The sequence below is a fragment of the Chiroxiphia lanceolata genome, chromosome 8 (assembly GCF_009829145.1).
Source record: "Chiroxiphia lanceolata isolate bChiLan1 chromosome 8, bChiLan1.pri, whole genome shotgun sequence".
Lineage (NCBI taxonomy): Eukaryota > Metazoa > Chordata > Aves > Passeriformes > Pipridae > Chiroxiphia > Chiroxiphia lanceolata.
Window position 1 is genome coordinate 17323182 of NC_045644.1, and position 53060 is coordinate 17376241.

General features: G+C 37.4%; 1 protein-coding gene across 1 annotated transcript; it reads right to left on the reverse strand.

Annotated features, from left to right (window-relative positions):
* Window positions 1–8679: 8679 nt before the first annotated feature.
* Window positions 8680–46056, reverse strand: HECTD2 (HECT domain E3 ubiquitin protein ligase 2). Its single transcript, XM_032695018.1, has 21 exons — window positions 45633–46056; window positions 40743–40872; window positions 35219–35357; window positions 33359–33461; window positions 32363–32452; window positions 31790–31854; window positions 30694–30739; window positions 29526–29635; window positions 28073–28221; window positions 26488–26611; window positions 24201–24297; window positions 23215–23322; window positions 21242–21374; window positions 18281–18369; window positions 17317–17475; window positions 16797–16871; window positions 15829–15916; window positions 15476–15582; window positions 14187–14302; window positions 13415–13558; window positions 8680–11229 (listed from the first exon to the last, which is right to left on the reverse strand). The coding sequence occupies exons 1-21, from the start codon at window positions 45849–45851 to the stop codon at window positions 11109–11111; spliced, it is 2412 nt and encodes an 803-aa protein (XP_032550909.1). The 5' UTR covers window positions 45852–46056; the 3' UTR covers window positions 8680–11108.
* Between the last annotated feature and the right edge of the window lie 7004 nt (window positions 46057–53060).

The window sequence follows — 53060 nt, forward strand, 5'->3', positions numbered from 1 at the left end:
TTGAAGAGTAAAGATTTTTCTACTGAGAAAATCTGCAAAAAACAATTAAACTTTTTTCTTCAATTATCTGCAACCCAGAACAGATTTTTCCAGAAGAAATAGCCTAGAAAGCATCCATAATTTCATTGGCTGGTGTGGTTTCTGCAAATACCCACTAAAAATTACACTTACAAATCTGTCTGTAAGTTATAGAAGCTTAAACTTTAGGATGCCTTAAACCACAGTTCTTCACACAGAATTACTGTACAGTGTAGAATATGGACTGGAATATTAAAAAGTAACAGTAAGAATAGGTGATAAGGTCTCTTTCACACAAGAAAATATTTGTAAGTAAACTGGCATCAGGAAATAAATCCCACAATGATACCAAGCTCAAAGCCTGACCCAACATCAGTGCTCCCCAGAGAGAAGGCAGTTTCCCCAGAGAAAATAATCCTTTCAGTGCTTCAGAGGCCAGGCAAGGCCTTGTTTGAAGGTTTATGATGTTACACAAACAGCTAAATGCAGCCCAAAGAATGTAGCATTAAAATTAGGATAAAACATGTAATTTTCTGAGTTTGATAGTAAAAAAGAAGTTAGTGCTATGTAATAACTGAACAATTTGCCATGATGGCTTTCACAGTGTTCTCTGTATTTTCATCCAGTAAGGTATTTCTGGCTTGTTATTTTTGCATGTTGCTCAGGAAAATTGCATACTGAGATGTGAAGAAGAATGGTACTTTAGTTGTTAGATTTACCACACTTCCCAGAATGCTTTCCCACTCTCGGCCCCTTCTGTCCTTGGATCACACCTGCCTTGTGAGTAGGAGGGAGGGTTTCAGGCATGACTCCTGAGCATGATTAATATTTTGGTTTAGCCATCAAACCAAAAGATTTACAGAAAACAAAGATTGATATAAAATCATAGAATGGCTTGGGTTGAAAATTACATAAAAGATCATCTAGTTTCAAACCCTCTGCCATGGGCAGAGAAATCTTCCAGTAGACCTAGTTACTCATAGCCCCATTTAGCCCAGTCTTGAACACCTCCAGGGATGGGGAGTTCACAGCCTCTCTTGGGCAACCTGTTCCAGTGCCTTCCCACCCTCACAGTAAAGAATTTCTCTCTAATATCTTATCTAACCTTCCCTCCTTCAGCTTAAGGCCATTTCCACTCGTCCTGTCACTACATATCCTTGTCAAAAGTCCCTCTCCAGCTCCCTTGCAGTCCCTTCAGGTACTGGAAGGTGCTATAAGTATTCCTGGAGCCTTCTCTTGTCCAGGCTGAACAGACCCAACTCTTTCAGCCTGTCTTCACAGGAAAAGTGTTCCAGAGTTGAGATCAACTTAGTGTCTCTGCTCTGGACTCATTCCAATAGGTCAATGTCTTTCTTGTGCTGGGAGCTGCAGACCTTGACACAGTACCCTGGGTGGTGTCTCAAGATAAATCAAGATAAAATTGCAGTGGGGGCTATTTTATTTTCCTAAGGTGAGGAAGTAGAAGGCCATGTTTTACACTGAATCAGAAATGAAGCTTTTATTCCACTTGGAGAAGTTTAACAAGAGCACACACAGAAGTTAAAAGCTAAAGCTCATTCAGTATGATGTTGGGAGTTCTCTCTGGGTGACTCAGTGTGCTCACCTGGAGTAGAGGACCAGCCTCCCTCTGCCTGATGCAGACCACAGATTTAGGAACTCAAGGGTTAGAGACTAACACAAGTTCATATCCTGCCCTCAGAAGACTGGAATGCCAATTCCCCGCCTTGCTGGTAAATGCTCTGACCATCTGAGTGTTGAATGGAAAGAATGGAAAAGCATGACACCTTCCTCACTTTGTAAACCAAATATTTCTCCCCATAAAGCTCATGAACCAAAATTAACCATTAAATTTTATCAGCAATTTTGGATCAAACAAAAAACTCCAGTAGACACAAGGGATGATTACTATAAGTTTGAATAGCTCCAAGTATGCAAACCCCTGTAGCTATATTTTATGGATGCTCTATTATCTTGTTGCAAAAACCAGACACCTTTGCTACAAAAGTAAATCATTAGTGAAATAAGCACTTACACTACTGGCTAGATAGTAGGTCAAGAGCAGTTACAAACTAGAACATTGCCCTAGAGTTACCTCTTGGTTTTTAATTCCCTTCACCCACAGCTGTGGCTCTGCTTGTGGGCAGTTTGGGAACACCACCAATAAAACCACCAAAACTAAACAAATCCAAGAAACCCTGTCCTTTAATTCCTTTAATACACAAAAATGAACAAACCTGGTTTTTTTTACATGCAAGTTGCCAATGGGTGGTTCAGTATTTTCCGTGGTTCTCTCTTCACATTCTGCCTATGCTAAAAAAACAGTGCGGGAGATGGGAAAGGCTGTTACCCAGTTTTACAAGATATAACAGACATATAATACCCAGAATGTACCATATGCTAAGATAATACGAGACTATTTTATTTGGCTGCTTTGGACTAGTAATATTCAATAATTGTGATGAAGCTCTGATCCTAACAATAAATTTCCACATTCCTTTTATATCACTGCTTTTATGTTTGATAACCTGTTATTAATAAAAAGCCCTAAAATGGTGTTTGGTACAGATGTTTTGTCCTTTAATCTGCAATAATTAAGACAAATGAAGCAATTATATCAATGTTGCACATTTCCAAAAATGCCTTGATTTAAAAAACTTCATAACAGCCACCAACCACCTGGCCGACAACTTGGTGGTAGTACTTGATCCACCCAATGCACAAGAATCTCCTGCTACTTGGTTTTCTTCTTCGGCCCCTGAGCTGAAAAGACCCTGAGGTTAAAACTGAGTGAAGGAATCACAGAGATACCTACATGGACCTAATTAAGGACAAATGCTAATTGCAGAAATTTAGCACATCAGGGTTTTGCATTTATGACATTTTCAGGACAGCTCTGTGGCCACATACTAAAAAGCATAAATAAGTGAAACCTAAAAAAGGCAGATAGATTGTGGCTTTTTTCCCCCCATAATTATTTCCTTCAAAAGAAATTACTGATATTTGACCTACTAATCTTATCAATTTGGTAACAAACCAACATTTCAAATTTATTTGCTCACCTACACTTATCAATTTCCAGCAAAACCTGTTTTAAAAAGATTGAGAAATCAAAACTGAATACAGAGGCAAGACTCTCAGCAAGCTTCAGCTGGGATCCGGCCTTCGGTGACTGACTGACATCAACAAGTGCTAATGAATCCAAATGGAAAAACTGAGAAGCATTTAGAGAGCTGAAGTGAAGGGCTGCAGCCAACTTGCTGCACTGCCAAGCCCCAGCTGCAGCCTCTGCACTGGCTCTGCAGCAGCAGCGCTCTGCGATATGACCTGGGCAAACAAGGTCTCCCAGCAGCACTGCCATCAGGATTGGTCAAAAATGGGTCCCCCAAGACAGACTTGAGATAGATACTGTTAACACTTCAGCTGTCTACATATTGTCAAAAAGGTTGGGATTTCAGATGGTCCAAGACAAGCCTTGCCTCCCTTCTCATCTCGTAAGTGGAGCTCGATTCCTCAATTTAAATCTGAATTCTATCAAAGCATGTGAAACCCATCACTAGCAGAAATTAGGTAAGCATGGGCTACAGCAAGATCAATAGGGAAAAAAGCAAACATTCCCAAGGTAATTCAAATAATAAGCTAACAGCAACAAAAAGGAAGAGCAGACTGAGTGACAATGACTGATCTGAAGCTTCTAGTGTTATCCCACAGCAATTTTTCTCCCATACAGGATATCTTCAACATGTAGCTTCTGTGTAGCTCCCCAGAAATGAGAGATGAAGGACAGCAATTCTCTCCACTTCCCCCTGCCACCACCTTGAACCACTGTTTTCCATCAGCCTTTTTTTTCAAGAGGCACAGACACATTTACAAGTTGCACCCTAGACACATGTCACTATCCTTTTGCAGCAGCTTTGTCTATGTTTTCTTCCTTAATATTAGAATCACTTTGATTTACGAAAATGTGCTGCAAATAGAGGATTGGCATTGCATGCAGCTAGGCTAAGGACTGACAAGTGAGTTAGCCAAATAATTAACCTGGGTAAGTGACAACTCAGTTCTAAAATGTCTGTTAAATTCCCCTAAGTCACCCTATGTCTCAAGAAAATACAAAATAAAACCCGAGGTCTAGTAAAAAAAAAAAAAGTAGGAAAAAAATGCCACAAATTGCCAAAGGGATGATTTTCTAATCTAGGGAAATTCACAGTGAAAGCTTCCATTTATCATTCTACAATTACCTATCTATTATGAATGATGGTAGATCTTGAACACGGTGAAAGGCAGCATAACTATACAAAGAATGCAGATTGTTGCTGTAATGACAGCAGAAATTAACCAAGGGTTGGTTGTGCTGGATGAAAGTAGTAATTTCCTCTTCACAGTGCACCTGCAAGCATGAAAATGCTATACTGAATGTACGATTAAGCATAGCAGCCATGCTTATGTCATATATAATTAATAAGACCAACTAATAAAGCCAGCAACAAATAAACTGAGAAGAAATTCAAGGGCAAAAGATCAACTGAGAATACCTTTGCACCATAAAATAGAAAAGCCTTGATGCATCAATTGGTGCCCTGAAGACAGGGAAGAAAAATCCAGGTAATTTTTTTTCTTTTGAAAAATGATATGAAAAATGATGCAAGCAATTACACCTTCAGATTCCCAGCTGCAGTGCACACATTGCAAATAGTTACAAATGAAAAACACACACAACTACAAGTAGCACATGGGGATGAGAAATCAAGCCAAGAGAGAAAAAAAATTCCAACACTATCACTTTCACATAAAAACTTACTCCTATCATATCTCCTGTGTTTTGGTTACATGCCCACAGTAGTTTACACAAAATAACAGGGAACGAGGAACAGAAGACACAGCTCTCAGCATAGCTGAGTTGATGTTGCCTCAACAGCTTTGATTATAGGATGATGTTTTAACTCTTAAAATCAAGTATAGGAAAATGAAAGAGTGTTCCAAACTAATTTCACTGAGATTTTAGTTCTGCACCTGTGAGTTCTTGCCCAACCTTATAGACTGTTGAAGAAACTGAGTTCACTTTTTGAAAGGAATAATTAATGCATATTAAATATGCCAATGTAAGAAATACAATTAAAAACACCTCTAAGTATGTGAAACCCACCACCGGTAGCAACTGGGCCAGCATGGGCTAGGAGATGATCAATAGGATGAAGCAAACATCCCCCAGGTATTTCAAACACAGCTTGGTTGTAATAGGTTAGGAGATTTCAACCCCTACATGGCAACTAACAAAGCAAAGCAAGAAATTACTAACCTTGGAATCCTTTTCATATATTTACAGTAACTTCCAGTAGCACAAGCTACTGGGAAGTGAATTTTTACCTTCCAGAATGTGCCATTTCACATGACAGCTTAATGCATTTCAATCAATATGCAGAAATATGATATTGAATAGATTCTGAGTCCTAAAACAAAACCACCCAAACCAAAATGCAATGAGGTTGTTTAGATGCAATAGAAACAAATCTATCTTTTTACTTTAAAAGCTTCAGTTTGAATAAATACAAATGCTTTTAATGATTGGAAAAGCTCTTCTTTCACAGTAAAAATTGCCAGAAAAGTTAGAATTCCAAAGGAATAGTGATGTAGAACATTTTACTGATTTCAGTACAATTAGACAATGCAGTAAGCACTACACAGTGGTGTATGTAGGAAAATATTACAGTTTACTCAAATGTACCTTTATCTAACACGGTGATTGAATTAAAGAAAAATAATTTCAGTTCTTAAACTCTTTAAGAAATTAAACACTAGAAAAATTAAACCTCATTAGCTAAGGGAATAAAATTAGATTTCTGCAACTAAAAAGCCATTCTATTGAACTTCTCTATAAGAAAGTAAATTTTTTCTCTGCTGCTGCTGTGCTTATCTCTATTTTACACAGGCAACATTTATCTGCCATGATTAATTAACTTTTCTATTAATGAACATTTAAGAATTAATATGATGCATTTAGTATCACAGAACATGTCTTGTCAGGGAGTTTTAAAATCCGGGCAGGATACTTTTCCATCTTGGAATCCAGAAAGATTTGGGAAAAGATATCTTTGTAAAGTACATAAGTGAGATGAAAAATTAAGTGCCTTCTTTGCTCCGTGTGGCATATGTTACTGACTCATCTACCCATTTCTTCCTACTAATTAAGGGCAACTATTAAAAACGCCAAGCACTATATATGCTGCCACCACAGTTCTTGGAAACAAGGTGTGTGAGGTTACACTAATTCACCAGAAGACAACCAAAACCAAGATCCAGTGTTTGAGTTTAAACCACACTGTTTTCAAAATGACTGTGCTTTGGCTACCTCATATCCAGCTGGACTGATTTTCCAGGGCACAAAACACAGTTCTTGCTTTCCACAGTATGGCTACTGACACAAAATAAATAGCAAAAGAAATTAATGTTCAAGCTCTCTGCTAGAGCAGAAATTGAAAGCACATTGAGTAAACCCCCATTGACAAGATGGTTTGAATAACATACACACAGTTACAAATAGTTCTGTTCTGGTAATGCCTACAGAGACTAGGGGAGGCTGGATTGTTATTATCCATAGTTTGGTAGCTGCCAGAGATCCTGCTGTAAAGATAACTAAGGACTCTGTGAGAACAATGCATCTCTCCTGGTTAATATGAAATCATGTTATAAAGCACCAAATAAACAAAACCCCCATAAATTAAACCTGAACATCATGGATCTACAGAATCTAGGACAACTCTCATGGGAAGAAAATATTGCATCAAAAGTCTATTCATCACTCAGTACAAGTAACAAATCATTAAATTGATGCCAAAAAGGGTAAATGAAGCCTTGCTGTAGTAGAACACAAAACTCCTAAAACATAAAACTTATTCATTGATATATCCTATTCTTACACAAATAGGTATTACTTAATTCTAGTACTGCAGAAGAGTCCAAAACTGAAGTGCTGCCCAACTTACGTGAACTTCTCTCACCCTTCCGGGGTCTAATGAGCAACTATGTCACCAGATTATCAGACAAAATATCTCATCTTCCTTGACCTCAGAGTTCTTTCCTAGATGTAGTTTATATAAGGAATTATTTTTGTATCAAATATCCATTCTACAGTTAGGAATACCTACATCAGACCATAAGAACCCTTGCCATACCTGTTGTATTTTACATAAAGCCACTGGGGTTTAAAAAATTCAGTAAGAATTTAATTAACAATTTGAAAGGTGCAGATCGCTGGCGGCCCATTTTTGCTCATTAATTTAACAGCAAAACCTATCCGACTATTAATTAGAACATTTCTAAAACAAGTGAAACAGCTGTGGCAGTCCAGGCTGTTCCATTATTATTTTCTTATATGCCATGAATATTTAAAAGTGCAAGGAACTTCATCATACTAGCACAGACCCTGAAGAAAAAAAAAATTACAAATAGACTGAAAACTTACTTGACACAAACAAATTTATTGGAAAAGAACTATGTGCTCTAGAAGAAAAAACACATGATCATCTGACAGTCAGGACATTAAAACAGAGGCTTTGAAGAATCTAAGATATTTTTCCAAAGAGGGATTCTAAAAGAGTATTAAATGCCACAGCTATGAAGAATAACAATGGATATATCATTTGCCTTTGGAGCACGTCGACCAGTACCAACACCTTACTACTGCTAGTGAAGAGGAAAGTCTGACCTCTTATTAAATTATTTCAATCTTCATCTTTGCTGCCATCTGTAGGTAGCTTGAATGGTACAAAGAAGACAAGAAGCACGTTTGAATCCAGTCAGATAACAGTCCTGTGATCAGGACCTATGTCTGTGAGAAAGCACGATGTTCTTGTTACCTGTCCCTCCTGACTTTAATGTTAAAATTAGGCAGAAAAATACACAAGATAAAACATACAACAGCTTGTGGCTTTGTCTCTCTGTGCACCTCAAAATAGCCTTGCAATTGAGGTAGTAAAAAAAAAATAAGGGAAATTAAGTTAGAATCTCTGAACCATAGAATGGTTTGTTTGGGAAGAGACATTAAAGATCATCTAGTTCCAACTGTCCTGCCGTGGGCAGCAATGCCATTCACTAGATCAGGTTCCTCAGGGCCCCATCCAGCTTGGTGTTGAACAATTCCAGGGATGGGGCATCCACAACTTCTCCAGACAACCTCTTCCAGGGCTTCATCGCCCTCTGAGTAAAGAATTTCTTCCTAACATCCAAACCCGCTCTCCTTCAGTCTGAGGCCATTTCCCCTTGTGCTGTCACTATGTGCCTGTATAAAAATTCCCTCTCCCTCCTTTCTAAAAGCCCCTTTCAGGTACCGGAAGGCTGTGATGAGGTGTCCCCGAAGCCTTCTGTTCTCCATGCGAAACTGCCTCCGTTGTTGGCTCCGTGTTGAGCATCCATGCTATTTTACAGCATTATTACACTCTGGTATGCGCTAGAACACCTGTAATTTTGAGTATAATTATGAAATATAATTCTCGGTGCGTGTCTGGTAGTTGAAACTTAGTCTCTTTTCAGTGAGTCATGCAATGTTTTAGCCAAACTGTTACTGTTAAGACAATTTTTTAAAAGAAAAATAAACCAAAAGCAGAAAAGTTGATAATAATCTTAAACCCATTATGACCAGTTTTGGAAATCTGAAATTAAACAAGTGAGGCCAAAAATTGAAATATTTGATTTAATGACCGCACAGTTTTAATACATAAAAATAGATACTTAGTAATGAACAAGTTTATACAAACCAGACTTCTTTTGTATGGTACAAAACAATAATGGAAATAAAAAAAGATTTACTGGACTACAGGGCAAGACAAAAGAACAATAAAACATCGTTGAAGAAAAGTTTTAAAATTATCTGAGTCTTATTTCATAAATACAGTGCAATGCTTTCATTTAACAAATACAAAATTTACTATTTAATCTATCAACATCAGGAAATATATAAAATGTCTTTGAATGACAATCTTATTTAAAAACTGATGCAAATACAATAGCGTTTTTAGAATTCTGAGGTAATATTACACATTAAATAAAAAAAAGTTCCAATAAATAAAACTAAACTGAAGGCAAAGTGCAATTCAGTGAAAATGAGAAGATAAAGCTTTTATTTTAACAATAATAGATAAATAGTTACTAAAAGTGGGCTTGAGCCATAAAAAAATATTTTGGCTAATTTGCCATGTTTTCAGATAAACTGTATAGTTATTTATTCATAAGCCAACCTTCCATGAATCCAATTCTACAGAGAGCAGAAGGGGGGCAGTGTTTCTTTCCAGATTTCTTTACAACCATATTCAGCTATTAGAAATTTAACATTGCTTGAAGCTGTCTAGTTCATTCAGTGCAATGGTGAAAGTTTCATTTATTTCTTAGCATCTGAAATCCTGTAAGTTAAAATTTATTTTAAAATCTCCATTTGGGAGAAACAATGTAAAATGCAGAATTTTTCAGTGCTGCTTTTAACACTCTCTGTGCTAACCCAGTTTAGTTCTCTGCTAAAGTCAACAAAAATTTTACTGCTGGTTTCAAGGACAGCACAAAGAATACATTGCCAATTATTCTAAAATATCCTAATATTTATCTCTGCTTTAATAAAACAGTAAAATCACCAGTAACTCATAAAGATATAGAATAAAACCAAATTTACACTTCGCTATTGAAGAATATCCACAACAGCTTTGAAACTACGAATTAGACAGATTAATTCGTTCATAATTTGTTAATCTGTTGATTATATGTAAATAATACAAAGAGAGAAAAGAAGACTAATATAATATCTGAGCACAGACACTACAAGATATTTAATCATCCATGCCCCAGCAGAAGTCAATGGGGAAAGCTGACAAATTAGATGCCAAAGTGTCTCGAATGATCTGGGCCTCATTCAGCTGTAAGAAAAATCTATAGAACACACAGTAGCTATTCATATTTAAAAATATTATACTGCATGCTAATAAATTCTTTCCATTTAATGAATAAAACCCAGACTTACAATTACATCAGTATTTTAGAACCATTTATTTCCCAGCTCCTAATTTGATAAGTCAGAGCAGACATACCAATTATTCGTTTCATGTAGTTTGTGCAGTGAAAAACACAAAACATTGTCTTTAAATGCTGGTCTTCAAGTTAATGAAAGCTTCAACATTCTTCTGAAATGTTATTGTATTCACTTCTGTCACAGCTTATTTAAGACTTTCAACAGAGTTGCTAAAAAAATGTTAGCATGATACACTATATCAGTTTGCCATGAACTGTGGATTTAATCCTCTTCCTGAAAGCATTTCACCATATGTGGAATTTATTTTAAATATCTAGTTTTGTTTACTATAATGCTACAGTAGATCTGGTTATTTTGCTGTAAAGAATGAACATACAAGTTCCTTAATACCTGTAGCTTGAACTTGAATCCCCCCAAGCTGAAAAAATACCTTTTAACACTCTTGTACAATCAAGTGTAAAAACTGAATATAGAACCTTTAAAACCGCTTATTCATAAAAAATAATTTTTAGCAGTAAATGGCACTATCAAAACCCTATTTCTTCACAGGCAGTTATTTACATACTTCTTAGACAACTGGTTTCACTAAGAAGGAAAACCAGAATAATAAAACTACATACATTTTATAAAGACTAAAATTCCTATTTGCCTTTGTGAAAAAATGGCTACATGCTGATGTTGTATATTTCTCTATTATTAATGTTAATTGAAAACATTCTACCACTGGGATTAACTAATAAAGAAATGTTCTGTATATTATCTCCCAGTGGGAAACCTTGATGTAAAGGAATTATGATTAATGATAAAGTGCTATCAAGAAAAAACTAAAACTTAGAAATTGCCTAAGCTAGGTTTTGTTTATCAAAGAGACAAGCTTTTTGTACAAAGAAAGCTACCTTCTGTGGCAAAGCAAGCAGTAAATGTATTGCCATTCAGGGGAAAACATACACTTCATATTTAATTAAAAAAAAATAATCTAAGTGAGATAAAACTGGTATCAAGAGACATAACAATGAAAAGCTTAAAGGCACAATCAGAAGAGAGTGAATGCTACATAAAAATGCTGTTCTTTGATTATTAAATGTTATTCTAGACCAAACCCCTCTGCATTTGAAATTCCAATGATCAGCTTTTGCTTCAGTTCCTTCTTGTTCTTGTAAGGAGGGAGGCAAAGCTGGTTGAAGCAGGTATGTGCCACAGGTAACCTAAAATAATTTTAAAAATACCCAACAAAACACACTTAATAATAATGCAATAGAAGCAGAACACTGCCAACTGCCTACACATTTTCAGTTAAACATTACTTAAGTAAGAAACCTGGTAAAAGAAACATTTATCCTAATGTTGTTGGTTCAAGTTCTGCTGAATGCAAATAACACCACTATTGGTCATAAGCACCTCGGGTCAATCTGTGCGCCTGCAACTCCCTGTCTTTATTTTTTTGTTAAGTTGGAAACATCTCCTTCCAGATTTTGGAAACTCCAGGTACCACATAACGTCTCTAAACATGAAATGTGGGTATAGTCAGAATGCACAATGCGAAGGACGGTGGGTCCTGCAGTAGGTATAGATAAACCTGGATGAACCACAGTTATGTGAGGATACAGAACTCAAGGTCAGCCAGGTAGAATACATCCTTACAGACATCCCTCAGCCAACTGAAATGCTGGACACTTCCAGCTGCAAGTTTCTTCTGAGGGAGAGTTTGAATACATGTATTGCAGATACTAAGGAATGCCTGACTGAAACACTGGAAACTCTGCTTCTCACTAGAACAGATTAGTTTGATGAGCCACAGCTAAAAAGAAGTCAGGGATCTTCTTGCCCTTTAAATTTTCAAGTGACAAGCAGGACAGTACTGAGGGTATGGCCTGGTCCTACAACTGATTACTTGAGGGGAGAGAGGAGAAAGACGATGAGCTGAAGCTCCACCTAATACTTGGAAAACACACTGAAAAATTTCTAAAACTTGGACACTTACGAGTTAAATTTTATTATGCGGCTCAAAAGCTCTCTAGTTCTCTTTTCATTTAATCCCTCAGTGTTTTGAAGGGCATATGATCATTGGTAAACCTCCTGGAAAGGGGGTTGAACCCCCTAGATGTGGAAATTCAAGCTACTTTCCCCTCCCTGCCCTTTAAAAGATTAGCAAAGATCTGTCAATCAGATTGGAGTTACATGCTTCAGAATTTGGAAAGTTGAGAAACTTTCACTAATTTGCCAATTCTTATTGCTATTATATTCTTTGATCCTAATGTGTGAGCAACATATCTCCATTCATCCCTGTGCAGGCAGTCTGACAGCAACAATTCTCTTGCAAAACAGACCTACATCACTTTAAAATGCACACTATTGCAAAATCCATTTTCTCATTTCTAAGAAAAAGAACAATTTACAGAAGGAACATAAACAGAGATTCAATGTTGACTGATTTTTCTTCATTTTTCCTCAGATGCTCATGCTCCTTTAACATCATTGGAACCAGCATTAGAAATATCTCGGTAACAAGATAAATTGAATTTAAAAACAAAACCAAAGTTCATTTTGTTTATGCATTTAGTTCAGCTCTCCATGGAAAACCCCCAAAAAATTTTACTTCGAAACTATAATTCTATTCAAGTATTTTGATTACCCTAAATGTCTGAGAAATCTAGATAAAGTCAGTAATTACTGCTTATCAGTGACTTTCAGAGCAGCAAGTTTTTCTATACAGCTTTCCAAATTACTTAAACTGACTTTTCCAGTCTTGAGAAGGAAAATACCAGCTAGAAAGTGTGTAGAATGTCTCAAGTCAGTTCAATACAAAATAAAACACTACCAGAAACATAAGAACTTGGCATGAACAACTTAATCCTCACAATGAAATTGCAAGATTGCTTTGTTCTGATATCTTCTGAGCAATTTCTGTATCAGCCATACCCCAGAGGCCCTAAAGGAATGCTACATCTTTGCAGCCATACATGTTAAAATTCTTATGTAGACCATCAAGAGAAAATGCAACCATTTTCTGCAGGTGCAGGGGCTGCTATAAATAATGCCATAAAATTCAAAGAATTCAGTAAAAATCATGGTGATTCATTAGTTCAGCTGTCATATAAGAATGATTAAATGAATAATTTATTTGAATTGAAAACATGTATGGGATCTCTATAAATAAAGAATTACTGGCCTCAAATATAAACATTGACTGAGAAACAATTTTATGTTAGATAGTCACCTGCAAAATTTATGCAATCAATAAGTGGGTATTCTGAAGACAAACTAAAGGATTCCATGAAGTTTCTTCTTGTATATTTGTTTGCTCTTCTTTCAAAAAACATTCAAGAGCAAAAAGGTCTCTTGGGGAACACTGCAATGAAAAAAATTTAAAAATCCAAAAATACTACTTACCAATTTGTGGATGTTTCACTCTTTGAAATCTTGAAATTCAAATCAGCCATTCCTCCCACAGGTACTCTATCACTTCCTGTTGCAAAATGTAGCAGCTTCTTTTGAAGGTCAAGAGAAAATCCAAGTACTACATCCCAGAAGTATCTATGCTCAGGGCAGAGAGAGAAGAAAATGTTGCAAGATGAAATATCATGACAAAACAGTATGAAGATAATAATACAACCACAAGTACTACATGATGAATGTCACTTACTGAGAATTTAATTAATGTAATATATAGGACATCAGTAGTATCCCAATACACAAGGATAAATTCCTAGGGAATTGATAAGTACAATGTTTTATTAATTTTGGAATTATATCTTGTCAAATGACACCCCAACCCACCTTACAAAGATAAATGCTTTCTACTCACTAATATAAATGTCCTTAGTATCAAAGAGAATTGGAAAAAAAAGACTATTTTTAGAAGACAGGATAATAAAAATAAAGACTCAGATTTCTTATGGAGGATTTGAAGCTATTCAACTAATTAAACTATCTCCACTTCCATCTAGTCAGAACCTTTTAAGGATATTCAGCAACACACACCATTAAGCACCCAACTCTTCCTACCTAGGATAATTTAATAAGCATCTTTGTCTTATTTGGAAATAGGTTTTTATTCAATCATTCTCAGATTATCCTTGAAGAGATTTTCGTGAAATATTGGTGAAAGGTTAAAATTTTATGTTTTTAAAGTCAGTGTTTAGAATAAAAACCACAAGCCTACCGTATAGTAAGATCAGTTTTTTGGTAGCCCTCGTATTGGGTACTTCGCTGTAAAGCAGACATGTCCAGTTCAGGGCTGCCACAAACAAGAATTTCAACCTCTTCTGGACGAAGCAGCTGCCAGAAATCAAGGATAAAAGATATTTTTTTTTAGATGAGAAATTATGCTACTATATTAAGATTAAATTTTTATTTTGTCATTATAGAAAAATTAACAGAATATCATTCAGTATAAGTCTCTAACTTCGATATATACTGATTATAGAAAAATTAATCCCTCAGCACTTTGAACAATCTCTTACTATTGCAGGTAGTAAAAAGCAAATTACCGGATAAGACAATATTCTAGCATATTTCTTTTGTACCTCACCTCTTTTTCATTCTTACATTTATTACATTGACTTACCTGCCACCTGTTTAGATTACAAATGTGTCAGGAAGAAAATTAGGTTTTTATGGATGAAATTCTGAGGGAGGGTCTTGATGTCAATTTTGGTTACAATTTCAATTTAATTTACACTCACCAGTCCCAGTGTAGGTAGCTGACAAAATTTGGCACTTAATTGTACCCACTGCTGTGCAAAGCAAGTACTTATGACAATAAACCACTAAACTTGCACATGCAGAATCTACTTATTCATTTACTACAATATTGCAATATTGCATGGCAGTATGTTATGGCATTTCAATGGATTCTCATTCTCCTTCCAGAACCTTCCCTGCAGTCAGTCACATCTTGCCTTGCTGCAAGTGTGTCATAGTTCACTAATTTCACAGGCACTGAGAAAATCTCATGTAAATTGCAACTGCCTCTTCTTTCTCAGTGCAGAAGGGATGATGTAAATGACAAAGTCATTCCAACAGCCAAACAGGACTGAAGAGAGAAGAATGTTTAATCTCAACCTCACTGAGTGTTCTTCCTGGAAAAAGTAAGATGTTTTCAGAGGAGTCACTCAGGAGCACACAGACATAGTTGCTCTGCAGTTCATAACTGTAGAGAATACAGAGAAACCTCATAAACATTCACAAGAGAGCCCATGAAGCGTCTGTGAATGCACACTGATAAATAAAGCTCTTCAGGTTAGGTTTATCTGTTTGCAATGGAACACTACAGAGAACAGTTGATTACCTGCTTAATTTTTTCTACGTATGTTGGTTTAATCAAGCCTATGGATTAATCAATGTTCTTTACAAATCTTAAAATCAACCAGTACAATTTGTTTAATTTAGATAAGTCATTGTCAAATACTTAAAACAGAAGTGAAGAGTTATGTTTCACTTTATTCTTACCAGTAATGCATATGAAGCACAGACACTATGAAATCCATAATAAAAAGCTGCAAATTGTTTGTAGATCGATTTGTTGAGAAGAAAATCAACATAGAGCTGCACATATTCTAAAAAAGAAAAACATTTTATTTTGTTACATTATAATAATTTTAATCAATTATTTGTTCTGCTCTCCTGAACTGTAGTGAATTATGAAAAATGAATGCATTTCATTTTAGATACCATTAAATTGGTAGGCATACTAGAAAGGACTACAGTAATTTCATTTTCACACTGTTAATGAAAACCTAGGCTTATAGGAATGAAAAAACTTTAATCTGCCAAATACGTGTAATTAATATATATTGAGGTACCTTTCCTATTCTGATTTGTGACTGGAATTTTATCTCCATTTGGCTTTAAGTTGTAAGATTTTATAACACCAAATTCTTCCTGAAAAACCTAAAGAAAAAGAGGAGTCAAGGTCAGTACTGGAAAATACATTCATATTCTCATAAATTATAGATCTGGTATTTATTATGCTATGTATTTCCCCTGTCTCTCTCTTTACCATATGCTGTAATTCTGAGGGTTATTGGGTTTTTAGAAGTTGAAAATTACAATTTTCAACAAATTGCTCAAGAAATCAGTATTTGAAGTAAAAAAATTGAGCCTCTTACACATGTCAAACTGACCTGCAGGCTCTGGAGGCACAGAACTTTTCATACAAAAGAACAATCTCAGAATAGCAAATGCAATTAAGAAGGTATTTGTTCTGCTGTAGCTTACCGAGGAACTAAAAAGTACCAACCTGAAATTTTATTAACTGGTATGTGTTCTAAAGCAATGAATAAATGAAAAAGACTTCGTTGACTGAAGTAGCAGTTAAGACATAAAGGTCAGGCAAAACTCTCACAACTTGAACAAGCTATTGCTGAAGTGAGATTTCCTGGACAGAGCGTCTTAAGGAAGCAAGGAAGCTCTGACTAGCTTCTGGGCTAGGGATTGTCTTGTAGTCAGATGAATTCTGCAAGCCAGGGCACTGATTGCAAGGTGATGGTGTCAGAGAAAGAGCTGGAAATGCCCCAGCAGCTGGCTATGTGACCCTGGCAGTCAGCACTTGGAGGCACCTACACTGTCAGGGAACAACAGCTTAAAGCCCCATCACAGAGTCAGCCTCTGTATGCCCAGAGGCCCCAGGACAGTACTGGTCTTGAACCTGTGCAGTTATATTACAAACAATCAGCAATTACACCATAGAAAGTCACTCCATTGCCATTTTAACATCAGTAAAAATTACTGAACAACTCTGAGAACCATTTACAGTTGTGTATTTAATGACCTGAAAGGTTGAGTAAAAATCCTCTTCGACATTGCCTTCATAGGACAGAAGTTCATTTAGTCCGTGGGCCAATTCCTGCAATATGAGTAAGAACTCTTTAGTGAATCTACAAAACTAAGTGATGCACTCTGCAAGGACGTGCCAGAAGCATTACTTTACACAGAAAGTATGTTGGAAAAAGCTGTATATTTAAAATGCATGCACAGAGAAAAACTCACTGCTTAATTAATATGTGTATTTTTATTTCAGTATAAACTGTCACAATTTTATTTTTACTACGGAAAATGTGTATCAGAAAAATCATATCAGATTTTGGTATTCTAACTTCAAGTAATAGAAAAATACTGCTATGCTAGAAAACATGGAGATTTTCTGTTTTCAGCAGAAGAAAAGGAGACTTTGTCAGCTTGTACTAAAAAAAAAAAAGCTGTTCTCAAACAGTTTATAACTCAAGCATTAAATATAAACAAATCAAGTTTTAAATCAGTTATTTAGCTTCTTAAAAACCCATAATACTTACAGGCATAATCTGAAACAGGTCATCTAATGTGACATCACAGATGCCTACAAGCGTGTTATGATCACAGGGAACAATGGGAGGACTCAATAATTTCTTGTAACAGCAAGGTGGGAAACGAATATCCAAGGCTATGCTATTGTATACAGCAAGTCCCATAAGCTATATATATCAAATGTTAAGGGCAAAATTAACATAGCCTTATTATAGTTAGTATTTTAGTAACTTAGAAAAAATATTTTAAGATTTTATTCAGCATACTCTAATGCATGCTCCACAAACAGAAGGAATGGAAATTATTTAATTTTTTCTGGACTGACAGTTTTAAATTCAGTTTTGCATTACAATTAAGTAGCGGTTAAAATGGTCATATGATGCACATTGACAGAACACTTGACAATCTTCTTCATAATATCCTATACAAGTATTTCTACGATAAATTGTTCCAAAGTATTGCTATTAAAAAAAAGAGAACTGCATACATATATATTTTCAATCCACAATAAGTTCTCCTGAGAGCTCAATATATCAATGTTTCTTTTAAATAAATCTAAACATATAAAACCAAACCTCTACTGGCAAAGTGCAAAAAGCCACATACTGATCAACAGGGAGCAACTGATCATTAATGAAGCATTAATGCATACAGGTGCATTGATATTTACTGAATGAAACTCAGAGGTTTAAGTACATTAAAAATTACAACTTTTATACAAAAAAAGGTTGCATGTTTAATCTTGATTCTAGTATTTTCTGACTGTAAAATGTATGATGTACCCACACACCATCATTTTCTTCCTATTTTTAGTTCACTTGCTAGAATGACATTCAAAAAAATTCATTAAAAATGGAGCACAGTTGCATACACAACCTCTGAAGGAGCTTTAGCCAGTGCCTTATTTCGCCCCCGTGCCAGCTCATGGGATGGCTCGTGGTTCGGCACCGTCTAGCGGACATGAAAGGATACAGCTCCAACCAGTCGGAATTCAGAGTAGTTATCGCATTTAAAGCTGCTGAACCAATGGCAGTGTGAGTCCTTGTGGTAGGTGAACATGCCTGCAGAACAGCAACATGACCTTTACAAAGCCTGAACTTCAACAAAGCCTCACCTTTGTCACGCATGCAACCCTTAGAAGTGCTCCTTGGTGTGCCCATATCTCCATGCTTGTTCTCAGCCCCCTCATCCCACCCGTGGCAGGAGCCTGCAGGCAGGTGCTTGGGAAGGACCACCAAGGGCAGTGCCAAGCCTGAAGTAGGCTCAAGCCCACCAGCCCTGTTGGGTGCCGGTGCAACATGCTCCTCAGGGCCTCTAGTTGTGGATATTCTGCACTGTCTCTCTACAATCTGTTTCTTCACTGTACTTCAGCATCTGAACATTAAACAGTCTAACCAAAAATTTTCGTACTGCAATGTAAAATCATTTATTTCTTCCTTTCTTCCTAGGTCAATAACAGATACAATCTTTAGAAATGCTGGCATGAATCCCATAATACAAATACCATAAGCTTTACCTTCTTAGAATAGAAATCCATAAAATGTTTATGTTATACACACATATTAGCAGCAAAGGGGTTAGTTTCACATTTGCTGCCAAAAAATTTTATCAGAGAAGTCGAAAAAGTTACTCATGGGTCTAAATGACAAGCTAGATCCTACTGAAATCATGAGTATAGACAAGTTTGACTGCTATTTGCATCAGATATGGAACATTCTGTTTTAAAGAGTGACAGAACATAAAAACCTACATAATGAAAGCAGATAACAGCTTCAAGATGCCTAGGAAGTATTGCTCAGAGAAGCAAGACATACTCTAGATACGTGTGCACTAACAGTGAAATTAACTTCAGCAATGCTGAATTAAACTGGATGAAACATGATGACTGGTTTTAATTTGTTGGGATTAAATGGGCCAACAGTTCATGATTGTTTCCACAGCCTGTACAAACCAAAGCACTGAGTAGTTCTAAGGACATCTTGTATGCAACAGCTCACTGCAATCTATGTTTGAAGACATAGTTGGTGAAAATAATATTTAAATAAAAAAAAATCAAAGTCATTTTGATTAAAAAAAAAGAACGAAAATCCAACTTGTTTCAGGGACATCTAGTTCTTATGATAAATTATAGGCAAAATCTGCATTCATGTTTTTCCTCCCTACTCTCCTGAACAATTTATCTTTTGAATTTTAGCTCAAAAAGGTGCTCATCACAAAAGGTTCAGATAGTTCTTTCACCAGAAGCAACAGAACAGTTGCATGTAAGCCAGAGTAAAGTTCACATACTAAAAGACAGCAGGGATGCAGGAACAAAATAGGTTTCAAATCCCACTTATTAATTGTCCACAGCAAGATGAACAAAGCATTGCAAAATGCATAGGAGGGCAGACAGCCGAGTTAATTACGAGTTTCTAAATTCCACGAATTAAATCTGCAGGATTATTTAACCTGCAAAGGGTAAGAACAGTGATGTTTTCCCTTCTAAGCTTCTGACATACATTAATTGCAACTTAAACATTAAAGACAGCACAGGATACCATCCCTTTCGAAGGGACATTAATATTTCTGAACTCCTCCCACATTTGGCTGACAGTCATAACAATGAAAGAATTTACACTTTAAAGCAAGGAAGCCTGCCAGAGATGGTGAAAAAATAAACTACTCTGAATGTTTCCAAACGCATCAGTTACCAAGCTCTGCTGACAACATTTTTACTAACAGAACTGTCAAAGTTACAGAACACTTTCTCCAGGATAAATTGTTTCCTATTAAGGCTGTTATCATGAGTGTAATGTCTCCACACAGACTCCTTTTTACTACAAAAAGGGCTACAGGCAAATAATGATCTCAGCAGATTTGAGGACATATTTATGACTTAAAATTCTGTATCTTTAGAAGGAGTTCTATAAACAACAAAGGACCACGGATTTAAGGGATATGAACACTCCCAGGCAAAGGCAGACAAGCTCTCGCATTCCACCAATGACTATCAGGTGTTAGACTCAAGTCCCTGGAAATCAATGTTTCTAATTTAAAAGCCAGCCTGGAAACAATTTAACCCATTAAATCAGCAGTAATGTATCCATGCCCAGCTTAGGAAAGCCGATTCATTTAACAAATATTAGAGTGGGGAATAAAACCCACCCAGATCCCTCTCTGTAGACAGTAAAAACCAAGTAGATTGGACTGCCTGTTTATGACTGCTCATTCATGTCTTACCATCTCCTATTTGCTAAAAAAATCTTCTTTTTTGTTTTGGCCATGCAAATTTCATTATGGGTTCACAGGCCCTGGTAGCAGCAGAGGCAGGCTATTTCATTCAGGCTCACACCTGCCCACACTGTCTCTGCACTGACTGGACCTTTCTTTCCTGAGATTATCCCAGATCACAAAAGAATACTGGCCACACAAATACCACAAACAGAATATATGATGGCAAAGACTCAAGTATGACATAACCTCTGCCCATCCTAGTCACAGAAATAGTGTTAGAACATGCAGATATTCTCAGTGCTACCAACAGAAACCATCGATACATGGGAGATTGAGGTTGGCAGTTTGCTAGAACTGAGCACAGTAACAGCATCCAATGTAGCTACTTACAAAACCCAGGAAAACTCCCCAAACCAGCCATACGAAGACAACTGAGGGCAGTGTAAAAAGAGAAAATGCAGCATAAAAGGAAAGAGTCAAGGATGGTAGATGATAAACTAATACATTTGGCCTTATCTCCACCTGAATATTCGCTACAGCATTGCACTGTCTTAGGCTGAGATAATTTCCTTCATAGCAGCTAGTACAAAGCTATGTTTTGGATTGGTGCTGAAACCAGTGTTTATAATAAAAAAACTTTTTCATTATGGCTGGATCAGTGTTTACACAGAGTCCAAACAAAGTTTCACACTGTACTTGAGAACATTTACTACGACTCACCATAATCTGGGTGAAAAATCTGGCGAATCAGCAGAAGAAACCATTCTTTTGTCAGGCCACCCATATCAAGACCAGCTTCTCCTACAAATGTGACTTTTAACTTCTTTTTCAGATCTGCCCTCTTCCTTGCTAGCTATTGCAAAACAGGTAGGGAAGAAGAAAAATGAGATTTAACATATTATCACTACCTCTAACCAGAGAGAACACACCTCTGTCTCTATTGCTCTTGCATTGCTTAAGCTATTAATTCGAAGAATGTTCTACTAAGAGGACAAAACTATATTAAAACAATGATTGAATTACAGAAACAAGACAATTATGACTACTTGACATCATCAACTACTTTGTACATAGTGTCACTCTCCAGGCTTGAAAAGAAGTTGAGTGGTGCACAAACAGACTTAATGAGATACTACATACAATGAATTGATTCTGTCTGGAATATTTTGGACCTATAAAATTTTTTTACCTTTTACAGAAGACATTCTACCAGGAAGAAATGAGAAATTATGAAAATAATTAGACATAATTTGGAAATATTTAGAAATAAGGAGGTAAGCTAAAACTTTCAATATTTGAACCCATTCAGTTCAGCGTAAGATACTTGCCAGCAAGTATCAGCTGCTTTTTACAACTCTTTTTTAGACAATGGTAAAAGCTCATTTCATTGCTTTGTCCTAAGAGACAGCATTTCATCCAGGGATGCAAAAAACCTGCTAAGAATTAGATTATGGCCTTTCATAATTAACAGTGATCTTTCAGATCAAGTCCCTATACAATTTTTTTTTAAATCATCAACTACTGGCCAGCTCCAGAGAAAGTTTTTAAATCAGTCAGGAAGATGCATGTGCCAAAACAATTTCCATGTTATTAGCTGCTCAAGTAAATTTCTGTAAAACACATTTTATAACTACAGGTATGTTATTTGAAACAAGTTATTTATTAGAAGTGATCTTCCTTTCCAGATTATTTTTAAAAATCTGAAATACAAATAAGACATCTTCCCCCTCCACCTGCCACTCCCCATACTTTTCAGAATATGAATAATATAATACATTCTTATTCATCTCTGAAATGGGCAGGAAAAAACAATAAAAATAAACAGGAGAACATTTTGACTGTCAGAACTTTTGAAGTTGCTCTTGGTTATATTAGTGTGGTAAAAACCAATCTGTGATGCCTGAGAGAAAGCAGTATTACCACTCACATTTCTTATATCTTAGGAGACAAGGCCAAAATAGACAGGCTTTAACATAGGAAAATAAAGTTTAAACTTACATTTTCTGACATAAGTAATCAGAATTTATTTGATCTTGTTTTCACTACTTGGACTTATTTTTCAATATGATCAGGCCATTCTCAATGCCAAGTAGGGAACTAGATTTCATTAAATAATGTTAATTATCAAGGTTCAGAGGATACTGAAGAATTGCCTACTTTAATGGACACATCTGTTTCATTTCTAAAAAAGGAAAAATTACATTCAAGAACGTGAAGAATTTGTTAAAAGAATTTAAGAAAAAAAAGCCCAAAATAATTCTTATAGGATGGAGAAGTTAGCAAAGGAAGAGAACAAAAATATTCCGAGAATTAGAACAGAACAAACTCATTAGGGATTAGTCACTTACTATTCATGCTCCTATCATGGACTGAAGTCCTACATACCCTGCTAATTATGCACTGTATTTTTAAAACAAAAATTGCAAACACAAAAAAATACCACATGCAAGTATGTATGTTCATTATGGGCTTATCCATGGAGCAGTATGAGCACAGAAAATGAATTTCAGAATGTCTAACACAATCTATTCTGCAGCACTGCAATTGTGACAGTAATTAAGTTCTTTTTATTTAGTATTATGCAGTTATAGTCCCAATCTCTTAGTGCAGAAAGATTTAAATATGAATTATCAAACTGAAACTTAAGTTCACTAGCTATTCTGCAGCAACACACCATTTACAATTTTTGTTACCTCATCAAGTGAATCACTAACAAGGTGTGTCCTCCTCACTTTCACATTTAGGAATAACATATTCATGTCAGGTTTCTGTCGGCGGGAGACTTTATCCACAAGGCTTTGCTATTTGAATGAAAAAGAAACATCATACATGTACTATCCTCATTTAAAAAACCCAAGTGCCACACTTATTAAATGTAAGAAGTTCTCAGTATCTTGCATTAAAGACATTTCCCTAACATCATATCTGCTTCAGTATCGTCTAAGAGATGAAGAGCAATTTCTTTCCTTCTTTTCCCTATATTTGAACTAACTCATCAGGAGGTTTAACAAGAAAGTGGCAATTGTGCAGCCACTTTTTCAACCTTCCAAACTGTTGAAAATATAGATTCTGGAAATGGTTTGTGCTTTAATCAGCTATTCACAAGGCGTATCCAGCAAGACAAGAATGGATAGGTGGTGGTTCTGCTACATAGAGCACTGAGGAAAAGAGTCTCACCTAGCACCTGCAGAAAATTAACAATGAAGGAGGCAGACAATGCCTCTTTCAAAACAGAAGAGGCTGCCCAGAAGCAGTACCTCTTCCATGACTTGAAAGTATACAGCTGAATCTTGGTCTTCCATGACAACATATCTTCACAGGATAAACCAGGAAACAGTCTAAAATTCTCATAGAATTAATCTTCCTTACTTGTTAATCTAGCATGCTTGCACATGCTGGTTTCTCAAAAGAGGAAAAGAATAAGTAAATTACTATAACTTTCTCCACAACACTGGTATATATAAGCATCCTGAAATTAAGCACATAAAAATAAAAAAATAAAATAACTAAAAAATCCAGCGTGGACATTTGTAGACTAGTCATGGTAAAATAGCTTAAGTTCTTTTTTGGAGTAGTCTGAAATACTAGAAGTTGTAATGACAGGTTGTGTGTAATACCAACCTAAAAAAACTTAATAAAATACCAAGGCACAAGACACTAACATTTATTGCTGACTTACCCGTGCAATACTTATCATCTGTTGTTCAGAGTCCCTTTGAATAATAACTTTTTTTGCTGCTATAGAAATAATAAATGGGTATTGACAGAAAGAAAACCTAGCAACAAGAGAAAAGAATATAAAATATTTCCTTTTTAGCATATAGCATATTGTTTTTAAGAATACAGGAGTGAATTATTACATTACCATTCAGTAACTACCTTCCCTCCACTGACAGTAATTTGCAAACAGCTGCTGGGGGTTTTTGTGTTGTATATATAGATACTCAATTCAGTAGAACAAACTGTAACTTGCATTTACTGCTAGAAACTGTAATAATGCTTATCCTAAATAAAGATAATTTTTAATTGTTTATTATTAACATCAACAGACCTACTAAAAACAGTCATCATCTGCTTTAAATACCAAAATTTTAATTACTACATTGAATTAAAGCAAACAACAATATCTTCTTATTAAATAAAAGAAAAACATCTCTCTCAGTGCAGCATTCTTAGGTACAGAACTCATTTTCAAAGGAACTGGTTTTCCACAGGCCCTTCAGATTTATCCTGGGGTTACATGTGTTTAGGACTTCTGAAATACCAGATCACAGCCACATTCCACTGCAATCAGATAATAAAAATGATTTTGAAAAACTTCAGAATTCATCGTGTAAAAGATTTTTAAATTACTGGTTATTTTGGTAAGTTTTTTTGTTTATTTAGCTCATACATCACCTAGCAGAAGTTCACATCAAAATAACCAGAGCCCACCTGGTCTCTTGTAAATCTTAATCCAAAATATTTTACCAAAGTGTGTTGACTTAGTTAAAAGAAGTATGGATTTCAAAATATTCCACATGGAAGGTAGACGAGGACTTGCTCCTACTCGGCCTCTGTTGTCCGGTTGGGTTTTTTTTTTGTTTGGTTTTAAGTGGAACAACAAGGAGTCAAAAGATGTAAAATTGAAAAAAAAAAGTCCTTGTAACAAATTAACAGAATTATTTATACTTTAAGAATAATGCAGCTAGTCTTCACTTCAGCTACTCCAACAATTATGTGTCAAGTAAACTTTGTTTTGACATAATTCCCAGTGACCCAGCTAACTGAAAAGAACGGGAGCAGGTGGAAATCTCACAGCCCTTTTATAAGATTGGTTGTGGGTGCCAAAACAGCCAGATGGTTCCAATGGAAAAAAAAATATATCAAAAAATCATTTGAAGCTCAGCAGTATTTATATACCAGTGCTTTGACTGAGACTATGCAAAGCATACTGCACGTTTTGCTATCGTGTGTCATGGGGTTTGGAGCAATTGTTTCATTTATTTATTTGGGTTTTGTGTGGTTTGTTTCATTTGTTTGGTTTTTTATCTTCCCAAGCAGAGTATCAGGTATCAGACAGAAGCCTAACCTGAAATACTTGCTTTAGTGGAACAAATTATGGTCTCCAAGTTTTCCCCAACTGGTGCTAAAGGCAAGGAAAATTGCACACACAGTAAACAAAAAGCTACATTTAGAGGGCTGATGTCTTAAATTAGCTTACTGAAAAGTCTCAAGATATGAGGAAATTTTAATTGATCTTGTGATTCAAGCTGTAAAGACTGAGTGATACACAGTGATATGCTGAAAAATACAGCTAGGCAAAAAACCATTTTTATTAAGAAAATGTTAATAAGATTTTGAACTTCAGCAAAAAGATGAAATGTCTATTTCTCTGGATGATTCCAAATCATACTGCTGAGCTGCCTCTCATGAGAGGAGAAATACCTTTGCAAGCTTTGAATCCAAAGATTTAACTTGTGTGTTTATTTTCAGGCAACAAAAATAGTGCAATTGATTTCACTGGAACAAACATGATTGGAGCCACACATATACATATAATTACATACATTTTCATCATTAAGTGGTAAGTATGTACACATTATCACTGTCTATGAATGTATTGGAGGCTAAAATACGTTTGTAGTAAGACACAATTAGAAGTCTATGCCCATAATTAATAAAGTTATTTTATTATCATCTATATTTTACATCTTTTCTTCAGTTTGCAAAGACAGAATGAGATTTATTCCAGTCAATCTAACATCCATGCAGCAGGAAGTATAACAAGTAGTAGCTATGCTATGTTTGTCCAATAAAATACAGTATTTAATGTGGATATATATACACATAAATGGTATGTATACCATATACACACACACATACTGTATATATATATTGCCACTATATTTAATATAGATACACATAGCATAGATACAGTGCTTTGAAATACTACTTAAAAAGAAACAACCAGCTATTCCTCTTACCTGTGAGAATTCCCATAGCATTGCCAGTTATGATATTCTTCCATAAGATCAATATGATCAAGTGTAGAATTATAGAAATCCGTATACGAAATAATAGGAGGACTGATCAGACTATTTGCAGCATCTACAAAGAAAACATAACAGTCTTTTAAAACAGTGCCTGGATTCAGAACACTCATTTCTCAGCATCATGGGCACCAGGGAAGTCAGAAACTTTAGGCTAAGTCTAAAATAATAGTAATAAACTAATACTAATAAACAAATAATTTAGCAACAGAACTTAGCTCAGTCTCAGCTACAGAATTACACTATTACATAACATGTTATGACAGCATATTAATTGCTGTAGAAAATAGTAAATCCTTAGATCAGCCCACTTATGACAAGGGAACCTCAGTTTGACTCAAGCTCCCTTACTGACATACACTAAATTGAGGTTTCACAGATAAAGGACATTATGTTCTGCTGAAATAGATGAAAATGTTTAAGAAATGCACCTAATTTCAAATGTAGCTATGGCTAGAACATCTACATGCTTTTCAGTTAAAAATTACCTGTTTGTGCTGGATGCCTTTTGCAAAAGGCATGGAAAGGGAGGGGCATAAAACATAGTATGCAGAGATATACATATTTCCTCAGGGAACTACTATACCATCTGGATTCACCTATACATAAATTAAGTACTCGACTAAATGAAGAGAACTAATTCACATTTAAGCTATCTCACTGCGTAACATTCATACAATGTCGAACAGCTAGTAAGTTTTCTCTATTTGCACTTCAACATAGTTTAATTTTGGTCAGTCAGACACAAAGTAGTGTCTTTTGATTTACTAAATAGTTCTTTTTCCAGAAATAAGGAACTGGCAATTCTTTCATAGATGACTAGAAAACACGCATCTTGGTGTGCTTATGTGCCTAATTCTGGACAGGTAGGATTGTGCAGAATGCTTTTAAGTAAAGTTTTGAGAGTGAAAGCATCTTAATTCCAATCTTAATTTTAATTTGATGTCTTTATTTTCTCCTAGAAAGGAGAAAGTATATGCTCTAATCACCAAACTATTTGGCATGAGTTGAGGAGAAGGTCTGAATTTGCAGTGGTCAAATTTGCTGTGCTCTAGGTTGAACTGAGCATGAATTTACTTTTTGTATACTGTTGTTTTGGATTTAAGAAGCACATACATTGCCTAAATTCCTCTGGATGCTAAATAGTTCTGTGGGGGTAGGCCAGTTACAGATGAAATTCCAGCAATTACAAATTTAAGAAATTTCTTTTACAAATCTAAGGGAAACCTTAACCATTGGTTACTTCTGTGGATTTTTGTTTGAATGATCTTCAGTTGTTGTCAGAGGAAAATGATGCATAGCAATTATCTACTGGAAAGCAACAGAAGACTTTCCTTGTTGCTTACTACCTTTATTGTAGTTTGTACTGTGCCACCATCATTGTCAGTCTCCCTCAGAAGAGGAGCAGCATAAACTATCCTCTCTCTCTCTCTAAATATATTTTGACATCTATATATATATATTCAAACATACATATATAAACATACATATGCATACAGAGTTCAAGAAAAATACCTACTAAATAAAGCCAGGACTTTTGTTGCTGATGGAATCCACCAGTTACATTTCACCATAGGTGGAAACTCTTCAGGTTTTGCAGGAAACAGACGTAAAGAAATGAATTGCAGTAACCTGTCCACCACCTGCTTGAACCTCCTCTGTGAAATCCTAAAATAGACATGCTGCACTTACTCTCATGTGATCACTGTCTACACTAGAGTTTATGCTATCAGATTTCAGTGTTATTTTTTCAAAAACATGCTTTTGTCCTATACATAAAAACCACAATTTGAAATATAAAGTTTGAAGAAGCGTGCTTTTAAATATTGACACACGGTAATTCTCTTCAGTGTGCCTCTAACTATTGCTCTGTAAAAAACAAAAAAGAGCAACAGAATCATTATCTCTTCTTGACTTTTAGTAAACAAAACGCCTTATCTATTTCACTCCATACTCTGAATACTGAGGAATTCTGATTTTTTTATTTGAGATACTTGGTCCTATTGAATAAAGAGGAAAAGTACTTCAAGTGCTTGTGACAAGTGCACATTTTAAATTTCATGTTGCACCACTTCCATAATAGCACAACAATACATGTGTAGGTATGTTAAAATATCCTTTTCTAAACAAGGTCTCTCCTATTTTAATGGTTTCCATTTCTAATGGATGTTTTGATATGCCTATTGCATCCTTAACCAAGAGTGCAAACCTTATTTGTAAACACCAGTTCAAATGAAATCATATTTTACCAAATTTCCATCCTTGCAGAAAATAAAATCTTTTACTAACAGGTTCCCCAGGAGATAAGGGAATTGCAAATATGGCTGAACTTTTTTTTTTACCCCAAACTAAACTTTTTGCACAGTCAGTACAAGGAGAGCAATCTGCATACCAACTTGGGAGCTGCTCTTTGGGCAGTTACTCCCATACGACTTTATTAGTGAGGTGCTATTAGAGTTATTTCAATTAACTACAAATCTAATGCCCTAACCACACTCTCTCACCACCTCTATTACACTATGAAGCAAGGACTCCAATTCATTTGTAGTTTTCACACAATACAGTAACATTACAATATCTTTTGCAAATTATGCAAGATAAAGCTTTATTTAAACAAAGATCATAAATATGTTTGTTTTAATAATACCATATAAACATGTAACTAAAAATTTACACACAAGTTATTTTGCATGTCTTATGGAAGAATAACTTAGGCAAGTTTTTTTCCAATTATGGCTTTTTTGCATAAAGATATTAATTTTTATACATTACATACATATTGCATCTATAAATCAGTATCACTTAGTGGACTATGTCCATATGTACTTTGTAAACAACAAAAACAATCTCTTTAGTCAATTAAATTAACTTTCATAAAATTTATAAAACAGTCAACATCAATGGAAATACAATAACAATTGTAATCCTAAAAATGGAATTTTTAATTTTTTTTAAATTTTTTTTTTTTTTACTTTTTAGACCAGTGCACTAGGAAATGATGGTCAGCTTCTGTTAAGGCTGCTATCTGTCTTAGCAAGTGAGCATAGATGACATAAGTAGAAGTGTTACTAAATTGAGGATTCTGAAAAAGATTAAAAAAATGTGTTAGGTTAATAAACTGCATAAAAAGAGAAAAGTCATTAGGATTTTTTCTTATGTTTGTTGTTGCCAATACAATTCAATTACACAAGAAAGGAATTCACAAAAATAGCTGTGACAGAGGTGAAACTATGGGAAAAATTGACTTGCAATTTCTAGCCCAAGAAGAAATACATAATTGCTATATTTTAAAAGTATGATTTTTTTTTAAAAGAAAGCCCACAGGTAGCCCAAAGGCAGTAACCAATGTATTTTTCTGGATTATCCTTTACATTGTAGCACATAAATTACATTTCTCTGAGAGATGAGGCTTTTCATCTCAGTAAAAAGGATTCTTGTAGCTTCCGTCTCTCTGCATGTCAGTCCCTCTTGTCTGAGTTCACACATTCCCACATTTCAGCAGGAGATAGCCCTTGTATTTCACAGCTAGTATACCACCCCGAAGAAGAAAACTATTGTCTCAAAAAATTAAATTACTATCTGATATTGTCAAATAACAGTAGAAACCACTCCTTGTGTGGAGAGGTGTTGCCTACATTGGCAAAATTTAAACAGGAAATCTGCTGCAAACGCAAATCACCTACAGTAGCAAAGGTAATACGTGAACTCAGACAAAAATCAGACAATGCAGCCAGTTAGATAAACTGGAGAAAGTCTGCTGTTTAAAATGCAACACTGGAGAAAGTTACAGCAATATCAGAAAGTACATATACTGAAACTTTCAGTTACAGCATACCAATAAAGCAAATCTGGGAATAAGGATGAAATAAGAACAAATAACATGGCAAAACATTTGTTCTTTCAACCCACAAAATAACAGGAAAAAATTACCTGTCTAACTGTTAGTTCATAGTTTCAGTCTATGCAACCTTTCCCCATCAACTATCTTCCATTAAGGTCCCACTCCCATCATGCATTCCCTACACTTCTTCTATAGATGTGAAGTATCTCAGCTATACAAATGATCTTGTTTGCATAGTATACTGGTTTATAGATAAGTTAAGCAGACACATTTTTAAACAAAAAGACTATTTTTCTTACCTGTAAAAGTATACAGTATGCTCTAAGATCATCTTTTGTTCGTGGCCTATGAATGAATAAAATAACAAACAGAACCATATGTATGCATCATTTACACACATTAAGAGTCATAAATCACGCACGGTTTTATTTTGCTTGGTCAACAAGTACAGAATACCATATTTAAGAATCTTCACTGCTCTCAGTAATTGAAAAGGCATTTACAGATTCTGACAACTCCCTAAAGGCAGTAGGCTATTTTATCATCTGTTTTTTGTAGCATACCACGAGAGAAGGCCAAAAAGTGATCAGAATTGAAGAATAATAGGTTCTCCAAAGAGGCAATTCCATGCTATTGTCTATCTTGAGTCACACCACAGATGAGTTTATTTGCCCCATCTTTGATGTCTCCTGCAAGAATTCTCCATACACTTCTACCACTGCAGCCTCTGTATGTCTTGCCGTTTATCAAGGCTTTCACATAACCAAAAGCACCCATGCAGCAACAGCACAGAAAAAGTAGCATAAAATGGAGAAAGGAATAGCCAAGGCCTGGATCACAAGTGAGTCACAACAAGGCACTGTCTCTTGCTATATCTTTTTATGAATTAACTTTGCATTCTCACTTCTATTACTTCATGCTAAGAACTCATCATCATGTTGTCATCTCCCAGAAAAACTACTTTTGGGCTATCCCCTTCTGCATCCTGCACTGCTCTTCCTATGCTGCTGCCACACACAAATGGTATTGTGAAGTAAACTTCAAATCAGGGAGTTATCCTAGTTGCTGTTGGGGGGTTGGACAATAAGTTTTACCCTAAATAAATTCCTTAACTCATCTCCCAAATCAGATGTCCAAAGGAATGCTCTGGGAACAAGCAGCTGAAATTTGGTGAAGGAACGTATGGCTGGGTCTAGATCTGCCTCCCAAAGGTTAAATGTCAGCTGACAGAGTACAAGATGTATTTCAGCAGATTTGCCATGCAAAAAGAATTAAGTTCTTATGCATCAAATAAGTTGCATGACAACATTTTCTTTCTTTGTCTAAAACAGTGAAGACAAAACATCAGTTTTAAGAGCTTGACACAGCACTAATGCAAACATTTGTTATAATTACCCTGTCCATTCTTGTAGCAGACCATTAATTATTCCTTTTAAGACTGACTTCTGAACATCTTGAGGCTATGGAAAAAGGAGAGGAAAAATCAAATGTGAAGTAACTATACATGTTCAATACAAGATATTGTAAAAAAAAAAAAGTTTGTTTTGCTTGTGATTCAAGACAGAAATCTTTTGTGTTATGATGCTGAGGTCCTAAGTATCTTCCTCGCAGATTACTTCTGCCTTTTGTTTACTAGGCACAGTATTTACTTTTTGCTATCCCCATCCTCACATTTTCTTTATTTCCCACCATGCAATGTCCCACCACAAGTCATGTCATAACTTGAAAGTGGTCTTTAAGATCTACCACAATATAAACTGTGCTTTACAAGTAGGAAAAATTTCCTCCTCTTTTACTACAGCAGCTTTCATGATTCTATGGCAAATTCTCGTGGGATCGTTTTAAGTGTGTTTTGAGAGATTCTTCAGAAATCATACATATCTGAGAAAAACTTTTGGTATAAATAGCATATTTCTTCACTGAAATAATTGTTACGTTTTAAAACATGAATTATTTTCTTCTACTTACAGTATTTAATAAGGCATCATAGACGACATCCACAAATTCTGCATCGATTCCAGAGTCCTCAATGGTATTAAATGGAGAATTGGTATCTTTCTGTAAGTTGGATAATACATGAAGCATTTTGGGTTTGAGATATTTGAAATATTTTATCTATCCTTGAAAAAGATAATTCTAACAGTTTAAGAAAACATATATAACTATTTTCCTTATCAAAACAAAAGAATAGAGGTTTCTGTAATTAATAGGTGAAAAATGAAGCAAAACAACAGTACTCTGACACATTGGCAATATTCAGGTAATTCCATTACCTTGCCATTCTATTTTAAAAATGTAAGATGGCTTCAAATAATGAATTACATCGAACTTTCATCTTTTATCTTTGTTGTGGATCCATCATCAGACAAAAGCAATGACCTTTTAAGCATTCAATATTTGTAAAGTAATTAAAAGTCACAGGTTATTTGTCTAGGTTCAGGCCCTATTGTGCATGTGAAATATCATAAGCACAGTTTGCTCTATAGTAGGCAGGAAATAATAATTTAGCATGAATTAAGAAACACAAATATAGCTATTTCTCAAGGAAAACCAAGCATGCCATCATAACACATGAACAGCTCTACTAGAGCCCATATCACACCCTTTTTTAGGGACAGAGAATTTCTATTTCCAGGTTTGCCTGGGTCTCCACATTAGCTGCATTAGTTTGGATGTTTTAAAACTGTAATTTGTGTAGAAAGTATCCACACAGTCACAGTATCACAGAACAAATTACATACTGGAATTTTAAAGCTCCACATAAACTTGAAACGTAGTTGCTTAAACTGGAATCCATGAAGAAATGCAATAACAGATTGTCTATCAAAGGCAAACGAGATTGTGACAAAATGATCATAGTGGCCTTTGAGTAAACGCCTGCAAGCCTTTAACTGATATTTTTGTAAGCATTTTGAAGGTGCAAAGCACTGTAATTACTAAATAGTATTATGAATTATTTTCTACCTTAAACGCAGCATTTATCTCCAGAAAAGAATCAAATGTGGTAGAATAAAAATAATGTACAGCTTTCCAATCTCCCGATGCCTTAGACTTTTCCACATCATCCCTAGAAAGAATACATTAGAATACTGGTAATATAAGGGTCTGATCTTTTCAGCCACTTAAGACTCTATAATGCACTGAAACTCTAAGATTTTCTCACTAAGCACACTTAGAAGACAGACAAGTATAATATCAGTATCTTTCTAACATCTTCCTTGTCATTTAAAGATCATGGTATTATAAGAGAACAAAAGCATAGTTTGTGTTTGATAAACCTGAGCAATGTCTTTTATTCAAAATGTTAATTCACAATGTCACAGTTCAGTATGTTAAGACAAATAATTAGCAGAACAAAATTGTGCTGAAGCTACACTAACACGAGATAAAATTTCTCAGACTAATTTATTTAAGTATAAAGGCTCCTAAACCAATTACATTCATTACCATTTCTGCAAAATTTTATTTCTCTTCAAATACTTCAAATAAAACAATCTTAGGCACATGACAAGGTGGTCACTGGTGACAGCTCACATGGCTTCACTACAGGCAAATTGTGCCTGACAAATGTGGTGGCCTTCTACAGAGGGGTTACAGTGGTGGTGGGTGATGGAAGTATGACTGATATCATCTACCTGGACTTGTTCAAGGCCCTCCCCTGGAAGCCCCTTCCTCTTGCTTTGCAGTAGACTGTGCAAGAAAGTCTCAGCATGGGGAAACCAAAACCCGGCTCAGTGTAGGGAGCAGCTGCCAGATCCAACAAAGAAGAACCTAGCCATTCCTGGTGGATGGCAGTCATGGGAGAGGGGCAATGGAAGGGTAGTAGGGGCTCACAGCAGAGGATTAAAAGGGACAGGAGAAGGGGTAATGGTTTTAAAATGCAGGAGGGTCAATTTAGATTAGGTATAAGAAGTAGTTTTTTTACAATGAGGGCAGTGAAACACTTCTACAAGTTGCCCAGAGAGGTGCTGGATGCCCCATCCCTGGAAACGTTCAAAATCAGCTGGGAGAGGGCTCTGAGCAACCTGAATTAGTTGAAGATGTCCCTGCTTATTGCAAGGAGGTTGGACTAGATGAACTTTAAACGTCTCCTCCAAACCTATATTAGGTTGGACTCAGTGATCTCAGGTCTTTTCCAACCTAGTTTATTCTGTGATTTTGATTCTATGATTTAACACTGTCCTGCATGATATCCTTGTCTCTAAACTGGACAGACATGGATTTGATGGGTGGACCACTTGGTGGATAAGGAATTGGTTGGATGGTCGCAGTCAAAGACCTGTGGTCAATGACTCAATGTTCAAGTGGAGACCAGAGAAAAGTGGCTCAGTTGTCAGTGACAAGTTCCTCAACTTTTGAAATTCTCCTTTACACCACTTGCCTTTCCTACCAAAATACACACCGGACAATCAAAAACCATCCCTTTTCTTCACCGAACGCACAAAATTTCAAACATGGAAAAGAGAAATAATTGGTAGTATAAACAAAATACCTAAGACTGCAAGGGATTTTACAGCCTACAATAAGCCACACATATTTTTTTCCAAAACTAAACACCCATTGAACTTCTAACTCTGAAGTATATGTTTTGCCATTTTCTGCATGGAACAACACTTCAAGGTAAAAAAAAAAAATTTGGTAATTTTCACAGCTACAGAGTTATTGATTCCACCATCACAACCAAACTCTTGTCAGTCTTACTCAACTACTTCCTCATCTGACATTAACAAAATCAAATGTATGAACTAGGTCAAAATGAAAAAAAAGTCCAAAGAAAGAAAGAAAGAAAGAAAGTACACTTTTAAGAACACCAGTATAACTTACTGAAAATCTTTCACAGTTTTGGTTCGAATGGGAAGGGAAGGCTCAGGAGGAAATGGTGCTTTCGGTTCTTGGGGTAACGTATCTATAGACATGCGCTGCTTTTGCCGTACGTCGAGGCAAATAGGTGGTAGGTCTCTCACTAAAAAAAGGTAAAGAAGAATAAACATAATGCAATCATATCCATAAATATTTAGTTAGTAAAATGCAGATGTATGGGAACTAGAAAAAAAAAGAAAACACAGTGTTTGATCCTACATCTTTAAACAAGGATTTTTCTTACCATTTGCACCTGCCAGACATGATGGAAACTTTGACTAATTGAAAGAAATAGCAGTGTTGCCCCCTATTGTATTTACAATAGAGATTTTAAATACTGTGATATACAAACTGCAACAATGGTGTTTCCTACAGCTATGAAAAATCTCAAGCACAACCACACCAAAGTCCAACTGTCACACAAGGACAAGACTTTAGTCCATTTTTCTACACTGTGACATATAATTTTATCTAGAGCTGACTGCGGATCATCTACTGCCTCCTTAAAGAACTCCTCCAATAAATTAAATGGGAAAAGCAAACTTTTTTGTCTTACAGAGAATTTGTGAAACAATAGCATCTTTAAACATTTCCTCAAAAAATTTGGCTGCAATTCTAGCACTAGCAGTGCTTTACCAAGGTCTTTCTACTTTACTCCTTACTTTCTATTTGATCTGAGAACATAGTATCGAGTTAGCGAGGCAAGATTTGGCAACAGTGCCGCTGCTGTTAGAGGAGAAATCGGGCTGCTTCTACGTCAGACACAATCAGTTCCAAAACATACCTACCATGGGCCAAAGCTGACTGAGCCCATCACTGACACTGGTAGCATCCCTATGATAATATATTTAAGAAAGGGTAAAAAACATTGCACAGCAGCTGAGAGAGGAGGGATTAAAAAACAAACAAACAAACAAACAAACTCCCCTTCAGACACGCAGATGGGCAGAAAAGGAGGAGGAGGAGGAGATGCTCCAGGGTCTCAAGCAGAGATTTCCCTGCAGGCAGTGAAGACCACAGTGAAGCAGGTTATCCCTCTGCAGCACCACTGTGGAGCAGAGATCCCCCTGCAGCCTACGGAGAGCCCATGCCTGAGCAGCTGCTGGCAGGAATTCTGGCCCATTGGGGACCCACGCTGGAACACGCAATTCCTAATGGACTGTACCCTGTGGAAAGGGCCCACATTTGAGTAGTTCTTCAAAAACTGCAACTCCTAGAAAGGACTCGTGTTGGAGAAGTCTGTGAAAGACTGTATTCCATGGGAGAGCCCCCATGCTGGAGCAGGGGAGCAGGGTGAGGAGGAAAGGGTAGCAGAGTTCAAGTTTTATGAGCTGACTGCAATTCCCATTCCTTACTCCTCTGTGCCACTTGGAGGAAAGAAGGCAGTAGAGTGGGGAAAAAAGGAGGGAAGTTGAGACTGGGAACAAGGGGGCGTGGCTGGTCAGGGCAGGGGAAGGTGTTTTGAGTTTTGGGTTTGTTTTGTTTAACTGACAGTAAATTAATATCCTCAAATCTGCTCTGCTTATGACAGTAATTGGAAAGTGGATTCCCTGTCTTTATCTCACCCCATGAGCTTTTTTATCTTATTTTCTCCCCGTGTCCTGCTGAGGTGGGGGAGCAGCAGCTCAGAGTGTGTCTGGTAGCCAGCTAAGGTAAACCTGTCCAAAACACGAAAAAAATTTTCCAGAGCATTTCCAAGACTCATTTTATGACAAATATCCTCAAAGTGCTTTTTAAATCTGATTTATACTGCACATCTTTAAAAGCATTTATATGAATTGTGACATATGTTTGGGATAAAAGACACTACATAAAATAAAACTGTCCTCAAAAGTCAAACATATTTAACAAAAATCCTCTATGAAGGATCCTTATGTCTAAGAGCTCTCTAAGCCTTTTCCAAGAGGTGTTTTTTTAAAAAAATTAACTACACATCAAAGTAGTATCACTACTCTGCTCCCTACTCCATTTATCACAGCAGGGAAACAGATACTAACAAAATCCCCACATCCCAAAAGCAGATTCTTTTCACTCATGCTAATGACAGAGAAACTGTCATTGTGACTTAACTCAGCCACCATTCATGGGATAACAGACCAGAACTGCCCTCAATCCCCTGAGTATGGCATCAACTACAGATATGGAACCTTGTCCATTCTCACAGCTGGAATTTAAAGCTATTTGAAGAGAAAAGTAGTAATTAAAAAAAAACAACGATGTGGACAAACATACTAAAGTAATTCAAGCCAAGCTGCCAAACAATCCCGCCATGCAAGTGCTCTGCTATTGTACATCATTTCCTGAAGGTAGGATGGACTGACTTCAAAGAAACTAAGACTTTGTCTTATTTTTATATTCTGAGAATAACAAGCCATTTTCATTTGTCTCATTCTATCTTCTCAGTTTTAAATGGATTTTAAAATTGAGTTATAACCTGCTGAATTATAACCTACTGAGTTATAACCAGTTGAATACACTGAAATGAGGAAAATATTCTCTTCACATCTGCTGACAGAAACTGTTTCTCATTTCAGCAAACTGAGGCCGCAGGTGCTAAGCTGCACCCTGCCATCCATGCAGTTTTCTTTGAAATATATGCAGTTTAATTTAGATATGTTAAAATTGATTTTTAATAATATGTTTAACAAATAGGGTTAACAAATATGTTTTGTCATCATTCAAGTTGATTTGTAAATAGATTTATTTGCTCATTTGCCAGTCAAGAGTACTAATTAAGATCTGTCATGAGTTTCATCCAGGAGAAACTTGAAACTTTACTTATTTAGTTGATAAGCAGTAATAACACAATAACAATCATTTCTGGCTTCTTGCCCAGTTATGTCAAGTAAAAAGATTCAGCAATGCATGGCTGGTTAAGGAATGATCAAAAACTCTGGGGAAGAAAATCTCATTGATACAAAGCAGAATTGAGTAGCACAGGGAAGCTCAGAGTAAATGAATTTAGAACAGCACTTAATTTCATGGTGATCAACACAGCTGCTGGCAGATAAAAATTTTCAAGATAGTTAAAGCAAACAAAAAACTTACTTGTATTTGTAACATTAGAAAAGAACTATATCAATCTATTTAATATATAAATTTCATACCAGACCATTGTTACATTAGAAGACCTGTTAAATGGGGCAGCTATGTAGCAAACAAACATCTCCCTGGCCTTCATGTTGTATTTACCAGCGTTACCTCTTCCATACTTTTGTTTTCAGTGAAATTAACATCCTTTAACTCAAGACTAAAGTATTACCAGTATATGTCCATACATATATATATATATCTACACGTGCTCAGAGAGATAGCACATGTATAGATATAAATATAGAGATATATATATATTTATAAACAAACACATGCCAAAACACCAACTAAGCATTATTCCTGATTGCCAGAGCAAAAGCAGCATTTTTAACTGAGACATCTGTTTCAATTGTTACTTATTCTATACAATACTGCCTCAAAATAGTCACCTTGCACTGTTGCTAAAAATAATCTGGTTTTATATAGGCAAGTTACTCTGATCCTGAAACTACCAGAATATCTGCTCAATTTTACACACTGAGCACTATTTCAAGAATATATCCTTGACTATAATAAATACTGCCATGCATTAGTGGGGTGAAAATTAACAACTAAGTACTTAGGAGGCAATAATTACAACTTGGACCGTATTATGTGCAGCAAAACTGAGGGGACTTCAAGAGAAAGATGTTTACAGTTCACCATTTTTGCCAGGCACAAAAAAAAGAAAAAAAAGGCAGGAGGGCAGGAAAGGAGCATATTTCTTCTGTTTAGTGAAATGAATTCTTCAAGAGGGTACTGCATTTTTCACATTGCTTGACCCAATATTAATTTTACTTTGTCCTAAATTTTATTAAGCATTAGGCTTTCATACTGTAACCTAAGATTGTGCTAAGTAACTATTCAGACAGAAGCTGGATGGGAAACAATTAAGGCTTAAATAATGAAAGACAGCAGCTTGGAGTCTGAATGAACTGCATGCATGTTTCTGGTATAGAGGCTAGCAGCTGAGTAGTTAATATTGATAGGAGGTCACTTTTAGTTTCTGAGGAAAATAATGTTATCCGAGAAAGGCAAAATATTTTGTTTCTCTGAGGACTTTTAGATTGCAACAATAGTGCAATTGCTTCTATGCAATTCACATATGAAGAGTTCTTTAAAATACAGAGGTGAGAGCAATGGCCACCTGAAGGTCATTTTCCAGCTTTGTTACACCACTTTGTAAGAATCAGCAGAGCTCTGACCTGCTTTGCAGCATCTTCTTTTTGCCTTAGCCCCCACACTGCCCTCAAGAACTCCACTTTGACCTTAACTCTGGTATGTTATGCAGCAGTGGGCGAATTCTTTACTGGCCATCTCCAGCCACTGTGGTTTCCTCTGTGTAGTACAAAGTGACTTGAGCAAAGCACAGAATCCTGTCTGATACATCATTCAAACAAAACTGCCTTTTTTGTTTCAGTGATTGCCCTCGTTTTGGAAGTAGAAAGCACGTCTTTATCCCATAACAAACATTGATTTAAAAAAAAAGAAAAAAAATCTTGCACTGACTTCTCATTTTTCAGCATAGCTAAAGATACAAAGATTCCTTTAGTAAGGGTCCAGTGCTGCAAGTTATGAGCCATCTCTTAACACAGTTTCTTTTTTCCTAGCCTCAAATTCATTGAGTGCTACAACGACTTAGCCAACCACAACACAATAAGGCTGAAAGGGACTTGCTCGGAGACAAAATCAATACAAACCTGACAAATATTTGTACAGACTCTTCATAAAAGTCCCAAAATACTGAAATTCCATATCCTAGCCCAAAAACTGAATAAAAATTCCAGGTCTAACCACAACATCATCTCATCTAGGCTTTATGATTCTAGCCTACCAAACTGAATACAGAGCTCCACTTTATCCTTTCATCAGTTCTTGTTTTACCTCATCATACCACAACAACCTTCCTTCTTGCCTTTAAAGCTCTTTAGAACTTATCAGTCTTTGCCTGTGCATTTTGTTTTGTGTCAGCACTGGCCTTCATCTTCACTGAAAAACACCATCTCTCAGCAATTGTCTCCCTTAAAAGCCTTATGATTGCCTCATCCCTGACATCCTTCAGATGGCAACTGAAAAATGTTCTCCAAAATTCTGACACAATTTCTAGAGACACTGCCTGACTGCAGTTAGACAAAGAGTCTCTGCAGATAGACTAATGAATTGGTAACTTTTTTTAACTTCAGATGATTATTTCATCCTCCAGGTCTATTTGTTTTTCTCCAACTTGTCTCTATGACACAACTGAGGATGGACTATCATATATATCACTGCCTGCCTGTACAATGTACAACACAGCATAATTTAATGAAAACTAGATTTCTAGATTTTCTGGCACTACCACAATACAAATATTGGCAGAAAACTGAGCACCTTCTTACCTTGGTAACCAAGTAACACAGGGCTTTTATTCTCTTACCGGTTTTGATGTTGGGTATAACAAGTTGTGTAGGTGAATTCCTGTTTCCAATGCCTTCTTTCTTTTGGTTGATAGTTGTGATGAAATTGCTGAAAGTGGAAAACTGATTTTTGGCTCCTCCCTCCAACCCCTGTAATTAAGATGACAGTATGCTATAAAGGGCTAATACATTACTGAAGGAGTAGTCTTACTAGTGAGGTATTACACAGAATTATCTTAAATACCTTTTATCTTGAAATCAGAGACGTAAAAACTAAATGAGACATAAATAATGATCCTGCAATTTTGTTTCAAATTAAATCAGGAGATGCACCATAAAATTCCTTTTCATTACATTAAAAAACCTCAAGTAGTAATTTGCAGGATGTGAAGATATCCTTGGACTACCGTGAGGAAAACACAGTACAATTAGAATGCTGACAATATTCAAACTGTATTCAAATGTCTAACTCCTGCTTTATTCCTCCCTACATCCAGTTCTGTTTAAACAGATGAAAGTGCCACACACTCCTTTTTCCAAATAACCCTAATATACTGAAGTATTCTTGAAAAATTTCCCAAGACTTGAAATGCAGAGCCAAAAATTCTAACTTGCTACTAAAACTTAAATACTGACTACCTGGGTAAAACTCCCAAATGATTCCAATTGTCAGCATCTGCTGCTACGTAAGAAAGGCTCACCAACAAACATTTGTTAACACAAATGCTAAAAGGAGCACTAAAAGAACTCTACTTGAGTACCCATACATGCTGCCACAAGGAGCCTGCACAAGTCTCTGCTAAGAAGTGTTGTGTGCTAATGTGTTTTAACAATGAACAGAAGTGAAATCACACAACAGACTTCCAAAAGACTGCGCCAGTTCGTCTGTTTTACACTCGGTGCTATTAGATATAGGTATTTACTCTTGAATTTGCAAAGTATGGATGTGTTAAGGGGTTTGCCTAAGAAGACAGAAGTCGCATGATGAAGATTTTAATTTTCATATCAGCTCCAAGTCATCAGTTGATATCAGGAAAAGGTAGGTCAACCTAAAAAAAGATACACACTCTTCCTGCACATCATGATTTTCAGCCTCACCGAACCTAAAGACTCATTTGTTTGATAACTGGCATCTCTGCTCTCAGCTGGAAAAAAAATGTTTCCATGCAAATCAAAACTTTAATTCCCATAACGAGAATAAAAACCCTAGAATAATTAGCATCCTATCAAAATTTTTAAGCCAGTACATTTCCCTTTCCGCTTAAGAGAAATAAATTTGAACAACAACATGTAGTCAGAGTTCTGAGGAAAGAACTTCACTTCCACCACAACATCCTGAAATACCACCAGGAGGGTAATAACAGCCCATAAACCTACCACACCACAGTGTGCACAAGCCGGAACACTGCCAGGAATTTTAAATAACCGTGGCACAAACAGCTATTTTTCCATGGCTTATAACTCAGTACATAACAAACTTGAACAACCAGCAGGACTTCAAGCTTTAAAAATTCCAAGTTTCAATTCCTAGTTCCAAATTCCTTGTATGAAACAAACATTCAAAAATAAAGTGTAACTACCACAGTAATTTCCACATTAACTTTTTCTTTTGTTCTACAATCTTTGAAATATCATAAAGACGCTTCTTAAAAAATCACCCGGCACGTGACTGGAGAAAAACAGACCCTGAACAAAGATCATTGACTGAAAAAGAACTTTTAAACAAATCCAGATCTGAGGTCAATCTGCTCTGTCACAAAACATATGCTCCAGGCAGAAAACCTCTGAAGCTCAGACTAGCCAAATTATGATGAATAGGGAATAAATAGCACAGATAATTGAGAAAATGAGATTTATGAAATAAATTATTGTGACACCCTTTTTGACTGACTTAGCTTCCTAGGTTTTACTCCAGCAATGCCACTAAAATACTACAGGTGAACAGTTATTTAAAAACTTTCTTCTTAATGCCACCTCCCTCAGAAGTGATCATAAAGAACAAAAATTGCACATGCTATAACTCCATCATCCTGCTCCAAGTGCAGTTCTAACAAAGACAAACAAATGGACAAACAAATGGACAAACAAATGGACAAACAAATGGACAAACAAATGGACAAACAAATGGACAAACAAATGGACAAACAAATGGACAAACAAATGGACAAACAAATGGACAAACAAATGGACAAACAAATGGACAAACAAATGGACAAACAAATGGACAAACAAATGGACAAACAAATGGACAAACAAATGGACAAACAAATGGACAAACAAATGGACAAAAGCTTCATTGGAAGGCATTGGAGGAATACTGGGAAACTTCATGCTCATTAATGAGGAACTCTGACAACTCCTGGGGTGTAATCTAGGACAAGAGCACAGCACCATGCCATACTTACAAAATTTTGTAGGAGGTCACTGAGCTTCTGAGCCTAAGACTCTACACACATACTGCCATCAGAAAACTGAACATGCACTCCCCTACCCCCTCCCCACCATAAGGATTGAGTATGATTAGAGGGAGTAAGTGGATCAAAGTCATCTTTAGTCCTGTTTTAAGAGCATATTAATAATCCACAACTCTGCTGGCTTCTTAGTGGAAGTTTTCCAAAACATAAGACCCCTCATAAGACTGGAGAGGTACTAGCATTATATTTTATAAATCTATGATTTTCATTATTGAAGTGAAATTAAATGGTGAAAACAAGTCAAACTGTTTGCGAAGAGCATATACAGACTGCCGTCTGGGAAGAGGCAAAAGATCATCTAGAAGAGTTTCTTGAAAATCCTATGTTAGCCCTAACATTGCTTATTTAAAAGCCATATGTATGTGGCAAGCAAAGACTAGTGAAAACTAAAAGATTTTCTTCCCTGTGCAAGAAGACATGGAGGACACTCATTACCAAAAGGCAACTGACAATGCAACAGCCTACACAAGAAGCAGGATTTCCCCTTCCATTCATAGCTTGAAAGGTGTAACTTTGGACTGGTTTTGCTCCACAGAAATCTCTGTTCCTGCTTACTAGGGAGCAAGTTATTTACCTTCCCACGAGTTTCTTTTCAGAATCTGAATACTGACATCCAAACCATCACCTTGTGCATTATTTCTAATCACCATCTGGACCATAAGAAAAGCCTGAACTCCTTGCAGGATCAAGTTAATTTATTCATGGACTAATTTAATCTCCACAATGTTCCTTAGAAATAAAAGAAAGAAATCAAGCAAGCATTAAGCAACTCATTTTCAGCTATTTCATTAGAATTTTTAATTCAAGAATTTGTATTAAAATCATGCTATGTAAGATGAATGTCACAACATACTTCACTAACCCCTGGGATTAGATGTGATGGGCTTAGCAGATCGAGGGTCCAATACCCTCTTTACAGCAACTCAAAGATCTTGCAAAAGCATACCAGCATTCCCTGTTTGGTGTATTTCAACCAAAACTGGCATTCTGTTACAGAGAAACCCAGGGCTATGGAATTGTCTCTGACATCCCTCCACAAAACTCTCTCCCTCTCTGTAACATACTACCAAACCCCATATACAGCTCTTTGTAAATCCAAGCCCTGCCCTGCATTTGACAAGCAGTGACATCCAGCCAGACCTGAGCTCCTCTGCAGCAGGTCAACTCAGAGAACTTGTGCCAGTGAAGGACGTTCACTACAAGGAAGTTTTTCTGATTCTTTAAGGCAGTTGGGACTCTCCACGGCTGTCCAGGTGCACACATTTTTCATTAGCTGAGCTAAGCCTGACACATTTTACGCCATCACTTATATCTTTATTCTAAAGGACTGGTATTTGCCATTCAAAGTCTGGAGATTTTCAAAGGTAAAAATAACTCCTGGGCACTTGTCCATTACAGACTTGTCCCACCACACTGGTATTTGAATCACAAGAACAAACACAGTCTTCCACATTCTGACAAATTTGCAAAGCTGAAAGTCTTTCAGAAGATTGGAACATTTAGACAAAACATAAAATTGGCAGAATTGCTCCAAGGAGTTTGTAGTTTGCACATGATTACTTAGTTCAACATTACAATTATTTCCTGACATTCATAAATATTATATGCTCAATCTTTTAACATCCAATTATGTAAAATGCTAACTTCTAGTAAGTCAGATACTTATCAAAACTGTTGAACTAAAATCTCATAAGTGTATTGCTTAACTACAGGATTAGTAATGTTTTTGCTCTGTTGTTGGACTGAAGTAACTTGTCCCAAGTTCTAACACCAAGCTACGTAAGATATTCAACTCATGCCAGGAAAATTTTATGTTTTGTAACATTGTATGGTCAGCAGAAAGAAAACGACAACTTCATTTTAATTAAAAATCTCAAAGGAGGCTTCTGAAATGAAATTTTTCTGGCAAATACCCTTCTCCCAGTTTTTTACCCACGTTAACTCCTTCATGATTTCATCAAAACGTTCTGTTCTGTCATCGTTGCTTCAACACAAAGTAAAAACCCGAAGACTTCTTAAGAAAAAGTTAAAAATACAGAACTATTTCTCATCTAACTCTCTTGCCATTAAGTGTATTGCGCTCAAACCCTCCACCCCCGAGAACCCTTAATGAACACTCACCAGTGCTGCAAACCCTCAGTCATGACTAACCCGACGGAGCAGACCGTTGTAAAATGTTAAAGAACTATAAGCGGGTGGAGAATTTATAGCTTCATTATGTCACTGCTTACAGATGCACTTGTTATTTTTAAGAAACTTGAATGAAAGCCTCTCAACGGAAAAGAACATGAAAGAAAACGAACATGATGCTTCCTCCCTTCCCTCTCCCTTCCCAAATAAAGCGGCAAACACAGCAAACGAACACGGAGCGGTACAGCCGGTCCTGGTCCCCGGTCCGGTCCCGGAGGCGGCTGCCCGGGCGCTGACGGGACCTACCCCGGCAGCCGCGGTGGACGCCGACGGGATGGGCGGCAATTTCTCTCGCTCCTTTTCCTTCTCCCCTTCTTCCTCTCCTTCCTCCTCCTCGCCGCCCTCCTCGGCTGACGGGGGCGCGGTGCTGCCCTGGCTCAGCTCCGCGCCCGGCGGGAGCCCCTTGCCGGGGCCGGGGGGCAGCTCTGCGGCGGCCGTGGCCGCCGGCGGGCTCTGCAGCGACATGGTCCCGATCCCGGCCGCCCCTCAGCTGCCGCCGGCACCCGAAACTCCGCGCCCTCCTCCGCTCCTCCGAGGAGCCCCCGCGGGCACCCTCAGCACCGCCGCGGCACTGCAGCAGCCGAGCTGCTCCCGAGCGCCCAGACACCCCCGCACGGCGGGGCGGAGCGGAGCGCAGGCCGGCCGCCCCCGCCGCGGCCCCGCCGAGGAGCGGGAGCGCGGAACGCGGCGCAGCTGAGGCGGCGGCGCCGGACTCACCGCCCGGGCGTCCCCTCGGCGGCCGCGCCACCTACAGACCGCGGGCGGAAAGAGGACCCGCCGCCGCTGCCGCCACCGCCATGTTGTTTATAGGCGGCTCATGGAAACGCGCCTGGTGACCGGGGCGCGGCGCGGGGGCAGCGGAGGACACGGCGACGGAAACTCCGGGGCGCAGGAACCGGCGCGGTGCCGGCCGGGCAGCCGGGCTGGGGCCGGGGCTGTCCCTGCGCAGTCGCCCTGGAGAGGGCTGCAGGGGTGTGGGACCAAGAGTAAACACACAAGTAATAAATATAAACATAAATAGAAATATAAACATAAATAGAAATAGAAATATAAACATAAATAGAAATATAAACATAAATATAAGTATAAATATAAATCTGGCGTGAGAGGCCCTCGGCGCGGGTACCGGGAAGGCACGCCCGCTCCTCCGACACCCCGGGCTGTGCTGCCAGTGGCACCTCTCACACCGTCCTGTCACCTCTTGGCACCTTCCTCGCGGCTTCATGTCATGCTCACAGGAGGAAAATACAGAAATCATAGACTCGTTAAGGTTGAAAAAGCCCTTCAAGATCATCAAGTCCAACCTTCGACCAAATACCACTGTGCCCACTACACCATATCATGAGGCTGAAACCTTATTGTGGAGGACTAAACCATTTTGTGAAGAATGGATGTGTAATGAATGTATGAGATGAAGTGTTGAACTGAAGTCTTTGTCCTGTCTCTGTTCAGTGGCAAAGCCAGAGCAGTGCCGGGGGTGTGCAATTGGCAGGTCTTGGCCCTTCGTTTGGGTAGGTCTGGGCAGCCTGAGGCAATACCCTCTGCTGGAGCCTCTGTGCGGCTCCCTGGGCATGCTGAAGCTTTGCTATAATTATACGAAGAAAAATTGTCTTGAGAAGAGGTGCTATGTTGAACTAGTTGCATATAGACCAAATGTAAACAGCATTTGGCTGTAGGGTACTGAACTGCCCCTTGGCTTGGTACAGGAGCCCTGCTGCGTGTGAGGGGACCATGTTGTGTACCCTAAACTACATCGAATTTAAGTCTTTCAAACCATTAGCTGCCAGACGAAACAAGTTTCTTTCAGATCACTCTAATCTTGTGTCTAAAGAAGAGTTTCCTTCCCAGCTTCAGGAACAGAGTGTGAATAGCACTACAGACCACTTGAAACAAATCTTCAAAATAGTTTTTCAGATGGAGGTAAACGTGATAGTTTTTCTGAGCATTGGGTCTACGCAAGTAGCTCCTGCAGGAGCTGTGGGAAAGATCTCTGTAAGCTGCATAAAAGCAAAGGCACAATAGGTACTGCAGTGTTAATCTAACACACTGAAAAATGCTTTTCCTTTCTGAATGAACTGGCAGACCTGGAGTTTTTTAGGTTTCCTTAAGAAATGGCTTTGTCTTCTTACCAAATTAAATATGAGATCTGGTTTTCCAAGAAGTTCACTGTCCTCACTGTGCTTACTTCCCAGTGGCTCTCAGTTTCCATGAATAAGCGGCCTGCTGCACTTAAACAAAGCTCCCCAAACACTCACTTATCTTTTTCCTTTCCATGCCAAGAAATAACATAATGATAGTAATTGCAGCAACTTCAGTACAAGCAGCTTCACACCCAGTGGTAGTCCCTAACTAGAAATAATTGGCACAGCTGTTTTGTGGAGCTGTGCCGGCTTGAAACATGGAAAGATCTGCTCCTTTGAACCTGCAGAGAGAGATGAAACAAAGAGAAAATGAAATGTAGGAAGGCAAGTATAGGAAAAAACTCATAATTTTTTTTCAGTTCCATTGAGCTATAAAGGCCTGATTTTTGACAGCTTCAAAAACACTGAAATAGCCTTCTACCAAAATTATCTCTCAAAAAGCTAATGCAACATCAAAGACATAAATTTTACTGTCCACGCTCTCCTATGCTATTTGAAGCTGAAGCACTCTATTGAACTAAACTAATTAAAGTGAATATTTTGACTCATGACAATTATGAAAATAGGCACAAAAGTACTGTTAAAAATTTCTTCCTATTTTTGTAAGAGAGTAAAGGGACCACATACTGAAGGAGAAGCAAACACATTTTCCTACCCCTAAAGAATTTAGCATACATCTGGTGCTCAGGGTTTGAAACTAAAAGTGATGATCTCGGAGGTCCTTTCCAACCTGGCTGATTCTATGATTCTATGATAATTCATAGATCCACAAAACAGTCAAAGATGTAACCACAGAGGTGAAGGACATGTCTAAACTGGCTTTCAGTTTGATAGCATGGATGGGTGCTAGCTGGGAGCAGCAGTGCTGCTTGTAATGAGGCAATGAATGTAGACCCTGCAGTCATTTGTTGCCAAAGTGATGATCTGGGGTAGTGGGCAATGGTGCAGTCAGAAAACAGGATAAAGACAGTCTGACTTCTAAAACACAAGATTCGTAGGATATACAGCATACACAATTTTAAAAACTAAATGGAAGTATGCAACTTTATGAATTTGTTGGCCAGATGGCCTGGGAGTCTTGACAGAGGGCCATGCACACTCAGTGCCTGTATTTTGAAGGACCCTTTTCTTAATTTTTTAAATCTCAAGCTGCTTAGAAATCTTAAATCACATGGTGCCAGCTACCTCACAGTATTTTTTGGTGATAGGAGGAAAGGTGAAGTTCAGCTGAAAACTGTTGCTCATGCCAAGCACATACTGCCTGGGCCTACATATCCCCCGTGGTTCCTTGCTGAGTTTGCGGTCCCACTGGACCCCATACTGGCATGCCATGCTGCTGGCTCAGATAAACATATGTGCACTGCAGTAACAGCCCTGAATGATTAGGTGGGAGACACAGGCAGGATGTGACCCTGAACAGATTTTCTTCTACATATGGAAAGAACAGTCCTGCCTTAGCAGGGTGTTGATCCTTTCAACCAGAATAAGACCTCCTTGACAATTTATTTTAAAATGGTTCAAAAATATGTTTCTTCTGTCCAAAGGGTTTGAGTTTTCAGGAAGGGGAAAAAGTCACCAGCACATCTCTGTGCAATGACGTGGCCAGGCACAGACCGCTACTAGGAATGACAGATGGAACCAAACTAAATGCTAACATTTGTTCACAAATGATTAGTAAATGCTTACAAGTAATAGACGCACTCACAGAGAGTGGCATTTGGGAGTGATACACAAAGGTAAAAAATAAAAAGGGCTAAATTTCCTGGCTAGTATCTTCATGACAAATGAGAGTATCTCATGTTTCTCTGCAGTCAGAAATAGCCAAAATAGCCAGAAATTCAGTCATAGCCAAAATTACCTCTGGTTTAATTCAGTAACATTAGGGGTAAGTTTGGTCCGTTATTGGACTTTCCCTGATCCTCAAATGGTTTACTAGTGTTTGCAATCAAATGGTGTCAAATATCTCTGGTGCAAACTGGTATTTTAGGAATTGAAGTGACCTGTATCCTTTAGAAAAGGTAGGCTGAATTTTGCCATTCAATTGGCGATATCCTCGCATCACACATCTGTACTGTCTCTCTCTTTTACTGAGTAGTCCTGTTTCTTTCTCTTCACACCTTTTGAAGATCTTGTACACTTCCCAGTAAAAAATATTTGGATGATTAAACAGATGTGTGCTTTGTAAGATAGACCTTGAGTGGGCACAAGGGGAAGCAGAAGAGGAAGCAAAGGCTGGAGACAACCCATTTCCTCTCTATGGGAGTAGGCGAGAAAGAAATGGCTGGGAGTTTTCCAACACAACAGGTTTTCAGCAAAACATTTCGCTTTCAACAGAAAGACTTGATTCATTGAAATGGAAATGTTTTACAAAGAAGCATCTTTTTCAGTGACCTTTTAGCAGAACTCAGGCAAGATGCCACTGAAATCCACCTGCTACTCTGCCGACTCAGTTGGAGAGCTCACCACATTTGCCATGTGAATCACCAAAATCAGAGACAGCATAACTTCTGGACTCCTACTAACTCCTGAGCTGCAGTACCCTCCTGTGCCACCTGCCCACATCATCATTTAGGGAAGATGGAAGTTCATGTCTGCTCACAAATCATAACTGTTCTGAGACTGCACAACCTTAGACCTTGTAAGGGATGACCCCAGTCTTATCTAGCCTCCCCTATCTGCAGCCATCTGTTTCCCTTGAAAGTTGAACTAAGGTATAAATTTGGGGAATTTTGTCAAAAAGAATCCAAATGATTATGAATCCATCTGCCATTGCTAACAAGCTAGTCCATTTATGTTTATTATTCTTGGTGCAAATTTGGAAATATGTCAACCTTGAGCTTGTCTTACTCTATCTTTTAGTCCCTATCTCATATGCCTTCATTTGCAAGAGAGAAAAGCTCCTTCTATTCCAGGAGCACATGTACAAGGTGCACTCAAATTCTCCTGAGCTAAGTCCACATTATTTCCCTTATGACTAACATTAGATGAACTAATCTATAGCTCTCACTTACTCTTTGGACATCCTCCAGTACTTGGAAAGCCTCATTTTTTAAAAAAGTTTATAGGCATTTATAAAAAGTAGGGCAAAGAACTCCTTAGATAATTCATCTGAAGCACTTACATGCAGGTTGGTTTGTCGTGGCAGATACTCAGTTATATCTTTCTCTTTGGCAAGTTGTAACTTTTTGATTGAAGGTACATCATCAGACATGATGCATCCAGCTTGGGCATTCCTAGAACAGAGAAGGAAGAGGTAATCAGCAGTTCTGTCTTATTGATATCATTACATTTTCACTTTGGGTTCCTTGTCATCACTGACTGGTGCAATACAACAGCTGTACCAGCTAACTGAAAAAGGCTTATGGACACTGGTACCTAGGCAACAGATGATTTTCTAGGTTAGTGATTAACTCGTTTTTGTCTGCCTGAATAAGATGAATATTATATTACCCCTTGCCATGGAGGCTAAATCATTAGCCTCTCCTTTAGAAATGCTATGGCTATTTTAATGATGTCCAGAGTGAGGTTATCTGTGATAACTCAGTGTAAACATGCAAACAATGGAAGAAAGATACGGCAAGAGAATAATTTACCAAGTGAAGAGCACTCACTTAGTGACCACATAATTTTACTAAGGTTTCCATTTCTTCTCTCCAGAAAGTTGATGTTGGTTATTCAATTTTTAAACTGCAGTTAATTTAACTTAAATTTTTACAGAATATAACAGGAACATGATCTTCCCCAATGTTTAGCAAGGGACAGAAGTTAAGACTGGGACATAACGCACTACCTTTGTCATGCTTGATCCAGGGTTTATTTTTAAATGAGAGAAAAGCAGATATTAGGCACAGAATTTTATCCAGTTTCTATTCAAACAGGAAATAAGAAACAAATATGCCATGATAAAGAAGTTTCAAATGAGGAAGCAGTAATAATGCTTAATTCAGAAAGTAGCTTCTGTGCCTTTGTCATCATATGACCTATAAAATTGTAAAATGCTGTTAGAATTAAGATTTGTTTAGCATGGCTTTGCAAATCTGCATGCACTTAGTGGTTAACAAAAGAGTCGGATTGCTCTAAAAAGATAGCATTCTTGAACGGTTGCGACAGCGAGATATAAAATTTAAATAATTTCTATATGCTCATCCTCTTTGCTTAGGGGGAATGGGAGGAACGGAGGGTGCCGGAGGAGGCGGCAGTAGCCGGGGCTGCAGCTCCCTCCAGCGCCGGCGTGGCGGCGTTTCCAAGGAAGGGAGCCGGCCTCTGCTCAGAAAACATCATCGCACTCGGGGTTCCTGGCTTTTGGAAATTCCTTACTAGCTCACAGACATGTTTCACATGGTAGAATTTCCTTGCTTTTGAGCTTTAAAGATAATGAATATAGGTCATATCATGTATACCGTGATTTGCATGTGTATCCTGGAAACTGTTAGGGCAAACGGCACAGACAGAATTAATCCCACGTGTTGGTTTTGGCAGGATTAAGAGCTGGATGTTTGAAGACTGTTGAGAATTTTTAATGCATTCCTTTTGCAATGTCTAAATGGGATGGGTACATTGCCTGCTTCTTTCAATATCTTGGTTAGCTAACTCTAATTGTCTTTCCTATTTATGGCTATCTTTTATAAATAGGAGAGATGTCTGAACAACTTGTGGAGGTCTTGATTCTCCCAAGGAAAAAAGGCCTCTGGCAGACATATGATGGTAGCTGGAATCAGAGGGCTGTGGCTGTTACTGACCCCCCACTGAATGGTTGGTCCTTGCCAATGAATATACACCTTTCCTGCCACGCTTTTCAGGCTGCTCTGTAAGATAAACCAGCTCTGCTTTTCATCTGTTGCTACAAGCCTATGGAAACCCAAAGTGGAGGGGGAGCCTCTACCACAGTACTAATGGGGCTGTTCCTGCAGCAGAGCAAGCCCTGAGGACAGTTCTCCCGAAATCCGGTTCCTCATGTGCAGCTGGAGTTGGGTTTGGATCTACCTGTGGAACTGTAGCACAGACACTGATGTGCTCCAGAAACAAGCAGAACCTGTTGAGTGCTATGTTAAATGGGCAGGTACCTGGCTTTTCTAGGCTCAGCCTTCCCTCTTCCACAGCTCCTTTACTTTCCCTTCTTCCCTGCTCAAGGCAAGTTACTTGAGAAAGTTGGTTGTTTCAAAATGAGTACCAGGGCTTTCTCCCTTGTCTCCTGCAAACACCATCAGTTTCAAACCCAACTCCTCCACTTTCACAAGATTTTCTTAACTTTCCCACACTGCTATTAGTTGCAAAGTTCCCCTTAGACACTGCTATAGACCCACGGGCTGCTTTTCAACCTAAAGCAGCTATGAGAGTAGAGATAAAGAACATCGGGGTGGTGCTATGGCAGCCACAGACCAGAATCACAGAAGGGAGAAAGAAACTCCCAACAAGACCCCAAACTGTTCTGTAGTGTCCCTATAGGCCTGTCATGCACATATAGACTGAAATGTTCACCATACCTCTGAGGAGCACATGAGATTTCACAGCAGATTTGGGGTGAGAAGCAGCT

Coding starts and splice junctions, on each gene's coding strand:
- HECTD2 (XM_032695018.1), bottom strand. CDS start 45,851: ATGTCGCTGCAGAGCCCGCCGGCGGCCACGGCCGCCGCAGAGCTGCCC. Junction 31,855..32,362: donor ATGATGCCTTATTAAATACT/GTAAGTAGAAGA, acceptor CTTTTTCCATAG/CCTCAAGATGTTCAGAAGTC. Junction 21,375..23,214: donor TTAGTGATTCACTTGATGAG/GTAACAAAAATT, acceptor GTTTTGCAATAG/CTAGCAAGGAAGAGGGCAGA.